The sequence below is a fragment of the Hyaloscypha bicolor genome (genome assembly GCF_002865645.1).
Source record: "Hyaloscypha bicolor E unplaced genomic scaffold K444scaffold_56, whole genome shotgun sequence".
NCBI classification, from domain to species: Eukaryota; Fungi; Ascomycota; class Leotiomycetes; order Helotiales; family Hyaloscyphaceae; genus Hyaloscypha; species Hyaloscypha bicolor.
This window is the reverse complement of record NW_020194558.1, coordinates 1,273,326-1,345,414: the sequence shown is the minus strand read 5'-3', so window position 1 is coordinate 1,345,414 and position 72,089 is coordinate 1,273,326. Positions and strand designations below refer to the sequence as shown.

Sequence of the window (72,089 nt, the reverse complement as noted above, 5' to 3'; positions counted from 1 at the left end):
TAATTAAGTAAGGTTATTAATTAGATATAGGCTTGCGAGATATTACATAAATATAATTCTATAGTATTTATTATTATAGTAGTAATACTAAGAATAATTCTCTAGCTAATATATTAGATAGTAAGTAATTATATTAATACTATATATTTCTTATTATTATTATAAGTTTAGATAACTAGTCTCGACTTTTTAAGCTCTTTCTCTATATTTTTATTCTTAATCTTATTAATAAACCGGGAGTTAAAGATATATATTTTCTTTAATACCTGAGATCTAGAAGTAATCTCAAATATATTCTTTTCTAGAAAGCTAGTAATTTTAACTTAACGGGAATTCTTATATAGTTTATTATCTTATAGAAATACTATAATATCCGGGGTCTTATAAGAATATCCTCTATTATACTTTAATGAAATAGTAAGAATAGCAGAAGGAATTATACCTGTATTATTTTTAGCCTTATTATTAGATTTAGAAATAGATTCAGATTTGAAGCTATTAGTAATAACCTTAATATTTCCTATATAAAAGGGCTTTATAGAGATTAAATAAAAGATAGTATTATTATATAATAGAGCTAGTATATAATTCTTCCTATTAATAAATACTAGCTTATATAATCTATTCTAATTACTAGATTAACTAGTATTTCTTTTATATTAAATAAGAATATTTGAATTTAGAAATAGTTTATAAATATTAGTAATACTAGAATTATTTCGGGTATTTAAAGCATTTATAATTTAATATCTAGCTTAAAGTTTCTGAATTTTTACTATTACTTTCTTAAGTACTACTAATTACTATAATATAATAAGTAATAAGATATTATATTTAGTTATTTAAGGTAAAGTATTATAAATCAAAAGAATTAGAATAATATTATTAGGTTCTATAAAGTTATTAATAGCCTTAAAAGCTATTTGAAATATAGTATTCTTATTAATTCCGTTAATTTTAGTTATAATAATAAAATAAATATATTAAATTAGGCTATAATAGTATTCTATAATTCTAATAAAGTTATAAGCTTTTATAAGAATAATCTTAACCTTAGTTCCTATAATATTTGCAAGCTAAATAAACTTCTTATTAGTAAACTACTTTCTGGCATTTACTATAATCTAATTAGGAAGGCCTAAATAGTTATTAATCTAGTATTACTTAAATATGTCCTAAATATATATTATACTAATATTCTAGAACTATTAGCCGGCTTAATATTAAGTGCCTTTATTAATAATATAAAGTATAAGCTTACCAGAAATATAGAAAATATTAATAATAATAGAATAATTAAAGCTAATATTATTTCTTAGATTAAACTTGAATTATTCGAGTAATTAGCTATATTTCTGGTATTACTTATAGTACTTTATAAGATACTTAAGGGCTTCTATATTAATATTATAGCCTACTTATTCTAGTATATTTCGGAGCTTACTAATAAATAAATAACTAAAATAATAGTATAAATATTATAATTTAATTTTTATAAAAAAGCAGGAATTATAAATAAAGAATTCGGAAATAAAGCCTTATAATATAATATTTTAAAGTAAGAAAGAATATTTGAAATATTATATTATAAATATATATTTTCTAGTAAAAGTAATAAAATAATTAGTAAGATTATTAAAATAGACTTCTAGCTTATCTATATTAGCTAAGCTAAGTAAAAATAAAGTCTTTAAAGATATAATATAGAATTATACTTACTTAATTAGTATACTTATTATTATAGATCTAATAGAAAATATAAATCTAATACTAAACTAGATATTAACTTAATCTTTAGTAATTTTATTAAGTTTAATACTATTATTAGTTTACTAGAAAGCTTGAAATTAATTAGAACTAGTAGTTAAGTATTTAGAGGCTCTAGTATTAATTATAACTTTATAAAAATAGTAAGTATTATATTTTAATATATTATTAATTATAAAAGTCTAGATATCTTCTATTAAGGATTTAATAGACTTTAAGGTATAGTTTTTGCCTATTATCTAATATATAGGAGAAAGGGAAATAAAGTTATTTATAAGAGTATTAGCTATAGTTATTAGTAAAATAGGAGTAGTAGGAGCAGCTAAAAAGCTCTTAATTAAAGTAAAATAGAAATCTGGATAGTATTTCTCTTTTTTGTTTATTTCTGCTAATAAGGCCTTAAAAGCATTATTTACTAGTTTGTCTTTATTATTCTTATTACTTTCTTTGCCTTTAGCTTTAGTAATATACTATATATAAGTATTACTAAAGTATTTATTAAAGTTACGGGTATTTCGGGATCTAAACTAATAAATATTTCTATTTTTAAATCGAGTCTTCTTAGTTTCTTATTTCTCTAATATATATTTCTATAAGTAGTATTCGGGTTTCTTATATATAAAACACGACTTTGGGATATAATTATTATAATTATAGGACTTGAAATAGTTATTTCAGATTCCGAAGTTATAGCTAGGTTTATATTAATAATTTCCGGAAAGATAATAATTTAGAGAATTTTAAGAGTAATATTATTAATTAGTAAAGAAGATTTCGGGATTAGTTTATTATTTACTCTTATATATAGTAATAGATAACTAGAGCTTATTAATAAGCTAGCCGAGATTTATAAGAAAGTCTGAGATTACATATCTATATACCCAAAAGCCTTAATAAGAAGTAATAATTTTATTATAAAGGAATTTAGTATTTTATAAGTTAGATATAAGACTATATTATAATTAATATAGTTCGTTAATTAATAATTAAATAGTTTTAAATATTATTTTTTCCGGAAATTTAGCTATTATAGAAGCTAATATAATAGTATTTTACTTATCTAAATTTCGATATTCGAATTCAGGGTCTTTAAAAAAGCTATAGATATTAATATAAGCCTCTTTATATATATATTAAAAGAGCTAGTTACTATAAAAGTAGTCTTAAACTAGTTCCTTTAGTATAGTAAGAAAAGCTCGCATTAGTACCTTTTATAAAAGCTTTATATATTAGTAGATATTAAGGAAAATAGTAAGTTTATAATTAAAATTATTATTAGATCTATTATACTTTTACTTTTTAATATAAATCTTAGTAACTTCTCTAATAAGTCTTATAATTAAAGGAAATTAGAAGTTATTCGAATATAATTATAGTAATAGTAATAAGACTAGTAAGAATATATTATTTACTCTTAAAACTTTTATACTAGTATATAAATCTAATAGAAATATAAGATATAGTAATAAAAAAAATAATAGTATAGAAATATTAAAGATAATAGGTTCTAGATACTTATTTTTTATAAGAATAATAAAGCCTAATAGGATTAGTTCCTTAATAAGATCTAGTCTAGCTACTAATATATCCTTATTTAATTATATATATTATATATTCTTCTTTATAATAGTATATAAGATATTTATAATAATATTAGTATTATTATTCTAATATATAAATATATTACTATACTAAAGAATCTTATATAAATATAGTATTTCCGGGAGTTTAAATTTATTAAAGTTCTCTTAATAAGTAAAATCCTTAAAGTTATATCTAAATAGTTTTCAAAAGTTATTATTAACTATTTTATAGAAAATATATTAAAATAGCTTAGTATTTAAGAATTTAGTTATCTCATTTACTTTAATAGAGTTCAGGTTAATTTCATATTTCTACTTTCTTACTAATTTCTTATAATTATTATTATATATAGAGTAATTAGATTAGATAAATCTAATAAAGAAATTATTTACTATAATATATTCTGCTATTATATATTTCATAGACTTGTATCTAGTTCGAGATATAGTAATTTATAAGGAGAATAGATTCGTAAAAAGGAGAATAGTTTATAAAGTAGATAGTTTATAGAAGATATTATATTTGAAGTAAAAATTTCGTCTATAACGAGAAATTTAGGATGTGAAATTTAAGAAATAAAATATCGAGATTCCGGGAGAACTCGATAATTCTAAGGCTTAAGAGCCTCAGGAATTTAAAAGAAGGTAGTTTTTAAAAGGGCTTTATAGAAGTTAAATAGGAATAAAATAGAATAGCTAAAATAGCTAACTATTTTAGTATTTAGTAAGATTAAGTACTTTTCCTGCCTATATAACCAAATTATAAGTAATAGGACTAATAGATATTTCTTAGACCTTAGTAAGATTAAATATCTTTCCTGCTTATATAACTAAATTATAAGTAATAGAATTAATAGTTATTTCCTCTTTAACTGAAATAATAGCTTTACCCCTAAGTAACCGAATCTTAGGCAAGTATAGCTTAATTCTTCCTAATTTATATATATAAACTAATTAGTATTAGTTTATTAGGAATATATAATACTATTATATAGTTATAGAATACTATTTATATAGGTTAGTAAAGTTATTTTTTAGAAGTAGGAATTATAATATTATAGTATTAATATATAATTCCTAAATCTACTAAGCCTAAAGAAGTCTAGTTTACTAGTTGAGTTACTAATAGAATATAAGGTTATATAACTATATCTCGTATCTTATTACTTATATCCCGTATTTCATATCCCGTAATTATATACGTGACTTCTAAAGAAATAGCTATACTAATACTAAATAATATATTATATAATAAAAGCCCTAGCCTTTATTATATAATTTAATATAGGCTTTTAGTTAAATATATAAATCAGATCTCGATTTATTATATTATTTTCTTTTTTATTTATAAATACTAGTTCTATAAATATATATAATTCTTTTATTTTATAAATAACTTCTTTAAAAGCCTTTAATTCTATTTTATATATTTCTTATTAAGAATCTATTTTATTTTATATTTATATTTATTTCTTATAAGTTATAGTTATAATTATAAGTTATTCTAGAACTAATTTAGTAATAGGTCTATTATAGCTAGTTAAAGGAGTTTATTATAAAATATATTATAGATTTCTAAGAAAATATTAAGCCAAAAACTATAACTTCTTATTATCTTAATTATTATATATTTAATATATTTTATATTAAGCTTTTTAATTAGTTTATTTATTTGAATATTCTAGAAATTAAACTAGACTTTATTTCTAATTCTAAATTCCGGAACCTAATCTCTTTTCTAGTTTATTACTTTTTTTTAAAATTACTAGACTATTACTATTATAGCTTATATATAATATTATTTACTATTTAAATAAGTAATAGTTTTTTGTCTTTTTTATTAACTTTATTCTAAAGCTATACTAGCTTAATATAGTATTTGTAAAATAAAAAAAATAGACTAATTCCTATAAATAAAATATTCTGGTTATTAATTACTAGCTTAGTATATAATAAAAGAGTTATCTAATTTATTTAATTATAGTTTATAAAAATATAAAAGAAAGTTTTAATTATCTAAAATTTTTTTATAAATCTATTTATTTTAGAATAAGATATTATAGATAATTAATATATAATATCTAATAGCTTATATATTCTAGTTTATAGTATTCTTATAAATAATCTTTTCTAGTTAGAAACTATTATTTTTAAGAGCCTATATTAGTAATAATAGATTCTTATAAACTATTTTACTATTATTTCTATTATAATATTTATTATAGCTTCGAATATTACCTTTTTTTCTAGGTAATTTATAATAATTATTATATTAATATATTTTTTATTTAATAAAATTTCTATTATAAAATTAATTAAAATCTTTTATTAGACTTAATTCGGAATAAAAAAAGGCTTTAGGAACTTCTAATAATAGTTTCTTTATATTTTATTTCTCTTATAAATATTATAGTTCTATATAAACTAATATATTTATTTTAATATATTTAGCTAAAAGAACTATTATATAAAAAGAATATTTATAATATTCTATTTTAAATAGCTATACTAAATCGAGTTATAAGTTTATTAAATTAGTTTTATATAAAGCTTTTCTAAATTAGAAACCTATTATTATTTCCGGAAAAAAAGTTATTTTAACTAAAATAATAAATATTTCTCTATTAATATCTTAATTTTTAAATTAGATAAAAATATTTGTCTCTTTTCCTATATTACTTTAATTATAGTCTAATATAGCTTATTTTTCTTTTAGGTATTATATTAAAGTTTCTTTAATATATTTTAGATATTATTTCTTATTTATTACTTTATTTACTTATTATTAATATAGTTTCTATTTTATTTTTGGCTTTTTAAACCCGATTTAAAAAGATTTTTTTACTTTAAAAAAAACCCCGGTTCGTTTTTTTATTCTTTTATTAATCCGTATTTATAAGTTAGGCCTTTATATTTTACTAATTTCTTAGCTAGATATTTCTTTCTTAATTTTAATTTTCTAGATTAAGTTTAGGAAATTAGATAAACTTCTTTTTAATTTGTTTTTTTACTTATACTAGTATTATAAGAATCGAGTTTTTAAAGAAATTACTAAGGGTTTCTGGCTTTAATAATTATAATATTCTAAACTTCTAATATTTTTTTTATTAGAAAAATCTTATTCTTATTTTAAAAATATATTTATTTATTTATTATTCTTTCCTGAAATATATAAAATCTTGAAATTATATTATAAAAGAATTAGAAACTATCTTATTTACTATTTAGTAAGTTTCTATATTATTATAAAATACTTTAGGTTTTTATAGTTTATTTAGATCTCGAACTAGTAAATGCTTTTTAGTTTTATATTCTATTTTCTAAATAATAAATAATTATAAATATTTCTTTATTATAGATTTTATAATTATATTTTTTTAAGAAAAAAATATAGAATTATAAAATACTTTCTTTATTAATTTATTTAAAGAAATTTATTTCGAGAATTATTTTCTAATTATAATTAAATTATACTAATATTAGAACTAAAATAAATATTTTTTTAAGCTTTTAAAAAGCAGTTTTTATTTTATTTATTTATAAGAATACCCGGTTCTTATATATAAGATTAAATAATAGTTATTATAATTTCCAGATATCTAGTATCTAAAATATTTAGCTAGATATTAGATACTTTCTAGATATATATAATATAATTACTTTATTAGAGAAATATACTTGAAATATACTAGAAATATTTAGAAAACTAAGCCTTTTTAGAACTAGTATATTATAGAATATATATATTTCCTTATAGCTTTCTATATTCTAGTTTTTTCTTTTTTAGCTTTAAATCATTTTTATAAGAAATCTTTTATCTTGCTTTCTAAGCCCTAAATACTATATTTATAATAGTATTTAAAGCTTATTTCTTTTAATTTTATAAAGAATTTTAAATAAACTAATTTAAAATTATTAGAAATATAGATATTATTAAAATAATAGAACTTTAGAAATACAAGTAATAAACTCTAGACTAATAAAAGTAAAAAGCTTTAGATTTCTTAAAAGAATTAAGTATTTATATTTTTATAAATATATATTTATAATATATTAGAAACTTTTTTTTCGAAAACTTGAAAATTAAAGAATTTTAAATAAAGACTATTTTTTAATTAAGTCTTAGAATAATAAATACCTATAGGCTAGTAATTTAATTACTATTTCTAAGCCCTATTTTATAATTTTATAAGCTCTATATATATATTAGTAATAAGATTATTAGAAAGAATATAATAAAAGAAATATAATAAATTAATTTCCTAGAATATTATATAACCAGGAATTATATTAACTTTTACTAAGACTTCTAGTAAAGCTTTTACTAGTTTAGGTTATTTTATTAATAGTTTTTCCCAAATTAAATATCTTATTAATATTCCTGGAAAATTTATAAATAAGTTTATAGAAATAAAATTCTTTATTTTTATTATAAAGCTTCTAGAAACTAAAAACTATATTATTACTAGAGAGTTATATAAATAAACTAAAAAGCCTAATATCTTATTCTTAAATATTAATATTATTATAAAGAATTACTAAAAGAATAGTTATAGAATTATTTTATATAAGAATACTTATAATTATAATAAAGCTATTTTCGAGAATACTAAGCTTTATAATACTAAACTCGAGAATAATATTAAATATTATATAGTTATAATAAATTAGTTTATAATAGCTCTAGCTATTTTTACTATATTTGCTTTTGTTATTCTTGTAATTCCGGCTATTTTAAACTTCTTTCTAAAGAATTCTAAACTATTTTTTATTTATTTCCGTTTAGAATTCTTTATATTTTATATTTCTTTTAAAAATACTAGAATTATTAAGCTTCTAAATCTAATTCTTTTTACTAAAAATTATACTATTTTTAATAACTAGCTAGTCTAGATTAAGAATAAGCTATAAGAAAATACTAATTTATATTTTTCTAAGAATTTTAAAATTATTTATATTTTTAGTAAACTTATTAATAATACTTTTATTTTAATTAATTTTTATATAAATAAAAATAGTTCAAATTAGTATTATTAGTTCTTAGAATTATATTTCTATTTAAAAAAGCTATATTCTAATTCTAATAAAATCTAAAATATTTATTATAACTTTAATAAGCTTTAAATATATTTTAGTTAAATATTTTAGGAGTTTTATATTTTCTTTTTATAATTATTTATAGAAAATAATATTAGTTTTTAAGATATTAAATATAAACTAAATAAAAAGCTTTTATTAAAACTTTAGAAATTAGTATATATATATATTATAATAATTCTTTTATTAATACTATTTGCTTTATTTAGTAAATTAAAGCTATATATAAAAAAACAGAAATTATTCTAGTTAAGTTTATTTCTAGTATTATGTTTTTAAAAAAAAACCTAAAGAATTTATATTAATTACTTTTATTAAATATATATTCTTTTATAAATATAAATAATATCTTATAAAAACCAAAAATCTTTTAATTATTAAATATTATAATTATAATAAGTTTAGCTATTATATTAAATATTATCTAATTAGATATAGTAAAGAAATTAAAATAGTTCTTTCTAGAATTAAACTAGATTTAGTTTCTATTTTATTAAAATATCTAGTTTTTATTCTAGTAAAATATTTAGAGAATTATAATATAATAAGCTATATTTTCTAAAAAATTATATTATTTTAATAGTTTTAAGGTTTTAATTATATAATGAAAGCTATAGTCTTTTATATATAACTTACGAGAATTATATAAAAAAACTAGTTTTTTTATAGTTCTAGAGAATAATTTCTTTTTAGTATTTAATTAATTAAGCTTTTATATATTATATACTATTTATACTTTATTATTTATACTTTTAATTTTATTATATTTTATATTCTAGTATACTTTATATAAGTTTTTATTTTATTATAATTTCTCTTTTATATATTTTGTAATAAGTAATATAATTAAAATAATACTTTTATAAATTTCTAAGGAATTTTTATAAGGCAAATTATTAGTATTATAATTTCCAGATATCCGGTATCTGAGATGCCTTATTAGATATTAGATATCTTCTAGATATATATAATACGGCTGCTTTATTAAGGAAGTATACTTGAAATATATTTAGAGATATTTAGAAAACTAAGCCTTTTTGGAACTAGTATACTATAAAGTATATATACTTTTTTATAGCCTCCTATATTCTAGTTTTCTCTTTCTTAGCTTTAAATCGTCTTTATAAGAGATCTTTTATCTTGCTTTCTAAGCCCTAAATACTATACTTATAATAATATTTAAAGCTTACTTCTTTTAATTTTATAGAGAATTTCAAATAAACTAATTTAGAACTATTAGTAATATAGGTATTACTAAGATAATAGAACTTTAGAAATACAAGTAATAAACTCTAGAATAATAAAAGCAAAAAGCTTTAGAATCCTTAGAGAAATCAGGTATTTATATTTTTATAAATATATATTAGTAATATATTAGAAATTCTCTTAAAAACCCGAAAATTAAAGAATCTTAAATAAAGGCTATTCTTTAATTAAATCCTAGAGTAATAAGTACCTATAGGCCAGTAACCTAACTATTACTCTCAAGCCTTATTTTATAATCTTATAAGTTCTATATATATACTAGTAATAAAATTACTAAAAAAAATATAATAAAGGAAAAATATAATAAGTTAATTTCCTAGAATATTATATAACTAGAAACTATATTAACTTTTACTAAGGCTTCTAGTAAAGCTTCTACTAGTTCAGGTTATCTTATTAGTAGCCCTTTCTAAATCAAATATTTTATTAGTATTTCTAGAGAATTTATAAATAAGTTTATAAAAATGAAATCCTTTACTTTTATTATAAAGCTTCTAGAAACTAATAACTATATTACTATTAAAGAGTTATATAAATAGGCTAAAAAACCTAGTATCTTATTCTCAGATATTAATATTATTATAAAAAGCTACTAGAAAAATATTTAAAGAGCTATTTTATATAAAAATACCTATAGTTATAATAAAGCTATTCTTAAGAATATTAAACTCTATAATACTAAACTCGAGAATAATATTAAATACTATATAACTATAATAGATTAGCTTATAATAGCTTTAGCTACTTCTACTTTATTTATTCTAATTACTTTAAACTTCTCTTAAAAGAATTCCGAACTATTTCTTACTTATTTCTATCTAGAATTCCTTATATCTTATACTTTCTTTAGAAATACTAGAATAGCTAAGCTTTTAGACCTAATTCTCTTTACTAGAAATTATATTATCTTTAATAACTAGCTAGTTCAGATTAAGAATAAGCTATAAGAAAATACTAATTTATATTTCTTAGAGAATCTCAAGATTATTTATATTTCTAATAGACTTACTAGTAATATTCTTGCCCTAACTAATTCTTATATAAATAAAAATAGTTCGAATTAATACTATTAGCTTTTAGAGTTCTATTCTTATCTAAAGAAGCTATATTCTAATTCTAATAAGATATAGAATACTTATTATAACTTTAGTAAGCTTTAAATATATTCTAGTTAAGTATTTTAGAAGTTTTATATTCTTTTCTTATAACTATTTATAAAAGAATAATATTAGTCTTTAAGATATTAAGTATAAACTAAATAAGAAGCTTTTACTAAAGCTCTAGAAATTAATATATATATATTATAATAATTCTTCTATTAATACTATTTGCTTTATTTAGTACTATATTACTAATAATTAATAAATTAAGGCTATATATAAAAAAAACTATAAAAAGTATAAAAAAATAAAAGCTATTCTAGCTAAGTTTACTTCTAGTATTATATTCTTATATATTTCTAAGAAAGAGTCTAAAAAGCCTATATTAATTATTCTTATTAAGTATATTATTTTCTTATAAGTAATAAGTATTCTTATAAGTATAAGTAATATCTTATAAGTATAAGTAATATCTTATAAGTATAAGTAATATCTTATAAGTATAAGTAATATCTTATAAGTATAAGTAATATCTTATAAGTATAAGATATCTTATAAGTATAAGTATATCTTATAAGTATAAGTAAATATCTTATAAGTATAAGTAATATCTTATAAGTATGAGTAATATCTTATAAGTATAAGTAATATCTTATAAGTATAAGTAATATCTTATAAGTATAAGTAATATCTTATAAGTATAAGTATATCTTATAAAAACCAAGATTTCTTAATTATTAAATACTTTAACTATAACGAGTTTAGCTACTATATTAGATATTATCCGGTTCTATATAATAAAAAAACTAAGATAGCTTTTTTCTAGAATTAAGCCGGGCTTAGTTTCTATTTTACATGAGTATTTTTCTACGTAAAGTATTTAGAGAATTCAAGCTCTAATTCTAGTATAGACCGGGGAATAAGTACTTCTAAAGAAAGTCTTTATTTTAGGGGCTTATATATGAATTGTTAGTAAAAATTAACTTATTTATTTAATAGAAGGAAATGCTTTTATAATATTCTATATTATTAGTATAAATAAATTAGGAATTAAGTCTTTTTCTTTTATTAATATTAGAGCTAATAGTTATACTTTTATTAATATAAAGCTTATTTAGTTTATAGAATAATTCTTAGAAATAGAACTATAATTTTTTCTCTTATTTTATATTATATATAGTTTTAATAAAAAGCTAGCTAAGTTTACTAAGAAATATATAAAAGTCTTATTTCTAATTAATAAATAAAATATTAATATATCTATAATTATCCTAAACTTTAGAAATTATAATATTATTCTTAATAGAAAATAAGTAATATATATTAATATTCTAATTAATTATAGAAGATATAGGCTTATATAGCTGAAGAATAAGCCTAAATCTATATAATTTAGTTATATTATTAATACTTTATAATAATAGCTAAAGAAGTAATCTAATAAAAAGTATTAAAAAAATACTAATTAATAAGATTTTATTATAAGCTATTTCTAGAAATCTTTTATTCTAAAGTAGTTTTTCTCTTTTTAAACTAATTAAAAGAAATTATATAAGACTATAAAAAAAGAGCTTTTATAGCCTAATTAAGATATAATATTTAAATAAAAGCTAAAGAAATAAAAAGAGGTTTTTAATAAAAAGTAAATATTAGATTTAGCTATTTTTATTTCTATAATATTTAATTATATAGCTAAGAAAGAAAATAATATTATTAGTTAAATCTCTATCTATAAGATTAATAAAAAGCTTAAAGCTCGGAAAAAAGAAGCTATTTCTAGCCTAGAAAATTAATAACCGGAAGAAATAAAGCTTTAGTAATTATAGAGAATATTATTTTCGGAATTTAAAAAATATATCTCTATTTTCTCTAAGAAGAAATCTAATATTCTTTTTTTCTATAAATTATATAATTATAAGATTTAGATTAAAGGCCTAAAAAGAACTAAAAGTATTAGATATTAATTCTTCTAGTAATAGTTTATTTAAAAGTTTCTAGAAATTAAGTATTTCTTAGAAAATAATTTAGCTAAAGGCTTTATTAAAGCTAATTAGACTTCCTTTACTTTACTAGTTCTTTTTATAAAGAAAGTAAATAGAGGTTTATATTTCTATATTAATTTCTATTATCTAAATTATATTATCTAAGAGAATTAATATTTCTTTCTATTTATTAATAAGACTTTAAGTTAATTATCTAAAACTAAAATTTATACTAAATTAAATATTTATTAAGCTTTTTATTATATAGCTATAGACCTAAATTCTTAGAAACTAATAATATTTTATATTTATTATAAAATATATAAATATAATATTTTCTGGAAAGGCCTTATAAATAGCCTAGCTATATATTAATACTATATAAATAATATATTTTTTAAGTATTTAAATAACTTTTATATAATATATTTTAATAATATTTTTATTTATTTAGAAAACCTAGTAAAATATAAATAATATATATAAAAAGTACTAGATTATTTATATCTTACTAGTCTTTAAATAAATATTAAGAAATCGGAATTTAAAATTATATATATAAAATCTTGGGCTTTATTATTTCTATAGCTAGTATTAAAATAGATTCTAATAAAGTCGAAATAATATATAACTAGTAATTTCTAAAAATAATTAAGGGCATATAGTTCTTCTTTAGCTTCTATAACTTTTATAAGTATTTTATTAGAAAATATAAATAGATTACTAGACTTTTTATTTTATTTATAAAAGAGAATATTTCTTTTAAATAATTCGAGTAATATTAAAAGGCTTCTATTTATCTAAAGAAAGCTATAATTTCTATTTTAGTTCTATAATACTATAATTTAGATTTATTTATAATAATAGAAATAAATATATTTAAAGAAATAATTACTAGTTTATTCTTTTAATAAAACCCAGAAATAGGCCTTTAATATTCTATAACTTATTTTTTTTTAAAATTATACTTCTAATAAAGCTTAATTATAATATATATAATAAGGAAATATTTACTATAATATAAGTACTAGAAAAATAAAAAACTAAACTAAAGAATCTTTAAAATACTTTTTTTAAAGTCTATTCTAATTATTATATCTTAGAATACTTTATAATTACTAAAAAGCTTTTTTTTTAATAAGCTAGATAAGCTAAGCTTTTATTTTATTATTATTTCAAGCTTATATATTATTCTAGAAAATTAAATAAATAAATAAATACTTTATTATAATATTAATTAATATTCTTATTTATAAATAGCTAGTAATATTACTTCTTTAATAACTAATAGAGCTTTATATATCTAGAATATCTAGAAAAAGATTTATTATATATTTTATAAATTAAAGTAATTCATAAAAATAGTCCGGGAATTATTTTATTTTTTATAATATAAAGTTTTCTATAATATAAAAAAAGGCTATTTTATAATATCTAGATATTACTTTTAGCTTAGGCTATTATATATAGCTTCTCTAGATCTAGTAATATATAACTATTTTATAGAATCTTATTTATAAATTATAAACTACTATATTTAGTAAGAGCTTCTAATAGTATTTCTATAAGGGCTATTATAATAAAGTTTACTAGTAAAGCTTCTAAAAAAATATCTTTTTCTAGGGAAATTATATTTCTAATAGAAATATTCTTCTCTAGAAAGTCTTTAATATATATTTGGTTTTTAGGGCCGAATTCCGGATTAAATAAGCCGACTTTATAAAGTATTACTATAAGCTATAAGTTATAAATAATCTTCGGATTAATTTTATTTTTAGGAAGAAGTATTTGGGTTTATAGCTTCTTTTTAATTTGGCTCTAAATATCTATTTTGTTTTATTTTTATAATAATTATTATACTTATAGAAGATTATATATATCTAGAAATAAAAAGCCTAATTCATTTTATTTTCTTCTAGTTTCTAATTACTTCTAGTAATATATTATTATAGACTTTAAAAGCTATTTAGAAAGCAAATCGGGCTATAATATAATTATTATATTCGTGAATTACTTATTTAAGTACCTAATTATAATTCTAGTATAAGATATAATTATAGCTAAATAGCTAGTATTTTTATTTTTACTTTATATAATATATTAAATAGATATTTCAGAAATAATTATATTAGATTAGGAACCCTAATTTATATCCGATTTTTAGAGCAAATTCTATACGAGAATTAGTATAAAGCTTAAGCTTTCTATAACTAATTACTTCTAAATAAATAAATAAATAAATAGAGATTATTAATTAGTACCTTAATTAGAGATTATATTTATATATTAACTATTACTAGAATAACTAAAACGAATAAATTACTATAATTAATTATTAATAAGCCTTTTTTAGTATAAAACTATTAGCTAGTTTCTATTTATAACTAAAAAGAATTATAAGCCTTATATTTCTCTAAACTAGAACTTTCTTATTAAAGCTAACTTACCTAAGAAAAAGCTAAATAGAAATAAAGCTAAAGTATTAGTAAATTAATTATATAAATTATAGTAATTTACTTAAGGCTATATAAAATAAATATAGAAATAATATATAATATAAGCTAATAAGTATTACTATTTAATTAATTTCAAAGTCGGGAATAAAATATAAGTTATTATAAAGTACTAGAAATTTAATTATTTGAGCCAGAAGCTAGGGAACTAAATAAAGGGCCTATTTGAGATTCTAGAATAATATAGCTATTCGTTTCTTCTAAAACTACTAGAAATTATAAGAATATATCTAGTTTTCTATATAAAGAAGCTATAAAAAGATTCCTAGAATTCTTTACTAGATTAAGTAAATCCGGAACTGCCTTTATTAATACTAGAAAATAATAAATAAGAATATAGTATTAAACGGGTTATTATAGTTAAGCTAGTAAGAAATAGGCTAAAGTATAAAATTTAGTAAATTAGTTAGAATAAAGATCTAGTATAGTATCTAGCTTTAGTATTAAGTAATAGTTCCCTAATTTTATAAAGTTTCTATAATAATAATATTAATATATTAGAACTTTTATAAAACCTATAATACTAGCTAGACTATATAAAAAAATAATACTTATTTAGAACTATATAATAATAATAATAAATTCTTCTAGGTTATATAATAAAGATATTAGCCTTTTATATATAATATTTATATTCGAAATACTAGTTTTATTTTAGGAAGAAGTATAATATAAAATTAGATAGATTAATAGCTTTTATAAAGCTCGGAAACGAGCTTATTATAAAGAGAGAAATAGTATTATAATTTCCAGATATCCGGTATTTGAGATATCTTACTAAATACTAGATATCTTCTAGATATATATAATATAGCTACTTTACTAGAGAAATATACTTGAAATATATTTAGAGATATTTAAAAGACTAAGTTCCTTTGGAACTAGTATATTATAGGATATATATATTTCCTTATAGCTTTCTATATTCTAGTTTTCTTTTTCTTAGCTTTAAATCGTTTTATAAGGAACTTTTTACCTTGTTTTCTAAGCCCTAAATACTATACCCGTAATAATTAGCTTAGTAAATTAGAAAAGAAAAGAGCTATTATAATACTTTAAGCCTAAAGCTAAAATATTAAGAATATATAAGTATTAATTTTAATTTTAATATTTTATATTAATTTCTAATATATCTAGTAATTTAGATATAAATTAGTTATAAAATATAATTACTAGTATAATATATAAAAGTAATAGAAATAGAGGCTAATTATAAAAATAAAATAAATAAAGAAATATTATATTAAAATAATATAAATTAGACCTTAGTTAGAAATAAAGTTATATTATTAATTTATATATTATTTTCAATTATAATAAAAACCGGAATAAAAGTAAATTTAATTTTAGTAAAAAAGCTTATTTTTAAGTCCGGAAAAAATATTTAAAAAAAGAAATATTTTTAATTTCAAGTAAAATAGTAAATAGAAACCGGAAATAAAAAGAAATTAGAAATAAGAAATTATATAGATAATCTAGAAAAGTTTCTAGAAAAAGAAAAGAATATTAAGTAAAAATAAAAAAGAGAATTTAAAAAAATTAAAAAAATTAGTAAAATTATATTTATTATTTTTATTATTACTTTTAATAGTATTATTAAATATATCTAGTTTAGTGAAATTAAGAGAAAATATTATAGGTATTAAGTTAATAAAATAGAAAAGAAAATATAAGTAATAGAAATAAAACTAGAAAGGTTATTATTTTATTATTATTAATTAGTTTTTCTCAAATCCTAATTCCTAAATTAAAAGATATATTTAAATAAGAAATTAGTTTTTAGGAATCTTATTAGTAAAAGTCTCAAATATAGAAACTTTATAATTAATTATAAAGAAAATTCTTAAGATTAATATAGCCGAGAATAAATATATATTAGTACCGGATTTAAATCTATTATTTATAAAAGCTCCTGAAATATTATAATTTTAGGGAAATAATATTTCTATATTTTTAGAATAATATATAAATATATATAAAAACTATTATATTTCTAATAGTACTAAAAGAAAGAGAATTATTTATTATATCTCTTTTATTTATAAGAATTAGATTAAGGCTATATTAAAATACTATATTAATATTTTATATTCTAATATATTTTATATAGGTTTTTATTTTATTATAGTTTTCTTTCTATAATATTTTAAGTTTAAAAAATATATAATATATATAATTAATTAAGAATTATTATAGTTTTCCGGATTAATTTTAATAAATTATAACTATAAAGAATTATTTCTTTTTATAAATTTATATAATTTCTTTATTTAATATTTACTTTTTTTTAACTTACCCTAATTAATTTTAATAGCTAAATAACTAAAACTAAAATTCCGGCTATTTAATTATTAAAATTAAGCTTTAGTTATTTAGTTATTAAAATCCAAATCTTTAATTATTTAATTATTAAAATCCAAGTTTTAGTTATTTAATTATTAAAATTCAAGCTTTAGTTATTTAATTATTAAAATTTAAGATTTAGCTATTTAATTATTAAAATTAAACTTTAGCTATTTATAAGTTTAATCTTACTAGTTTATATATATAAAGTATTTTTTAGACAGATTTAAATATAATAAATTTATTTATAAGCTTACTAAAACCAAAGTCTATAAAATTACTTAATAATTATAAAATAATAATAAATAAATATAATTTAATATCTAATATCTAAAAAGCAAAATAACTAAAATATAATTTTATTAATTAATTTTTAAGAATTTAAAGGTTTGAAATTTTAAAATATTACTAAAATACTTTAAATATATAAACTAGTAAAATTGAACTTATTAGTTATAAAGTCTAAGCTTTAGTTATTTAATATAAAAGAGAAACTATAATAAAACAAAAACCTATATAAAGTATATTAGAATGTAAAATATAACTTAATAGTAAAATAATGAGATTAAAAGTATAAATAGTAAAATATAAATAATATATAATATATAAAAGCTTAATTAATTAAATATTAAAAAGAAATTATTTTCTAGAATTATAGAAAAACTAGCTTTTTATATAATTCCCTCAAGTTATATATAAAAGACTATAGCTTTTATTATATAACTAAAACCTTAAAATTACTAAAATAATATAATTTTTAGAAAATATAATTTATTATATTATATTCGATTTCTTATTTATTTATATTTGTTTTCTAAATACTAAAACTAATAGAAAAATTCTATTTAATAATAAAATAATTAGAATTCTTTTCTATTAGCTAATTTAATTTCTTTTTAATATATTTAAAATAAGATCTATTATTTTTAAATAGTCTTATTTTATATTCCCGAATTTATTTAAAAGTAATTCAAATCCGTTTAATTATATTCTTATATTAAATCCAATATATTTCTTTATATTAGTTAGTATTTATTTTTAATTATTACTTAATTTCTGCCTTTACTACTAGATATTAAAAAGACTTATTATAATAAATCATATTCTAAATTATATTAATATATTCTAAATAAATAGCTTTTTCGAATTTTGTATTATTTATAATACTTTTAAATTAATCTTTAATAGAAAAGAAAAGCTCTAAATAAAAGGCTTTAATAATTTTATAAGAGATTTCATTTTTATATATTTTATTCTTAATAATAACTAGATTTATTAGAATTATAATAAAAGGCCTATTAAATAATAAATTATTATTAAGCTATTTTTTGGTTTCTATATTATTCGAGAATTATTATTTGCCTATAATTTCAGACTTATAGATTATTTATCTAATTAAATAAATTATATTCGAAGTTTTTTCTTTTATTACTTTTAATAAATACTTGCCTATTTCCTTTATTATTTCTAGCTTAAAATTATTAAAAATAAAGAAATAACTAATATTTTTAAAAAACTTTTTACTAAAATTAATAGCTTTCTTATAGTTTATAAAAAAAATAGTTAATATTCTAATACTTTTTATTAAAATAGAATTTGTTATTTAAAGCTTTAATAATAGCCAGATTTTTAATATTACTTTAATACTAATTATAATTAATATTTCTAGAAATATAATATTTAACTAGCTAAAAATAAATAACTAGATAAATAAAATACTTATTTAATACCTTATAAAATCCGAGCTATATTAATAGATCTATTATTAAGAATTAAAAGACTAAGATAAAATAGCTATTATCTAGGTTTCTAGATTTTATTATATTATTTTTTCAGAAATAGAATTATAATATTTCTATTTCTTATATTAAAAGCTCTCGAATACTAAGCTTTTTAATTTGTTTTAGATAATCTTTCTTATAAATATAACTATTTATATTCAGATTAGTAATATTAGATTCAGGAATAGAAACTATAGTATTAAATTAAAATTATAAATTTAAGTAAAATTAATTAGAAATATAATACTTATATTTATATTTTTTAATTTCCTGGTTTTCTAAAAAGAAATTATATATCTCTTTATTTATTTAAATAATAAAAATATATTTCTTGCCTTTAGTAACTTTATAGATTTTAGTAACTAGCTTTAAAATATTCTTAATAATATAAATATCTCTTATATTAATAAAAAGAATATTAGTAAACTATTAAATATATATTTTATAAAAAGCTTTAAGAAATCTATTAATAACTTTATAGTATTCTTATTTATAAATAAGTTTTGAAATATATTTATTTTATTAAATAAGTATTAACTTATATTTAGCTAGTATTTTATAAGTATATTTATTATTTTTAATTTCCCCGGATTTAATTTTTTTAATCTTTTACTTTTTAGTTTTAAATATAAATATAAGAGTTTTTCTAAATAGTATTTTTCTCTTTAAAATAGAAAGTTCTTTTTTACTTATTTCTTTTTTATTTTCCTTTATTTTACTAGTTTTATATTTAAACTAGTACTTGAATTTTTACTATTTATTAGAAGTTTTAGGCTTAGCTTCTTTTCTTTTCTTATTAGATTCTTCTTATCTAATTATTCTAGTTCTATTAGTTTTACTAATAGAATTATTATTAAGCTATATTAACTTAGTTTTATTCTTATTAACTAAATCCGATTAAATTAAAGCTAAAATTATAATAGGGGTTTATTCTTTAGACTTATTTTAGAAAATAGAAAAAGGCTTATTATTATAAATTTCTTTAATTAGAATTCCGGAAATATTAAAGATATATTATTTAGCCTTAAAATTATTAGCTAATAATAGCTTAAAAACTAATTCTCCAAATTCCGAAATAACTTTAATATACTTAAATATCTTAATAATATCTGATTTAGTAAATATATTAGTATTTTAATATTTCTTGTTTTTAATATATTCCAAAATAGCTTTATTAATTAACTAAATAGCTTTATATACTAAAGATTTATCTTAAAAAGAAAATATAACTTCTTATAAACGTTTTTATTAAGGTTATTATTAATATTATTAATATATTAACTAAAGGCTTTATTATATTATATAATTCTATTTTAATTCTTAGTTTTAAAACTATTTACTATAATCTTAATCTTATTAAGCTTTTCTTATCTATTTTTAATAATATCTTTAATAATATTCTCGAATTCTCTATTATTAGCTTAGTAGTTCTTTAGCTTCTCTTTAGTTAATTCTAGTCTAGTTCTGTTTCTAATAAAGTAATTTTAAAAGAAGTATATAAAACTCTATTTTAATTCTATAGCTATTACTTATAACTAACTCAAACTTAATAATTAATAAATTACCTAATTCAAATACTAGTATAACTAATTTATTATTATTAAATAGTTCTTTAATAAATTCAAGCCTTATATATTTAAGTAATAATAGTTTAATAATTAAAAGAAGATATAATAGTTTTGGGTTATTATTTTACTTATTATTTCTATAATACTATTTGGTATTATTTAGTATATTAAGAATAATTAGTAGATCTAAAAGATATATTATTCCTAAAAATAAAGATTAATATAGGTATTTCTAAAATTAAAATAAATTAAATATAGAAAGCTAATATTTAATAGATATTAAGTCTGAATAAGTCTAAATCTTATATTATATTATCTTTATAGAATTAAATATATACTAGTATATATTTATAGACTTAGAAATAATTTTCCCTTTTACTAGTTCTATTTTAGTTAATAATTCCAAGCTAAAGAGAAAAGAATAAGGCGAGTAAGGCGAGCTCTCGAAGTTATTTATAATACTGGCTAGCTATACTAGTATATTAGTATATAAGGACACGTATTTAAGTAAGCTATTATTATATAATAAGCGCTTTCCAGTATCCAGAGAGCCGAATTTTGCTCTATTCCCAATACTGGCATTGGTCAAGCGCTAGTATTAAGGATCCAATTTCTGCTCTCTTCTTAATGCCGGCGTTTCTTTAGTACTATTGCAATAGATACGCCAGTATCAGGAGCCGAATCTTACTCTATTCCTAATGCTAGCGCCTTGGGACCTAATTCGGCCCCTCAAGTATAATCTCTAGACAGGCAAACCTGGAAATTATACAAAATATAGTATAACGAATTACCCTGTAAATAAGCTTACTTCGAAACTATTTTTATATTCGGAGTACTATAATTACGACTATATTAGTTTGAAATAATATATCTCGAAGTGGTTGTATCTAAAGTAAGATACCTTAATATATTATAAGATTACATATATATCTTATATATACTTTAAGCTAAAGCAGTCCGAATTGCACTACTATAATTTGGACTGCTTTGGCTTAAAGTATACGAATTTAGCCTAGTAAAACTTTGAATGGCTGAAAATTTGTATTAAAACCTGAACTACTCCGGCTAATAATATAAAAATCCAGAGTATTCCTATATTTTGCACTATACTGACTCGAGATTAGGTAGTCCACTATATAGAAGTTCTGGGATTTATCTTGGATAGAGACCATCCAAAAGGCGAGGTGATCGGTAACGTCTAACGGGCCCACTAAATAAAGGTTAAGGGGGTTATCCTAATAAAGACCATCCAAAGGCGAGGCGAGATGGAGATCCTTGCACATTTGGTGTGTACACGCCACTTGGTTTCTATACAGTACTTGGTGTTTACACACTTCTTGGTCTTTGCACGGCATTCGACTTCCCAGCTCGTGGCAGACTTCATTTGCCGCGGGTATGCCATTCTCTTTATTCATGTTACAGCTCTTCGCCCCATACTCGTTTTCATAAATTAACTGCCTACAAGATAAATCGAAGCCTGCTGAAGGGGACCGCTTTGGAAGTAAAGCTGATCTTGAAGATTCTAAGAAATTTGTAACAGGAATGTTCTGCATGTCCTCATAGAATATGATCCTGCTATTTGATGGACAGCTGCTCAATTTTGACTCCTCGTGCTTTCAACAACTCCGGTGTCAACCTTGGGTCATGCCACTGCACCTTTCCTTCTTTCTCGTTGACAAATCTTGTCTCCCCAACGTTTCCATCAGAATCATATTCATTATCTTGAAGAATGTCTCCAAACTGAAAGCTCACTCGCCAATTCGGAGGCAGAGCAGGCAATCGCGGATCATTCTGGGTTTGAATTTGGCCATTTGTGAAAAGATATCCCCAGGGTCTGGGCCTCAATAACTTAAATAACCTCCATCCCTGTGTGATTGGCCCTAACAGACCTTGGCCTTCCATTAAGCCAGGTACATAACATTCTCCGCGTAGTTCAAAGCAGCCTGGCTCTTCTGCGATCGGGTGAAGAACTATGGGAAATTGGAAGCCAAGGACCACGCAGACAATGTCCCCTGGGGCAGCTGTAGGAGGGCACGTTCCGAAGTAGCCACCGTGAGCATTGAAGAACGCCCTTCCTGGTAGGTATGTTCTCATTTGATAGAGGAAGAATGGCGAAGGCTGCTTTCCAGTTGTCGAAAACTGCAAATATTCGTCACATAATTGCTCCGATGAGGGAAAATCTATACCGAAAAGCTTGTCTCTCGATCCGGAGACTAATGTTTCCGCAAATACTTCGAGCAGCATTCGGCCATCTACGTATGTTCCTTTAAACAAGTCTCGGGGTTGGTGAGCAGCGCAGTATGCGAGTATTTCTCTATTGGTGGCACCAAGAGGAAGAGTACCCCCGACGCTAGAAAGCTTAGCAATTTGGGTCCCATGCCCTCGAAGGCTGTCGTTCGTGCTTGAATGAACAACCGTATGCTCAGACTTTCCACAAGCCAGGCCAAACTGTAAGCGACGAACAGGGCATGCCAAGTTTGGTATCCAGGATGGAATTGATTCAGAGGAATGAGTCGAACGATTGCTGATCAATGGTAACCCAATGAAGTTCATTACTCCAGAATTATTCAGGTATGCAAGAAAGAAGTCCTTGTAGACAACTTCGACTGGCAACCTGTAATCGGGATGTAGGTTGTGTTTGATGTGTTTTGGAAACAGTTCCATGATTGCATATATTCGGTCTCTTGGATCTTCGCAGTCACATCCTCTTGTTCTACTGATCACGTCCATTCCACCGGCAGCCGGTCTTGGCCGGATGATGTTCAGCGAAGCAGCAAGCCTTTGTGCCCCCAAAAAATCTTGCGTTTCCAAACAGGCTTCAGCGAACCACATCCCAGCTCGAACGAATTCCAGCAGTGGCAACGTATCGAAGCCCACAATCACAAGTACGTCAGCAGCCAGGCGGCACTCCTGATATACCCAAAGGCGAGTAAACCACTTGCGGTGAAACAACCTTCGAATCGCCAGCCAGGGTCCTTCTTCGTCATACCATGGAATCGGGGATGCAAGAAGTAGCTCAGTTCTCGAACCTGGTGCTCGGTATCTGCTACCCGAATAATCCATGACGAATTCATTAGTCAAATCTTCGGCGAAAAGCCGCAGAGACCGTATAGCCAGAGAGCTGTTCTCGCCCTCGGGACCAAGCCAAATCAAGGCTCGAGTAGCCTTGCCGTATATCTGGCCCATCCGGCCAACTTCTCTGTTCCGTTCTTCCACATCTTCCTGGTTGATGCAAATTGCATCTATCCACAAGATTCTGCCCTCGGAAGACTTTCGTAGATGCCGTAGGGCAACAACCAAGTTTTGTCTGATAGACAGAGTCCGAGAATTTGCTTCGGAAATGTATGATGGCTTCAATGTGGTGTCGTCAAGGATGGAACTCGATTCCCTTCCATAGAGTCTCAACGAAGCATCTCGAACGGCAATGATCGATGAATTCTCTTCTGGACCCCAGACGTACGACAACGCCTCGTAGCTCAAATCATTCTGAACCGAATGTCCAGGGGGCGACTCTGTACGCAAAATTTCAACACGAATTTCGTCCTTAAACTGCCCAGGGAGTAGATTTACGAGTCTGAATCCCCTTTCGGCGTTGGCGCCCAAAGGCTCGTATTGATACGTTCGCATTGCGCGGTGAATTAGTAACAAACACCGCTTCACACCTCTCTAGCTTAGACATGCGACCCGCGAAAGCTAAAAAACACGGGAGGGCGAGCTTCACTGTGGGCAAACTCTCACTCGACACACGAATAGAAACGTATTCGGCATAGGTTGCACCATTTCGGGATGGACTAAGCCATCGGAGATCCGGAGAGAGGTTTAGCAAGAAGTGTTAGAAGGACGAAGCGAAAATGGATTTTTGGGATATGGGCTTACAGCGGTAGGCGAAACTGTACGGAAAGCCGTAAGGATCAGAAGACCAAGCGATTTTCGAATCTGGTTTTCGACCTTCAATGTCTGATTTGTGGCACGTGCGCACCCAACCAAAAATCGCCTACATATTATGCCCTCTCTTCCTGTGCCTCTACTTATTATTACTACTTAAAATATTACTCTCTTTTCAATTCTTATTTATATATATACGAGAGAGGGGCGAGAGAGGGGTAGATGGGGATGGGGGTGGGGGGGAGGAGAGTGAAAGTGAAAAGTGAAAAGTGAAAAGCGAAAATCGAAAAGCGAGCTTTAAGGCATGCGACTCGCGAGGAAAAGGAAGCCCTATAATTATAGGCTACTTATCGCTAAATTTTAGGGCCACAATCACTAAATTATAGGCTATAGGTACTAAAAATTTAGTGCTTTGCAACGTAAATTTTTAGTAAGGTCCCCTTGCCCTGCCCTCCCCCTCCCCCCCTTCTCCCCTCTCTTACCCTTATACTTATAAAAAGAGCGAGAAGAATCAAAGAGAGGAAATATTTGAAGTAATAATAGAGGCACAGGGAGAGGGGGTATAATATATAGGCGTGGTGTATAGGTATTTGTGATTTTTGGTGGGGTGCGCACGTGCCACAAATCAGACATTGAAGGTCGAAAACCAGATTCGAAAATCGCTTGGTCTTCTGATCCTTACGGCTTTCCGTAGAAACTGGCTTTAAAACACCATTTTTTACGGGAAAATGTAAAACGACACCCCCCCGGGTGTCGATTATACGAATCAGTGGATTTTAGAGTTTTAATAAAGCCAATTAGTTACTTGTACTTACTTAAGTCTTTCTCTCGAATCAGATTTGCTAATATAGGTATAAACAAGTTTATATATAAGAGCTCTAATTTGGGGTGTGAAACAGGCAAGGCAATAATTGCGCACGAGGTAAATTAGTTCCAGGCGCTTGATCGCTAAATTTTCAGGCTCTCAGAGTGCCTTAAAAAATCCCGACTTTCCTTACCTTCTTTAAATTTTCTTAAATTTTCTTATTATTATATAATAAAAACTTTATATTCTATTAGCTTATAATCTGGCTTTTTATAATATAAAAAAATAATTAAATTATAATAATTCTTTATATAGTAAATTAAACTTAAAGGAAAACTAGATTTTTGGTGTTCCTCTCTACTTTAGGTTAGTCCGGCCCCCAATCGACACCCGGGGGGGGGGGGGGGGGGGGAGGGTGCGGCGGGTCGTTTTACATTTTCCCTTTTTTACCGAGCTTTGGAAAACACATCTGGAGCCGCATTGCTTATGACCCAATATTACTAAATCGCGAATTGCTCAATAATAATAACTCCAGATTATAAAGTAAGTTAATCGAATAATAGAATGCTTGCTTGTCTTTAGATCCCTAATAGCATTAGTGCCCAAGCCCGGTATTTGTTTGCTACTATATATAGTCGGGCAAATTAAATATGCCTTATATAACCCCGAAGCCATTATTAATAAAACTTACCTTTAATAACTTACTATTAATTTTAATATTATTCAGCCCTCCGGACTCAATATCTTGCATCCCCCGTCCCAGACAAAAAATACCCCCCACCCTCCAATTATCGCCCCTCCCGCATGCAACCTCATACAGTCCAACTAATACATCCAGAATTCCACCCCTTCCCTCCAATTACCAAAATCGATCCCATAATCGAAGCCCTCCTCATCCAATCAAGCCCGAATATTAGCAATATGGCGAAATTCCTCCGGATCATTTTTAAGGTAAAGGAAGAAAGTGCAGAATTACTCAAGAAGAGACAATATTTGTGTTTTGCATCGCTTGAAGTATTCTAGTATTTGCACGTGGCATTCTATTTCATCACAAATATTTGTTCTGCCACGAGAATGTTCGAGCCTATGCTCCAGTAACCACACCCGCTTTTCCTCAGGTCGTGGAAGCATCTTCTCAACTTGGAGTCTGCTGAGACCTTGCTATCTTAATACTTTCGTACGCCAGGCATGTCTGAATAATGGCGGTTACCGAGGATATGATACCAAAGGCTAGAGTGAGTACCAAGATAACAATTGCCAGCCAGAATGTGTACCACTGCAGCGGATTTCGTCTATCGGCCCAAATCTGGCTCCACCCAACGGGAGGAGAGTGAAACATGTGATGGAGCTCTAGAAGCCTATTTCTCCAGTGATCAAAATCCATGAGGCTGAGAGGGCCGGAATCATCAAAGGGCCCTTGAGGTGGAAGGTCTGGTCATGCTGCCGCATGAAGCTATCTGTGAGTGGATCCCGGTAAGGGAAAAGTAAGTCGAGTGACAGCAGTGCCTCTTTGAGAACGGTGAGTGGTATCAAAGCCCTAACGGGATTAGATACCAGTTCAAGTATAGCGTAGAGGTTCAACTCACCGGGAAACTTTCTCGGGGGTAGTTTTCGAGGACTCCCATATTTGCAAATGGTCGAGTAAAGTTTGCTTGAATGGATACACCCTCAAAAGCCTCCGTCTCTTATCGAACCTCAAGTGATCCGCAAGACAGGGAGTCCATTCAATGTCGATGCCACTTAAGCGATTGATGTTCGCTGCCGTGAATGTATGATCGAGGGGGTAAGAGCTCGTTGTTGTTGCTCGTGGAAAGTTGCGAAGTACGAAGCCAGCGAGGCTGGACGAGTCATCCCATTGGATCGTTGGTGTCCGTGGAGTATGCAAAGCAAAACTCTCTTCTCTGACGTTCAATGTAAGCCATGCTCGCAAGGCGAAGTCGATTGATCGATCAAGAGCCAAATCATGAGAACTCGGGAAGTGCTGACGAAGCAACGCCCGAACGGCAGGCCGATCGCGGCTCTTGTCTAATGCTAGAGTGTTCACTATAAGAATCACGTGCTCGTGGGTGTTTGCCGCCATCGATGTTGACTGCCATGCCTCCTTTGAGATCCCAAATTGGAGGCGTCGGCATTCTGTTCCGTAGTAGCGAAAATATGACTGGTACGATCCCGGGAGCGTTTGGATATCCGTTCCCCAAAGCTGGCTGATTATGAAAGCTTCAACGTCGGCACAGGGGCGGTCGCTGAGCAGGGACCGGATTGATGCCATTTTGCTCGATCTCTTGTGAAGCCTGCGTGATCTCGTAGATTGAGAACAAGGCTTGAGTTTTGGGGGACAACCAAGGAGCGTATAAGACGAGGGAACAGCGTTCTACTAGTCCCGCTAGAAATCTGGTGGACGAAAGCCGGAGGATGGTGGATAGGGCTGTGGAAGAGCTCATGAGATTATCGGTGAAGGGATTGAGAGGACAAAGAAAGCTGCCGAGCCCCTGGAAGAACATATTCAGAGCGGTCAGAGGCAATCGCTCCCTTCTTTGGCTCAAGCCACGCCAGTGCAAACAGGGGTGCGGCGAGCCTGAAGAAAAGCCTTGCACAGGGGTGGTTGACTGTGACTGGCTGCTGGCCTCGGTTCGCAAAAGCCACGGGGGCACTGCCTCAACTTTTCCTCTCAACTCATCGAAAGTCCCTTAATCTGACAGCCCACGGGTATTCGCGAAATCAATTCTTGTCTAGGACCGGACAAAGCCAGGAGACGTTGTGCCTCGAATGCGATCTCTTCTGGTCCAGTCTCGTGATCCCAATTGGACGATGGAAAGCCTTAGTCTACGAGTTGAGGAATCAGGTCCCCAAGCTACTCTCAGTACCAGGCTCAAAGAGAGTTACCGCAGGTTACAGCATCTTAAGCCTGCCAAAGTCATTGCATCCATTTAAGACCTCAATACGAACAATGAAAAGCTTTCCCCGGAGTGGCATCCAACCCTTCTCACACCCACGGCCAACCAACAATCCGTACCAGCGCTTGCGGATGGCAATGTACACGATGATCAATCGGGATCTTTCGACTCTTTGAACTTTCTTACGCCGCTTCAGATAGAGGAAGGGCCCGAATTAGCTACAGCTCCGTCTTCACATCCCGTGCCCGGCTTGCAGCCATCAGTCGGCATAGCGGAGTGTGACGGCTCGAATTCGCCAGCTGCTCAGCAGGGCAGCGCTCTTTCCGTGAACGCTGTACCATCTTCATCTGAGGCTATTTCTTCCCCCAGTCTTCCGCATCACACAACTATTCGCATCGATGCCAAGCACTACATTTCCATGGACCTGCCAATGCCATCGCACTACACGAGCAAATGGGAAGGACGCATCAAGAAGCAATTGGAAAATTCTATCGCAAGCTCATTAGCAATCAGAGATGACACCGAGGCAGCTTTGATGCTGGAAGCCTATATGGCAGGCCGCACAAAAGGAGTTCTTAAGCCGTCAATATGGATAACGTGTTGCAGCTCCAGGATGAAAAAGAAACTGAAATCTCACCTCAAGACATTGCAATGGCTTAAAGACTCTGGGTTTCAATACTTCGTCCGTGTTGACAAGACCTTTGGTTACCGTACTGATGATTCGACTAAGCTCGATGACCAGACGTTGATCGAGGCGAGACTACCCCCAGTTCCCGAGACACTCTGTGGCATACCAACGAGAGTCAATTCAATTCTTGGCCGCGGCTCTGTGAAGCTACAAATAGAGTTTACCATCGGGGGACTTATTTGCATGGACGACGATTTTGCTTGCTTAACTGCTGGCCACCCATTTCTGCCTTTGACTCGGGAAGACAAGTGTGAAACAGAATCCTCTGGATCTGAGGACGAGGACTCGGATTACTCAATCTCTGGGTCTCATTCTGAGACCGAAACCGATAATACTGAGGGCGACTATACTGGTCAGAAACCCAGAAGTCCTCCGGGCTTACCCGGCCTATCAGCAAGGTCTAACATAAGCCTCGAAATGCAAAAAGATCCTACTCCTTTCCAGCCGCTTCGTCATAAGGGTGTCTTATCTCACTTCGGTCCATATGCTCAGCTTCGTCCGGAAGAACCCGCGATTAAGGACAATGGGAACGACTGGGCCGTATTGCTCATGGGCTTATCTCCTTCTTCACTGCTCCCGAACAAATTTCAAGTTCCTGGAGATGAACATCCAACTTTTGTTGATCAAATAGTTAGTACACACGAGCTTGTCAAAGATCTAGTATGGGTAGCTGCAGGCAGCGGTGTCCGCAAGGGTGTACTCAATCCAAACCCAGCGTCCATCTTTCTCCGAGGATCCTTCCGAAATGTTAGACAAATCATGCTTGATGAGAGCTTGAGTGAGTTCCAACCCTTCAAAGTTTGTTAGTCATGTTTAACGTTTATTCTAGAACATGGAGACTCTGGCTCATGGGTAATCGCCCAGGGGAAGCTCAGTGGCTTCATTATCGCCGGGCGAGATTCCCTGCCATGGGGATATATGTTGCTGGTTGAAGAAGTCTTTGAGGATATGGTGAATTGTCTAGGCCAGTACCAAAAAATTTCTTTGCCTTCAAGAGAGCTCATTGAAACCGCTCGGAGCAAACTGGAGAAAGGTCAAACTTTTGAAGCCCAAGATCAGTCCGCCACGTTTGAGCCTGCTGAGGCAGGTCCGGTGTCAAGAAGCAAGAGGCGGAAGCCTGAATTATCTCACAAGATCGAACAAGAACAAGCGAACAAGGACCGTGAGGTTGAGCGTTCATCCAGAGGACCTTTGAAACAAAAAGGAAAGTCACCAGAAGCGTCTAACTCGGCTGGGTGGTCTGCATGGGAGTGGGATGAGGAACGGCAGAGGTGGTGCCGCACCCAAACCAATTCGGAAGGTGAGTTGTATAATAAGTTTCCCCCTCGTTCCAAACAGGAATTTTATGGTAGGAGGATGCTAATATTAAGTAATGTAGGAGAGAAGGTTTACGGCTATGACCATGGAACGGTCCCCTTCGGAACTGGCCTCATCCAAATCCAAGGAGGAATACGGCGTCACCTGCTCCTGCCTACCAAGGACCAGTGCTTCGCTTTGACCGATGAACAATGTCAGAGGATTCAAGATATCCTTGATCCAGATGAGAGGCGACCCCAAAGAGGTTGGGAGTTGAAGCATCAGCCGGAACTTATACGATTATATATGACTGGAATGAGCTTCCCACAGATGGAGTCTGCAATGACACCGAGGTTGACCTGGTCGTAAGTTAAAGCCCTCTACAGATTCGAACCGAAGGCTGTACTGACAAGCAAACAGGTACAAGACATATTCAAACCGCTTTCGAGATTGGTGCTTCCCTATAAATCTGGCTCAGAGAGGCGTAAGGATTATGCAATTATATTCTTCAGTGTCGAGATCGAGCCCCACTACCTCCACCACTACGCCGGTCCCTTCTGAGTTAGGGAGCGTGCCTTCCTTTGAGCCTCTATCACTTCGACTTCGTCTCCCCCTTCTTCCATCCTCAGCGAACTTTGCTCAAGAAGTATCCCAGACATACGGGCGTTCGACCCACCCCCCAGGCTCAAAGCACAACGGCGCAGACAGGAATTCCATCTCAACAATCGATACGATGTCGAGTAATACGACTTGGCTGTCGTCAAGCGCGACATCAATCTTTTCGACAGCTAGTGACATCTTCTCTGATCGAGCTTCGATTGCAACAACAAATTCTTCTACTAGTCGATCCTCGGTTCTATCCCACCCGGAAGCCCCATCCAAACCAGAAGCCTTGAAATTACGTCGGCCACTCAAACCACCAATACATGATCCCAAACGCGGGCTTTGGAATGATACTCTTCGAGTTATACCCTGCGGAGACAATCACCAGAGTACAGATTGGCAGGGATCTTTTGCCAGTTGTTCAATCTGTGGGTTCACGCCTTGGCACGCGCTAATGATCAACTCCCGGAGCATGAGTGCCGATGAATTTGTTGCAGCTATGAGCCTTCTGGATCGCAGCAGTATCAAGACGAATGATTATGCAGGAAACTCTCCGATACACTTCCTTATGGCAGCTGGAGTCAAAATCGCTTATTTTAGCCATTTAGCCAACAGACACGATAGCACTAACCAGAACGTTTTTGGACAAAACCCTCTCCATGTACTCAATCCCCAAGACCTTGGGGACGACCTGGTATTTTTATTAGAATGGTTCAAGTCACGCAGAACCCCGCCAGGCATCCTTTTAATACAACGGGATATCTACGGGCGTACTCCCCTCCACACTCTTCTCCAACATCCTTTCCCACGGACGCATTATTCCCACATTCTGGAGGTTTTTCCCTTTTTTGAGTACCAACTCCTATGTTTGAACACCACCGGGCAATCTGTCGTTCAAATGATGAATGTGGCCTCTCTCAAGCTACGGCTGGAATCGGAATCAGATTACCTGAAGATCCAAGACGGCATATCAGACATCAAGCAACTGCTCGCAGAATTTGGCGTTAGTGGCGGCGGCGGCGGACCAAATATAACTTTAATGATATCGCCCGCGGTGCCAGAGGGGAGTCCTGGTTCGGTTTATTCAATTGCCGAATCTGCAACCAGACCAACAAGCATTCGAATTCTTATCTCGATCAGATGAAGTGCGCTTGTGCTAATGGTAGAGATCGAAACGCGCCAGATGAGACGGGTTTAACGCCTGCTCACGCCATCATCACGAAAGAGCGTTTGAATCAAGGCCAGGACGAAACTCCAGCACAAACAGCTGAATTGTTCCGCATTTTGATTCCACCCGGCGACCCCACGCTGCGCGAAGCTCTACACGTCTTAGACCCAGAAGGCCACACACTAGTGCGCAATATTGCAGTAAGAGGACTGGATGAGATCCTACAATATGTGTTAGAGCTCGAAACTCCGGCAAGGGGGATGGCCATGGTGAATGCATGCTCGATAGGCGTAGATGGGGTTGAGAGGAGTGTGCGCGCATGGGTTTTTCAAGAGATAAGGGAGCTGAATGAGAGGATCCGGATAAATCCGTTTTCTGCGGATAAAAAGTTGAAGGAATTCTTGGTAAACAGGGGCACCCGCCTTACGAGGTGTACGGAGATACTAGAAGCAGCAGGAGCAGTAACGCATCCGAGTGTTATACAAAGATGGAGGATTAATGAGTGAGCCACTGAAGAGATAATCGGTATCAATAGCTAGGGGTTCAATACAATGTATATCAGTTACCACTTTTGTTAACCTATCGAGCCTATTTCTCTTCTGCTATTTGACAGATGTGTGAGGTTCACATTCTTCTTCTCCTTGAATTTCAGGACTAATTACCACTGAGGCCTACCTTTGACTATACTAAGGGACCAGTGTGTCAAATGATTTAGCTTGATTTGATTATCGCCTCTGAATCAAATCAAATCAAGTCAAAATCTACTTAATCAAGTCAAAATCTACTTAATCAAATTATAATCAACTATAATCAACTATAGTTAATTATAATTAACTAGCCTTGATTTTTTTTTTGACACACTGTAAGGGACCGCCTATCGATTTCAGGACCGCCGGCGACCGAGCCTATTCTTGTACCGCCAGGAGGTCTGATCTGGCGCATTTATCGCATATAGCCCTTTAGCTGGGATAAAACCATGCTCTGCTCTAAAGGGGCAAGGTAAGGCTACGCCTTTTCAAGCATCTAGCCTTCAATAAACTCCATAATAATACATCGACAACTATTCCTCTCGTAAGCATTGAGCACTTTGGGTACTGTGGTACGGCAGGCCGTACTCGTCAAAAATCATGTCGTTTTGGCGGTTTTGAGGTTTAGGTCACATGGCAAAGGCCGCGGCCTTTTGCACGTGACTTGCGGAAATCACATAAGAAAGCTGGTTTTTCTGTAGACTTAGAGAACAATCCTTCATGAGTATTCAATCAATTGAGCTTTTGCACACTGTGCACTGTTTATGCTTTACTGTTTACGCTTTTGATTTGTTATTTTGCTGTCAAGTCACGTTTTGCGCTCTGGTGTACTTTATGTGGGTTTTTGTCTTGTCGCAGTTTCCCTCCCACAGTACCTTGCCTTTGAAAAGAAAATCAGTGTGCCCCTGCAAATCCCTGCAACACCCCTGTTCTGCTTGCGTAGGATTTCTAAAATATGGGTATACGCCCAAAGCGGGAATAACAGGAGGCCAACTCTGATTAGAATGCATAAGCACCCTCTCTAGGCAAACCCTAGAACGGATGCTTATGCATTTGAGAACTTGATCCTCTTCTAGCCCCCTCCCCCCGCATTTAGCAAGCTAATTTTTGTAATTTTATTGTAAAGTTAGGCTTTTTCCCCGGGCTATTCTTTAGCCCCTGCTACGCGTACAAAAGGCAGGCAAGAAGTACGTTCCTCTCTTGCCCCTTGTAATCGTTTAAAAAAGTATATCCCCAATACACGCGCTCAAGATATACGCATATACTCCGTATACTGTCGCGTGCCTCTAGCCTATTAAGGTCCCCAGTATTGGTAGGGGATAAGCTTTAGAACTCCCAGAATTAGCACGATGGCTAGTTGACGTTGAATTTGTTTCCCCCGAAGATACCTATGATGGTTGGCAGAAGGAGAAGACTGACAATTACAATTGCGACGGGCCAGAAGGAGGGGAGAGGAATGAAGGCCATGATGGGCAGGTTGAGTGAGGTGTCAGCAAGGAAATTTGTTCTGGGGTCGGAATTTCGACTTGGCGATAACCGACAGCCTTGGCTTTATAGCTTCACTGTGGAAGTGCTGTCATGCTGACAGCCGCATAATGTTTGCAGCCTTCTTCACATGTCATTCACATATGAATCTGACTGCAAAAACAGTACCTCGAAGTTGTGGATTCCTCTGTAATCTTTCTTTCATATTCCTTGATGTCAGTGGCCCTGGCTTCACCTTTGGCTGAACGGAACAACCACTGAAGAATTATGGGCAAGTAAATGCAAGACTGAGCTGAAATTTGAACAACTGAATTTTTGATTGTTTATTAAGTCTCCGGCTCACAGATCGGATCTTGCTGGTCCTCGGTCATTTAAACTCTACACTCAAATTAAAGCAAGCGGCCTTTGACTAAAAGCCTCCACTCAAAACCCCAAACTCCTCTCGTACGCCCCCGCTCCTTCAATCAGTTCTATCAAACTATACGACATCCCACTACCCCCCTCCTGCGCACCAGTCGTCAAATACAACGGCCTCATCTCTCCATCCTCACTAAAAAACAACTGCGATCTTTCCCTCCGATAATAACCCACTACATTCCCATCCTCAAAGCTAACTTCAGTACTAAACGCCAAAGTCTCGTTATCAAAATACCATGGTCCTTCTAGCTCCACTGCAAATGCATGTCTCCCAACTTTTGGACCATTTCCAATTCCACCATCTGCTTCCAAGGAGTGAAGAAGCATGTGCCAATATCCTCTTCTATCGCGCCAGACGGAATCTTCGTTTGAATCCGGGAAGATAGGTGAAGATGGCTTGATGTATGAACCCAGGAATGAAGGAGCGGTAGAGAGGGAAATCAGTTCGTTTCCGGAGCAATTGTACGGACAACCTCTGAATACCACTAATATCTCTGCTGTTTCGTCGTATGGAGAGTAGAGTGGAAAAGGAGAAGGATTGGTGATATCTGCATCCCAAGCCCTGTCATTTCATAAGACAATCAGATCAAAGAAAATATTTCAGTCTCGACTCCTCGTTCATTATCCTTGATACCACGACCATCCATATACGATTCCAGGTAGCATTCCCCAATAAACTCGTACCTTTTGGCGGGTTGGTGAGTAGCACGATGTGGACCTGGTAATTCTCGAAGAACGTAAGGAACTGGACCTCCATAGAGAACGACAAGTATATCACCAACCCGAGCCGAAGGTGGGCAAAGTCCAACCAAACCTCCTCGTGTGCTGAAGAAAGAGGAGTCGTTACACTCTACCGCATTAGTCTTGATTGAAAAGTCTTGATGTGCAGCGTAGTGAGCCCTCATCTTCGCAGTGTCGTCCAAGAAGACGTAGGCGTCCATGTTTTCTGGCGCCAGTTGGTGTTGCCACTTTCCGGTAAGATTCAGGGGATCAAAGATACCAACGTATGCCCGGTGAAGGCTCTCAAGATTTTGCGGTGGGCTGAAATATGGATAAGGGATTAAACTTTCGATGAAATCGATCTTGATCCCAGCCAAAGCGAGAATTGACATCTGTTCACCTTCAGAAATCAAGGAAATATTCGGTTTGGTGTCTGCAGAAGCGCGGTACGAGTTATCTGTTTTGAGGCCGAGGATTCCAATAGTCCAATTGCTCCGTCCACGGAACCACCAAGACCACGTCGGCTGATCTGCATCGTATTTGGGAGTTGTCTCCCACTTGTTTGCCTGCCATGCTCTCCCGTCCAATGCATGAATTGCAGAGAGAATTCTCAGAGACTCATGCTTCACAATCCACCATTTTGTGAAACTTGAAAACACTTCCGAAACCGACCTGCGGTAATCAGGCACAAGCTCAAGCGGCAGCAATTCCGGATTCTGGGTCTCTTTTCCAAATTGCAGCATTGCGAAGATCTTGTCGCGAGGGTCTGTAGCATCCAGATCAAGTCCTTTGATGAGGACTTCGAGAATCCCGTTCTGCATGGACTGTGAGTTACCAGTCGCAAATTTAGCATGGAAGAGATCGTCATAGATTGGAGGCATCATAGCCTTGTGAGAAGAGTTTACCTTTAGACCCTTAAGTGATGAGATGCATTTATTGACTCGCAGCATCGTTGCCAGATTGAGTGTATTGTCCCCACAATAAAAGGTTGTTTCTCGTGCATTGAAAGCTTCTTGAACGACCCAGGTGCGACTGAACCATGGCGATTCGAACAATGTCCAGTCATCAACAAAGTCGTACATGCCAGGATGCTTTTCGCCATTAACAGTTTCCATCAATGGGTCATGGAGACGAGACAATTGGGTTGCTGGCAGATCCATGGACTCGTCTGGCTTGTACCGATTCTTGATAGTAGTCAAAGTCATAATGGATTTATGCATGAGCTCTGTACCTTGTCCCAGCCAAACGACGACCCCTTGTGCCTTGCGATAGACATCACACATCAGAGAGACTTGAGACGATCTCTCATCGAGGTCATTTTGGTTGATGCAAATTGAATCAGCCCAAAGTACCCTGGCGACCCCATTCTGTGGTCGAAGTTTCTGCAGTGCCGAGTACAGAGATAGGGTGATGGACATGATGAACTCTGAGTGGCCTTTCAGATCAGTGACAGTAACTTTGATGTCTTTTCTTTGCCTATGGTCTCCCCAGCAATAAGATAGAGCCTCGTAGGCCGAGTCTGTGCATCTTTTTAGGGACGTATATGTTATTGAACATGATATCGGATCTTCGAACGGGCCGGGATTCAAGCGTATGAGCCGTACTTCGTCAATTTCTGTGTCGAGACTTCGGTAGAGCTGGTGCCCTGTAGCATCTGAAACCACAGCTGGAGGACCGAAAGTTGAAGCATTTTGGGGGGCCAAGATGTAATGAATCTCAATCTCCGCCTCTTGAACAAAGTTGATCCAAGCTGGATATTGTGCGACTGGGATAATCTGAATTGCGTCTCCTCCTTGAATAGCGTTGATCCATTCTGCAATCACTTGATCTTGATCGTCTGCTCTCCAACACAATTCATGCGATCTGAAAGTTGCATCGGCGTGGACGTTGTGATGTAGGACTTTCCTGGGTAATCGTTCTTGACCACCGGGAGTAGCGACAGAGGCGACAAACCAGGTGAAAGAGTTTTTGTATGTTCCATAGTACTGAGGTTCACCGCTATAACCTAAAGGACTCAGTGGGTTGGCTTATGTTCGACATGGAGTCACATACCCTGATCGTGAGATAGGGTCCTGAAGACGACTTCGTGAATCGAGTAAGCTTCTTTGGGAACTCGAAGTTCAAGGTAGACTTTCTCCGCGCATAATGTCGAGACTTCGACCAGTTTATTTCTTCTCTCTCGCACAACCTTGCGAAATGTGGACTGCATGTTGTTGAGGAGTAGCCTTCTGGAGTGGCATCGTGAATTATAAATGGGAGGAGTCGAAGTGGCATTGCGAATTAAGCCTGAACCCCCAAGAAAATACGGTCCCATCCCATTCGTGCTAAGCCCCTTCCCGCCCTAGCCCCCCACCCCCTGCGCCCTCACCAAACCGGCCGCCCGCGCAATCACCCCTCCCGCCCCGCACCCCGTACCTACCCCAAAAATTATTATACGGGCCTAAAAATTTGAGATTCTAAAAGTGTATATACGGTTTTACGATTCTAGAATCAAAAATTAGTCAAAACGGTCTATAGGGGCAGCCAAAAAGTGCTATTTTTTCGTATATATATTATATTAGTAAATAGTAGTTTAAGGGCAGGGGCTTTAGGATATTAAGTAAGCCCTAAAGCAAATACTATATTTCTCTAATTTACCCCCTTATTATATAGCTATAACTTTAGTAGAAGTAATTATAAAAATAAAAGAACTTTAGATTCTAAAAAAGCAGAAGCTAATAATAATTTTAATTTATAGCTTCTATTTAATATTATTAAAAATTAGCTATTATAGGCGGCCGAGAAAAAAAAACGGATTTATATATATAATACTTTAAGTAAAATATATCTATTAATTTCTTTCTTTAGTTAAATAAATAATTACTTTATTTTTATTCTTTTAATATATTTTAGAACTATAGTTTTCTTATTATAAATTTTCTTTTTATAATAATAGGGCCTATATAAAATTATAGTAGAAAAAATATAAATAAATAGGAAATTAAAAAAATATAGTTTTAAAATATAATTTTAAATAAAACTATATTTTTTTATATTTTTTATATTATATTCTGGCTTTATTTTCGAAGATTTTATTTTTATTAAAAGTATTTTTAGCTTTTTTAATTTCTATTAGTTTATTATTTTTATATAATTCTCAATTACTTTATAATTTATAAAATTATAATATATTATATTAGAATCTTTAAAATTTTCAGAAAATATATATATATATATACTAATTAAAATACTTATCTTATATAAAAATAATTCTCTTATATTTTTTATACTAATAAATAATTTCTTATATTTTCTTTATTATAATTATCTTTTTATTCTTATAAAAACTAAAATATTTCTTAAACTTCTATTAAATATATTCTTATTTTATAAATCTAATATATTTTATATTTTATATTTTTTATATAGCTATAATATTAGTATAAATCTTATTAAATTTATTTTCGGAATAAGAGTTTCTATTAAATAATCTAATAATTATATATTATTTATAGAAGATATTCTAATTAAAATTTATTAAATAAAAGATAATAAAAATATTCTAAAAAAACGTTAGTAAATTCTTTAAAAATTCCGAAATTTTATAAGTTTAAAAAAGTCTATTTTCTAGAGCCTTTATTTATTCTATTAATATTTCTATTTTATTATAGGTTTCTTTTAATAAATCTCTATTTAATATTTTAGAAAAATAAATATTTTCCTAATTACTAAATATAATAGCGGAATTAATATAATAGTTAAAAGCTTAAAGTTTGAAAAATCTTATATATTAGAAAATATTAAGCTATAAAATAAAATTTAAAAAATATCTCGATTTTTAGTATTATTTCACCTAAGTAATTCCGGCTTACCTTTATTTTATACCTGTTTCTAATATTCTATTCTTGATAAATTATGCCCTTATACTAGCTATTATATTACTCTTTCCTAAAGAAAAATCTAAATACTCTTATTTAAAAAATTATTTAGCTATATTAGAAAAAAGAAAATAATAACTATTAATTTCATTTTATTTAATTCCGGCAGCTTATTTATAATTAAAATATAGTCTTAATTTCACTAAAATAATCTAGTTTCTAGTATATTCCAGCTAGTTCTTTTTATTTATTACTTGTATTATATTTATATTTATATTAATAATATAGTCTAGAAATATTATATAAGTTATAGCTAATATTAGAACTATTATTATTAGGTAGTCTTTAAATAGAAATAGTAAATCAAGTCTATTTATTAAGGTAAACTTTAATATAATAGCTTATTTATTCTTTTTCTTATTTGGGATAGTAATATCTGGCTTAGTTAAGCTATTTCTAAGCTATTTAATTAATTTTTGGGCCTTCTCGAGTTTAATATATATATTTTTAAATTAATTAATTATTTTAGTAACTTATATATTAAAGCCAGCTACTTTAGCTATTTTATTATTAAACTCACGGGCCTTAAGCTTTAAGATTTTTATTTTATAAGAACTTCTAAAGAGTTTTCCGATTTATTTAATAGTATTATATATTAATTCATTAATATTTATAAAATATTAGTTCTTTATTTCGGCTTTTAGAATCTTTTATTAGCTTTTAGTCTCAGACTAATACTTTATATAATAATTACTATTTGGTATTATATATTTCTTAGTTATAATAGATATTTTAATATTAATTTAGCTATTATTATTATTATTATTATTATTATTATTATTATTATTATTAAAATAGCTTTTATAATAATTTCAGGTATATTTTCAAAAGTAATATAAGCTATATTTTATATATTAACTTATTTTTAAATAAGGGAATTACTATTTTTATTTATAAAAGTAGTTTGGCTAGTAGTTATATTATAAATAATTATAGCTATTAAACTTAAAATATTACTACTATTATTTAAGTTATCTTAAATTTAGTAAATAGCCTTATTTAATCTGGCTATAAATAATATATTACTAAAGTTCTTATCTGTTCTATTTTTATTAATAGTTCTATTAAAATAATAATAGTAGTATAAATAATTAAGATTATAAAAGTTAAAGTAATTGGAAAGATTTCCCTCGATTTTTAATAATATTTTAAACTAATATAAAAAAGTATTTATTTTTAACTTAGCTTTAAGAATTTACTTTTTTAGGTAATTTGCCTAAATAGTAAAATATAATATAATATAGTAAAGAAAGATATATTACTCAGATTTCTAGAAAAGAAAATATATTAGAATTTAAAAAAAATCCGGGAAATATCTAGGTTTTTTTGCTCTTTCTCTAATTATAGAAGCCTTATTATTGAGGTTTATTATTATTTAAATAGTTTTTATTAAACTTATTTTTTTTTAATATATTAAATTTATTTATTTAGCCAAATAGAAGATTCTATTTTACTAGGGTTTTATTTATAGAATTTATATAATTCAAATATTAAATTCTTAAAATTTAATATAGAATATTATTTATTATTTATATTTTATTTCTTCTATTTAATTTTATAATAAAGCTTATTATAAAATATCTTGGAAAAGAAAATCTTCTCGATTTCCTATTCGAGTTTATTATTAATTTTAATAAAACTAGGCTTTTTATTAATTTGGCTAAATAATAAATTAATAGAATTCTTATAAAATCTATTTATATAGAAAATTAGCCAAATCCTATAAAATAAAAAAAGATTTAATTAATATAAATAGCTTACTATTTTATTAATTTTAAAAGATCTAATAAAGAAGTAATCTAATTTATTAAATAAATAATTTGTTTTTTATATTTTTTTTTAATTATATAAATTATATTTCCTAAATCGAAATTCGGTTTTTACTAGTTTTTACTAGTTTATTTAGCTTAATATTTCTAAGCTACTGCTATATATTCTCGGATATAATTAATTCTTTTAGTTTACTATTATATTTCTTTCTAATTAAATTTCTTTCTTAATATTTTAAATGCTATTATTAGTAGTATCTAATTAAAATTTAGCCTGAATTTATATCCGTAATTAATTATTAAGGGAAATAAACTAATTAATTTATATAGGCAGACAATATCTATAATATTAAATACCGGAAATAAATTTATTTAGTTATTTTAAAAGTAATTAATAAAAAGGCAAAATCGAGTATTAATAATCTAGTTAATAATTTCTATTTATCTATTAGTTTAAATATATTCTATAATCGAGAGCTTTAGCTTAGTTCTAGTTAATCTTAATAATTTATTTATAAAGTTCGAAATAAACTAGAGTTTTTAGTTACTAGTAATAATAAAAAAGAACTTCGAAATTACTAAATATAATAGTAAAATAGGCTAGTAATAGTTCTAGCTATAGTATTTTTTAATTATTAGTAAACTAATATATTATTTAAATAATTAATTAGCTATAATAAATATATTATTATATTTTTTATTTATAGAATTAGAAATATAGAAGTTTATAAATAAATTATTCTATATTCTTAGCGGAACTAATAAGAGATATAATAGGCCTGGTATTTTATTTCTCGGCTTATAAAACTTTTAATATTTATAGTAGTTTATTATAAAACAATTAATATTTACTAAAAAAAATAGGCTATTAATAAAAATTTTAAACTAGAATTTTTGTTTTATTTTAACTGGAATAAATAATAATTATTATATTATAGATTTATTATAAGAGCCTAGTTTATAGATTATTATATCTATTTAATATAATAAGTCTTTTATTATAAAATAAATAGCTATTTAATATTTCCTATAAATTCGTATTTTCCCGGGCTTTTCTTTATTTATTCTTAAGAGCCGGATTCGTTTAATTAGTTTATAGAACTTTAATTATAACTAATAGCTTATTTATTTTTTCTATTTTAATAGAAATAAAAATAGTATCTTTTGCCTTAATAAAAGTAAGAATTAGATCTAGTAAAATAATTAATCTAGTTCTTTTTAGCTTCTTTAGCCTATTTCTAAATTAGTATAAGTTTGTTTTTTTCGGAATAAGATATTAGTAATAGTATAATCTTTACTTAGCTAATAAATAATTTAGTAATAAAATTATAATAGAAACCTTATTTATTAGATTTATTATTATTTAAAAGTCTTTTAATATTAAAATATTTAAGAGCTTTATAGTTATAATAATTAGAAAATTAAATAAGCTAATTAGTTCTATTTATTATTTCTAGAATCCTTAAATAATAATAAAAAGTTCCTTATTATAAATTTTATAATAGCTTTTAGTTCCTTAAAAAGCTTTAAAATAAAATATAACTAGATATTATTATTCGTTTTCTGGGCTTTTTTAATAAAATATATCTATAATAATTAAATTTAAATAATTAGTTTCTAGATAGGTTTCCCGGTTATATTTGAAATAAAAAAGTATTAAAATAGAGAAAAATAACTTCTTAAGCTAATTAAAAGGATTTAGCTGAATTTATTAAATATAAACTTTAATAAAGTATTCTTTTTAGTTAAATGGTTTAAGAAACGAGAAATATATTTGTAGGCTTAAATAAACCTATAATAGAAATTATAAAAGCCTAAAAATAATTATATTTTTTTTTATAAATTAATACTAGTTTCGAATAATAAAGGTTTTAGTAGAATTTATTTATATTTTAATTCGAAATAATAAATTTCAAGAATATTATTTTAAAAACTTTAAATTTATATTTACGAATATTAATTTATAATCCGGTATCCTAAAGCTTTTATAAGACTATTCTAATATATTATTTATATTTCTTTTTATTCTTAAAGAAAATAAATATATTATTAATATAGGCTAAATAAAAGTTATTTAAATAATTTATTAAAATAGTATTAATATATTATTAAAAAGTTATAGAACTATTATAGAATTCAAATAATAGAATTACTAATTTAAAGAATTTATATCTTATTCTAAAAGCTGGTTTAATATAGATTTAATTAAAAATATATTAAATATTTAATTTAATAAATACTAATAATTTAGCTAATTAGTTAAATATCTTAATAATAATTAATATAAAATTATAAACTACTATTTTTCTTTTTAATAAATAAAAAGAATAATAAAAAGAAAGAATTAAATAATTTCATAAAGCTCTTTTATAGGTTTTTAATAAAATATTCTTTTATTTTTTCGAGTTTATAAGAGCTTATTTTATAGAAATAGGCTATTTTTATTAAGGAATCTAATTTATTAAAATAGAGCTTATAGTTAAAGAATTAAAACTATAAAACTATATTTATTATTTTCTTAGAAAATGTCCTAGCTATATTATATAACTATATAGGAAAAAATATCCGGAGTTCTTGAAATTCTTTAAGATTAAAAGATGAAATATTACTAAAAGTATCTAATTTATTTATATTTAGAAAGTATATAAAATTACTAATTTAAATATAATATTCGGTAAATTATAATATTAGTTATTTAATTACTATAGGTAATAATAAATATCTTTTTAGTTTATAATTTTATTTCTTAAATATATAATTAATTTCATTAATAATAACTAATTTAACTAAATTATTAAGATCTCTAGTACTTAATTAGAAAGCAGCTATTCTAAAAAAATAAGAGAAATAGTTCGGTAATTTATCTATTTCGAGAATATTAAAATCTAGTTCTTTTTTTCTTATCTAATATTTAATTTTCTTAATAAAAAGATTTTATAAAAAAATAAAAAATAAAACCTTTTTTTCTGGTTTTATTTTACTAGTTTCTTTTAGAATTCTAGTTAGAATACTTTCTAGATACCTATTTTTTTTAATACTTTTTATTAAAATATTAAATCTTCTAAATAAGATTTAGCTAATTTATTCTATAATCTTTTAGCTAGTAAAGCTAGTTCTATTAATAGTTTAATAAAATATTATATTTTATAAGCTATTTTCTTTCTAAAATTATATTATAAGAGCCGAGATTAGTAATAAATAAATATTATCGAGTTTAAAAATACTAATTAATATTTAGATTTACTATAACTATATATTAAATGGCTTTACTAGATTATTTATTAAAATCTTATAAAAATAGAGATTTTAAGTTTATATAAAAATATTTATAATACTTTTATTAGAAGGCAAATATACTTTTAATTAATTAAAATATATATATTTGCTTTAATATTTATTAAATATTAAAAGGTTATAGTTTTATTTTTCTAATATATTTTATATTTAATAAAAAACTAGTTTCTACTAATTAATTAAATAAGATCTATAGGTTCTTAATAAAATTCTTATTCTAAAAAAGCTATTTTTATACTTAAAACTAGGCTTTTCCCGATTTACTAATATTATATTTCTTATTAGATAATAAATAAAAGTCGGTATTCTTATTATTTGCTTTTAAATTATTGGTTTTTTCTAAATAATTCTCTTTAATAAATATAATTTTATTAGTATTAAAATAGGCTCTATTTATATATCCAGGCTTTTTATAGATATAATAATAGAAACTCTCGAGCTAGTTTAATTCTTTCTTAAATTTTTAGTAAATAGCTTTTTTTAATTATAAAAATACTGGCTATTATAATTAATTTACTAAATATAGAATTATAATAGCTTTTTAGTTTCTAATAGACTTTCTAGCCCGGGATAATATTTAATAATAAATAATTTCTATTAGTTATTTCTTCTAAAACTATTAGTTTTTAATTAAAAGAAGCCTATTTTCTTATTTTATATATTATTTAGTAAAACTTTTAAGTAAATTAAACTTCTTATTATTTAAGCTCTTAAATAGCTCGAGATTTATTTTATTTTTTAAATTATTATATTAATTATCTAGTAATTTCTCTAGTTTTATTATTAAATAAATAAACTCTATTTAGAATACTAGAAATAGCTTATTTCTTTATCTAAAATACCGGTATATTTCTTTATTTTTACTATAAGCTTACTAGAAGATTTTAAAGATTTATTTAATAATCGAGATTTATTTAACTAATTTAGATTCTATTTAATTATAAATAAAATTATGGGTATTTCTGGTAATTAATTATACTATATAAGTAATTTTTAGTAATTTGCTATTAAATTCAAAAGAATTCTATATTAATTTATTTCTTATATTAAATATCTAATTATTAATCTAATAATTATCTTTACTTATAAATAGAGTAGAATTCTTAATTCTAATAAGCTATAGTTAATTACTATAAACTAAAAGCAGAAAAAAGTCTTAGTATTAGTTCCTATATAGTTTTTCTAATAGAAACCTATAGTATTTCTAGATATCTGCCTATTTAGATTTTTATTTTATAGCTTCTTCTTATACTAGTCTTTTCCTTATATAAAATTAACTAGTAATTACTTCTAGCTTATTAATTTTCTTAATAAATTAATTAATATATAAATGGAATTTCTAATAGTACTTTATTTATTTATTAGCTATAAGGTAGTATTTATTAATAAAATTATCTTATACTAGTAATTTCTACTAGGCCTTATCTATTTTTGGAATATTTATACTAATTTTAAGTTCTAAATCGGCTAGTTATTCCTTAATATCTTCTTCTAAAATAGTATTATAATAACTTTTCTAATAGTATAGATTTATAATATTAAAGCCCGATTTCTTTATTTTATTATATTAGGGCCTCTTATCTAATATATTTATAGTAGTAGTACTTGGTTCCGGGCTATTTATAATAGTTTCAGAAAAGATATTAGCTATAGAAATAAATATTAAATAAGTTCTTTTTATTTAATATTAATAAACTATAATTAATTATTATCTTATTTAGTTTTAAATTAGTAAACTAAAACTAACTATTATTTTTTCTTATTTTAAATTAATAAACTATAATTAATTCTTCTTATATTAAAAAAAAAAGCTAATTCTTTTACTTTTATTAGTATTAAGGAAATATTATTTACTTTAGTTAAAGGCCAAACTCTAAGATTAATTAAATTATAGAAAATAGTATTTTTTTCTTCTATATTAGTAAAAAACTAATTATTAAAAGGAAAGTATTATCTGCTTTAATTAAGGGCCAGACTCCTAAGTTATAAAAGATATTATATTTCTAGCTAAGCTTTCTAATTCTTTATAATTTAAAAAAGTTATTAAATATTAAAAATAGTATTCTATTTTCGCTTTCTAAAAACAAATACGGGTTCTTTATTAGTAATATTATATTGCCTTTATAGATTAAATTAAGTAAGTTTAGTATTATATAATAGCGGAATTAATATAATAATTAAAGGCTTAAAATTCAAAGAATATCTTAATCTTTAATATTATTTTACCTAAATAATTCCGGCTTAACTTTATTTTATATCTGTTTCTAATATTCTATTCTTAGTAAATTATATTTTTATATTAGCTATTATACTAGATATATTAAAGCTTTCTAGTTTTAGGGAATTAAATAATAGTTTTATATAATATAAATAATAATAAGAATTTCAGAAATATTATTTATAATATATTTCGGGTTTAAGTTATTAATTTTAAACTTTTATAATAGGCTAATATAATATAATAAGCTATATTTTATTAATTTTAATATTTTAATTATATAATAAAAGCTAGGGCCTTTTATATATAACTTATAGAAATTATATAAGAAAATTAGCTTTTTTATAATTCTAAATAATTAATTTCTCTTTTATATTTAATTAATTAAGCTTTTATATATTATATATTATTTATATTTTACTATTTATATCTTTAATTTTATTATTTTATTATTAAATTATATATTATATTTTAGTATATTTTATATAAATTTTTATTTTATTATAGTTTTCTTTTTATATATTTTATAATAAATAATATAAGGAGATTAAAATTTTATAATTAAGGTAATATTTTTATAAAGTTTTAAAGGATTTCTATAAGGCGAATTATTAGCTTAATAAATTTAAAAAGAAAAAGGCTATTATAATACTTTAAATCTAAGGCTAAAATATTAAAAATATATAAATATTAATTTTAATATCTTATATTGATTTCTAATATATTTAGTAATTTAGATATAAATTAGCTATAAAATATAATTACTAATATAATATATAGAAATAATAAAAATAGAGGCTAATTATAAAAAAAAAAGAAATAAAGAAAATAAAATAGAAAATATTATATTAAAATAATATAAATTAAACTTTAATTAAAAATAGATTTTAGTATATAGAAATGAAATTATATTATTAACTTATATATTATTATTAGTTATAATAAAAACCGAAATAGAAATAGCTTTAGTTTTAATAATAAAGCTTATTTTTAAATTCGGAAAAAATATTTAAAAAAGAAAATACTTTTAATATTAAGTAAAATAGTAAATAGAAACCGGAAATAAAATTAAAAATTAAAAAGAAATTAGAAATAAGAAATTATATAAATAATCTAGAAAAGCTTTTAAAAAAAGAAAAAGATATTAAATAGAAATAAAAAAAGAATTCGGAAAAATTAGAGAAATTAGTAAAATAATATTTATTATTATTATTAAATACATTTAGTTTAGTAAAGTTAAGAAAAGATATTATAGGTATTAAGCTAATAGAATAGAAAAGAAAATATAAGTAATAGAAATAAAATTAGAAAAGCTATTACTTTATTATTATTAATATTAAAACTTAAATTTAAATTATATTTATTATTATTAACTAGTTTTATCTAAATCCTAGTTCCTAAATTAAAAGATATATTTAAATAGGAAATTAGATTTTTAGGAATTTTATTAATAGAAGTCTCAGATATAGAAACTTTATAATTAGTTATAAAAGAAATTATTAAAATTAATATAACTAAAAATAAATATATATTAGTACCGGATTTAAATCTATTATTTATAAAAGTTCCTGAAATACTATAGTTTTAAAGAAATAATATTTTTATATTCTTGAAATAATATATAAATATATATAAAAACTATTATATTTCTAATAATATTAAAAAAAGAGAATTATTTATTATATTTCTCTTATTTATAAGAATTAAATTAAGGCTATATCGGAATACTATACTAATAATTCAGGAAATTATTAGGAAACTAAATTCTTTAAGGCTTTATTAAAGAAATTCCGAAAGTATAACTAGAAAATACTTAAAATTAGCTATAACTTTTTTAATTAAATTATTATATAAGCCTAGAATAAATGAATTTCTTTTAAGTCTTATATTAATATATTTAATAAAGTATTAAAAAAATTACTAAAAAGAAAAGAAATAAATAAAATTATTTATTTTAATAAAAGATTATATTTTTAAGAATATAAACTTTAAGCCTATAAATATTTCTATTTATAAATATAATAAAATATATTAGAAAATAGTAATATTCTATTAATATAAAAAAAGAAATACTATTTTAATATTACTAATAATTTAAATATATCTAGATTTAAATAAAAATACTTAAATATAATAATTTATAATATAATTCCTAAATTAAAAAATAATTATTTTTTACTAATTTCTTTTATTATATTTCCTAAAGCTATTATAAATATTAGTAATAAAAAAACCTAGCCTATAGCTAATTATATAAAGCTTATTAAAAGTAGTAAATCCAAGAGAAATAATATTAATTATTATAGATATAGTATTAGGGCTTAAAAAGCAAGATAGAAAATCTCTTATAAAAATAATTTAAAGCTAAAAAAAAGAAAACTAGAATATAAGAGGCTATAAGGAAATATATATATCTTATAGTATACTAGTTCCAAAAGAGCTTAGCTTTCTAAATATCTCTAATATATTTCAAATATACTTTTCTAATAAAGTAGTTATATTATATATATCTAGAAGGCATCTGAAAATTATAATATTATTTCTTTCTTTAAAATAAGCTTATTTCTAAGCTTTATAAAAGCTATTAATTCATTTAATTTCATACTATTTTCCTTTCTAAAATAAACTAATATCTCGAATATAAATATTATATATAAAAGGCAAGTGCCTTTAATATATAACTTAAAAGAATTTATTATTATTTCTATATAGTTCTAGATAAATATTATTCTTTATATAGTCTAGCTAATATTACAGGTTTTATAAAAGTTCTAATATATTAATATTATTATTATAGAAGCTTTATAAAACCAGAAGGCTATTATTTAGTACTAAAGCTAAATACTATACTAGATTCTTATTCTAACTAATTTACTAAATTCTATACTTTAGTTTATTTCTTACTAGCTTAATTATAATAACCTATTTAATACTATATTCTTATTTACTATTCTCTAGTATTAATAGAAGTAGTTCCGGATTTATTTAATCTAGTAAAGAATTCTGGAAGTTCTTTTATAACTTCTTTATATAAAAAACTAGATATATTTTTATGGCTTCCGGTAGCTTTAAGAGAAATAAATAGCTATATTATTCCAAAATCTCAAATAGGTCTTCTATTTAGTTCTTTAGCTTCTGGCTTAAATAATTAGATTTCTAGTACTTTATAATAACTTATACTTTATTTCTGACTTTGAAATTAATTAAATAGTAATATTTATTAGCTTATACTATATATTATTTCTATATTTACTTTATATAACTTTAAGTAAGTTATTATAATTTATATAATTAATTTACTAATACTTTAGCTTTATCTCTATTTAGCTTTTCTTTAAATAAGCTAGCCTTAATAGAAAAGTTCTAGTCTAGAAAGATATAAGGCTTATAAATCTTTTTTATTATAAATAGAAACTGGCTAATAGTTTCGTATTAAAGAAAGACTTATTAATAATTAATTATAGTAATCTATTTATTTTAGTTATTCTAGTAATAATTAATATATAAATATAATTTCTAATTAAAATACTAATTAATAATCTCTATTTATTTATTTATTTATTTAAAAGTAATTAGCTATTAAGGATTTGAGCTTTATATTAATTCTTATATAGAATTCGCTTCAAAAATCGGATATAAATTAAAGTCTTTAATATAATATAATTATTTCTAAAATATCTATTTAGTATATTATATAAAATAAAAATAGAAGTACTAGTTACTTAGTTATAATTATATTTTATATAGGAATTATAATTAGGTATTTAGACAGGTAATTTACGAATATAATAATTTTATTATAGCCTAATTTATCTTCTAAATAGCTTTTAAAATTTATAATAATATATTATTAGAAGTAATTAGAAACTAGAAAAAAATAAAGCAAATTAAGCCTTTTATTTCTAGATATATATAATCTTTTATAAATATAGTAATTACTATAGTATTAATTAATATTCTTGCTTATAAATATCTAGTAATATTACTTCTTTAATAGCTAATAGAGCTTTATATATTTAGGATATCTAAAAAGAAATTTATTATATATTTTCCGAATTAGAGTAATTTATAAAAGTAGTTCGGGAGTTATTTTATTCTTTATAATATAAAGTCTTTTATAATATAAAAGGAAACTATCTTATAATATTCAGATATTACTTTTAGCTTAAGCTATTATATATAGCTTTTTAAATCCGGTAATATATAATTATTTTATAGAATTTTATTTATAAGTTATAAGCTATTATATTTAATAGAAGCTTCTAATAGTACTTCTATAAAAGCAATTATAGTAAAGTCTACTAGTAAAGCTTCTAAAAGAATATCTTTTTCTAGGAGAATTATATCTCTAATAGAAATATATTCTTTCGGAAAGTCTTTAGTATATATTTAGTTTTTAGGGCCGAATTCCTCATTAAATAAGTATATTTTATAAAGTATTACTATAAGCTATAAGTTATAAATAATCTTCGAATTAATATTATTTCTAAAAAGAAATACTTGAGTTTATAATTTCTTTTTAATCTGGCCCTAAGTATTTACTTTATTTTATTTTTATAATAAAGTATTTATTTATTTATTTGATTTTCTAGAATAATATATAAACTTAAAGTAATAGTAAAATAAAAGCTTAGCCTATCTAGCTTATTAAAAAAAAGAGCTTTTTAATAATTATAAAGTATTCTAAAATATAATAATTAGAATAAACTTTAAAGGAAGTATTTTAAAAGTTCTTTAGCTTAGTTTTCTATTTTTCTAATACTTGTATTATAATAAGTATTTCTTTATTATATATATTATAATTAAGCTTTATTAGAAATATAGTTTTAGAAAAATAAGCTATAGGATACTAAAGACCTATTTCTAGATTCTATTAAAAAAGTAGGCCAGTAATTACTTTTTTTAGATATATTTATTTCTATTATTATAAGTAAATCTAGATTATAGTATTATAGTATTAGAATAGAAATTATAGCTTTCTTTAAATAATTAAAAGTCTCTTAATATTATTTAGACTATTTAAAAGAAATACTCTTTTTTATAAATAAAATAAGATATCTAGTAATTCGTTTATATTTTTTAATAAAGTATTTATAGAAATTATAAAAGCCGAAAAGAACTATATATTCTTAACTATTTTTAGGAATTACTAATTATATATTATTTCGATTTTATTAGAATTTACTTTAATAATAGATATAGAAATAATAAAGCCCAAGTATTTTATATATATAATCTTAAATTCCGATTTCTTAATATTTATTTAAAGGCTAGTAAAATATAAGCGGTTTAGTACTTTTTATATATACTATTTATACTTTATTAGATTCTTTAAATAAATAAGAATATTATTAAAATATATTATATAAAAGTAATCTAAATATTTAAAAAGTATATTATTTATATAGTAGAAATTAATATAAAAGTATAAACCTCTATTTGCTTTTTTTATAAAAAGAACTAGTAAAGTAAAAGAAGCTTAACTAGCTTTAATAAAGCCTTTAGCTAGATTATTTTCTAAGAAATACTTGATTTCTAGAAGCTCTTAAATAGATTATTACTAGAGAGATTAGTATTTAATATTTTAGTTTCCTTTAGGCCTTTAATCTAAATCTTATAATTATATAATTTATAAAAAGAAAGAATATTAGATTCTTTCTTAAAGAAAATAGAAGTATATTTCTTAAATTCCGGAAATAATATTCTCTAGAGCTATTAAAGCTTTATTTCTTCTAGTTATTAATTCCCTAGGCTAGAAATAGCTTTTTTTCCCCGAGCTTTAAGTTTTTTATTAATCTTATAAATAGAGATTTAACTAATAATATTATTTTTTCTCTTAGTTATATAATTAAATATTATAAAAATAAAAATAGCTAGATTTAATATTTGCTTTTTATTAAGAATTTTTTTCTATTTCTTTAGCTATTACTAAGAAATACTAATAATATAATTAAATTATATAAATTTAGGCTTATTCTTTAGTTATATAAGCCTATATTTTCTATAATTAATTAGAATATTAATATATATAGCCCATTTTCTATTAAGAATAATATTATAATTTCTAAGATTTAGAATAATTATAGATATATTAATACTTTATTTATTAATTAGAAATAAAACTTCTATATATATTTTTTTTTTAGTAAACTTAGCTAGCTTTCTATTAAACCCGTATATAATATAGAATAAGAAAAGGAATTATAGTTCTATTTCTAGAAATTACTCTATAAATTAAATAAGCTTTATATTAATAAAAGTATAACTATTAGCTCTAGTATTAATAAGGGAAAAAGACTTGATTTCTAATTTATTTATACTAATAATATAAAATATTATAAAAGTATTTCTTCTTATTAGATAAATCAAATTAATTTCTATTAAATTTATATTATAAGCCTCTAAAGTAAAGACTTTTTTTTAGAGATATTTGTTTTTCGGTTTTATACTAGAATTAGAGCTTAAATCCTTTAAATATTTTACTAAAATAGGAATTAGATACTTTAATAAAATAGGAACTAAGCCTAATTTAATTCTAGAAAAAGCTATCTTAGTTTCCTTATTATATCTAATTAGATAGTATTTAATATAGTAGCCAAACTCGTTATAGTTAAAATATTTAATAATTAAAAGATCTTTAGTTTTTACAAGATATTACTTATATTTATAAGGGAATATATACTTAATAAAAGCAGTTAATATAGGTTTCTTGAGTTTCTTTTTAGAAATATACTTTTTAGAAATATAAAAGAATATAGTACTAGAAGTATATTTAGCTAAAATAGCTCTTGTTTTTTTATATTCTTTAGTTTTCTTATATATAGCCTCAATTTACTAATTATTAGTAATATAGTATTAAGTAAAGCAAATAGTATTAATAAAAGAATTATTATAATATATATTAATTTCTAGAGCTTTAGTAAAAGTTTCTTATTTAATTTATATTTAATATTTTAAAAACTAATATTGCCTTCTATAAATAGTTATAAGAAAAGAATATAGAATTTCTAAAATACTTAACTAGAATATATTTAAAGCTTACTAAAGTTATAATAAATATTCTATATCTTATTAGAATTAGAATATAGCTTTTTTAGATAGAAATATAACTTTAAGAACTAATAATACTAATTCGGGCTATTTTTATTTATATAAGAGTTTATTAAGGCAAGAGTATTATCTATAAGTTTACTAGAAATATAAATAATCTTGAGATTCTTTAAGAAATATAAATTAGTATTTCTTTATAGCTTATTTTTAATTTAAACTAGCTAGTTATTAAAGATAGTATAATTTCTAGTAAAAAGAGTTAGATCTAGAAGTTTAGTAATTCTAGTATTTCTAAAAAAAAAGTATAAGATATAGAGAATTCTAAACGGAAATAAATAGAAAATAGTTCGAAATTCTTTTAAAAAGAGTTTAAAATAGCCGGAATTACGGGAATAGTAAAAACAAATAAAGTAGAAATAGCTAGAGCTATTATAAGCCAATTTACTATAGCTATATAGTATTTAATATTATTCTCGAGTTTAATATTATAGAGCTTAGTATTCTCGAAAAGGCTCTTAATATCTTTATAACTTATTTTATATAAAATAGCCTTTTTGAGATTTTCCTAATAGCTAGTAATAATTAAATTAATATCTGAAAGCAAGTAATTAGCTTTCTTAGTCTATTTATATAGTTCTTTAATAATAATAAGCTAATTAGTATATAGGAGCTTTTTAATAAAAAAGAAAGCCTCTTTCTTTATAAATTTATCTAAAAAACTTCCAGAAATATTAATAGGATATTTAGTTTAGAAAGGGCTACTAATAGAATAATCTGAACTAATAAAAGCCTTAGAAAAAATTATTATTATTCCGGATTATATAATATTCTGGGAAATTAATCTATTATATTTTTTCTCTATTATATTCTTTCTAGTAATCTTATTACTAGTATATATATAGAACTTATAAGGTTATAAAATAAAGCTTAAGGGTAATAGTTAAATTACTAGCCTATAAATATCTATTATTCTAGGACTTAATTAAAAAGTAGCCTTTATTCGAGATTCTTTAATTTTCGGGTTTTCGGAAAGATTTCTAATATATTATTAGTATATATTTATAAAGATATAAATATCTGATTTCTTTAAGAATTCTAAAGCTTTTTGCTTTTATTATTCTAAAATCTATTACTTGTATTTCTAAGGTTCTATTATCTTAGTAGTACTTATATTTCTAATAGTTCTAAATTAGTTTATTTGAAATTCTTTATAGAATTAAAGGAAATAAACTTTAAATACTATTATAGATATAGTATTTAGGACTTAAAAAGCAAGATAGAAGATCTCTTATAAAAACGATTTAAAGCTAAGAAAGAAAAAACTAGAATATAGAAGATTATAAAGAAATATATATATCTTATAATATACTAGTTTTAAAGAAACTTAGCCTTTTAAATATTTCTAATATATTTCAAGTATATTTCTTTAATAAAGTAGCCGTATTATATATATCTAAAAGATATCTGGGAATTATAATATTAACTAGCTAATAAAAAGCCTAGAAAAATTATTTATTACTATTATAATTTAAAGAATATTTGTAATCTATTTATATAATTTAGCTAATTATAATAAGAATAATAGTATTAATAGTCTAAAAAATATAATTCGAGTTTTTAGAAAATATATATTAGAAAATATAATAAACATTATAAAAAATACTATAATAGCTATAGTAAATAAGCTAAAATAAATAAAGAATTTAAATAATTATATTTTAGAAGAAATTAATCTCAAATATAATTAGAGAATATTACTTAAATTAATATAGTCTATAATATAAATCTAGAATTAAAAGAATAAATTTATTATAAATATTATAGTAAAAATAATAATAATAATATTAATTCAGAATATATTTATATTTTTTAATTCTATTATTTACTAATAAAAGAACTTATAAATTATAAATATATTTACTAATTTAATAAAATATAATATAGAGGCTTATATAAGTCTAAATAAAAAAGTATTTTCTTTTTCTTTATTAGTAAATACTAGTAATTTAATTAAATTATTTTCTAAATCCGAAAAAGAGAATTTAATTATAATTTAAAAGTATAATTTAAAAATATCTAAAAAGTAATAAAGAATATCTAATTTATTAGATAAGAAAGAAATAAGGAAACTAGCTAACCGGAATTTATATATAAAAGTAAATAAATTATATTTAGGGAATCTAAATAACTATTTTATTTTAGAAAAAAGTATATTGAAATTACTAACATTTTAAGTTCTGGAATTAATAAATAATATTAAAATTTAGCTATAAATAGTATTTCTATTAATACTATAACGGGTTTCTTATTAAAGAAAAAGAAAAAAGAAAAAGAAATAGTTAAAAAGGTTTTCCGAAAACGAACTAGAGCTAAGAAAAAAGCTATTTTATATAAGAGACTAGAAAAATACTATTTTAAAAAATAATAAATAAGGAAATAGTTTAGCTAAAAATATAAATATTAATATTTCTGGAAATAAATAAAATGAATTAGAAATCTAGTATATTCTTAATTATAATAAATATAAGACTTCTAAAATTAATAATATTTTAATAAAATTACTAAAAAAAGTAATTATTTTATTTCTAAAAATTTAAAAGAAAATAAAAATATTTATTAATATTTTAGAAATACTAAATCTAGCTATTATATTTTAAAACTAATAAATTAAGAATAATATTTATTATTTTATTATTTTATAAATAAGAAATACTATTATATTAAATATAATTATATATATTAGAAAATTTAGAAAACTAATAGTTATAGTTTATATAATAAATAGAATATTTAAAGAATTAGAAATACTAGTTTAGATATCTAATATTAATAGAATTATTTAATTTAAAAATAATAGTATTAATATTCGGATATTATTAGTTTATAAATATATTATATAATTTTTATATTTCTAATTCGTACTTTAAGAATTATAAGAAAATATTAAATATAAAGAAATAATATAATTTAAAGCTAAGATTACTAATAAAATAAAATATAAAAATATGTTTTTTCTAATTAAAAAAAACTCTAAAAATCTTATTTAGTTAATTATTTTTAGTAAAAATAAAAATAAATGTTATATATAGAAATAATAGTTTATAAAATAAAAGATTTACTAATTCTAAAAATAATTAAAATACTTATATTATTATAATTATTTTATTTTTAAAGAATACCGGTAAATAAAGAAAATAATAGTTTAAAAATACTAAATTCCTAAAATTAAGAAATTAAATAATACGAAACCGGAAATAAAAAAGAAAAAGAAAAAATAAAGTCTAGTATTATAACTAGTAGTAATATTAAGAGAAATAGCAAAATACTAGGATTTTTTATAAATTCTTTTATTTTGGATTTAGAAATTTAGAAATTTAATAATATTTTTAAAGAAACTAAAATAGAAAAGACTCTAATTAAAATATTATTAAAAGTAGTTCTGGATTTAATAGAAAAGAAAACAAAAAGAGCATTAAATAAAATAGTATTTTCTAATAATAAAGAAATATATTTTTAAAGCTATAAAACCTAGAACCTAAAACTAGAAAGAATTCTGAAATATATAAAAGCTTAAAAAAAGTACTTTAGAATACCGGATAAAAAGGCACTTTTTATACCTAAATAAGAAAGAGCTAAATAGAAAGGTTATAAATTCCGGAGATTAGATAAAAATAATACTAGAGAAAATAGCTATAGCTCTTAAGAATAAAAATAATAACTATAGTTTATTTCTAGTTATAGAAATATATAAGATAAAGAATAAAAAGATTTAATTAGTAAATATTAATAATAGAACTAGAAAAGGCTCTAATAAATGTCCGGACTAGTTTAAAAGATCTAAAACTAGAAAATATTTATAGAAATATATTAGGAAATATAAGAATTATTTTTTATTAAAAATATTAGCTATTCTAAAAGATTTATAACTTATTTCGAAGTGTTTTAAATAATTATATATTAGTAATTAGCTCTAAAAAAAACTAGTTATATTTCGAGAATTAATAATTATATTTAATTAAAAAGAAATAGAAAAAGTTTATAAAAATATTAGTTTACTTATTTTAATTAAGATTATTAAATATAAAGCCTAATAAAAGAAGAATTTTCTATATTTTAAAGTTCTAGTATTAATAATAGTAAAAATATTATTAAAATATTTAAATTATAAAGTTCTTAAGAAATATAATAAACTTTACCGGAATTTATAGTTTTTAGTTATAAAAAAAATTACTAGAACTTATAAACTAATTAATACTACTATAAAAATGAATTTAATAATTCTATAAGATATTAATCTATTTCTATTTACTAATAAGATCTTAAAGAAGTTTACTAGATATATTTATATTTCTCTAATTAATTTTTTCTTTAAATATAATTAAATTATACTAGATATTTATAATAGAAATTTGACTATATTTATAATACTTTTAGAGCTATTAAAAATAATTATATTATCTTAGAAAGCTACTAATTCTATTATATAATTTATATAAATTATTTTAGAAAATCTATTTCCCAAAATCGCTATATTATTTATTAATAATATTAAAGTAAAAGAACCTTATATAAACTATAATAAATAGCTTATTTTATTTAATATTTAATATTTTATATTTAAATATTTTTAAAATCTAGATATAACCTTAGATAGAATTAAATAAGCTAGAACTAATATTAGAGAAAAATTATAATTCTATTATAATAATATAGTTATTATTAGCTTTATTTATAGAATACTTAAAAGAAGCCTTTTAAGTTTAGAAATTACTAAGATTTTAAAATAGAAATATTATAATAATATAATTAAAAGTAAAATATTTATTAAAATTATTATTTAAATTAAAGGCTTTATAATTATTTCTAAAACTATTTATTATTTAATAAATAAATATAAATTATATAAATTATTTAAAAAAAAAAGCTTATTATTATTTTAATATTCTATAAATTATATTATAATTTATTAGAAAATTAGAGAATAATTATATTAGTAATAAATATTAGCCTAAATAAATAAAATAGAACTTTTAGTTAATATAATAACAAAAAAAAAAGAAAATTATTTAATTTAAATCTGGAATTTAAAATAATACTAAATAAAAATATAATATTACTAAAAGAAAATATTAAGGACTAATAAAATATCTATAGAAAATATAATTCTAATTATATAAAGTTTATTTTATTCTTAAGCTAGATACTAATATACGCGATATATAATTAAATAAAATAGCTATAAACCTTTCTAAAACTCTAATTATTTATTAGCTAATATAAATTTAATTATTTAACTTTAAAATCAAATATATTATTATTAATAGATTATTAAAATACCTATAATAAGAAAATAATATTAAAGATAATAAGAATATTAATAAATAATTAGTAATAGAACTTAATACTATTAGAATAATATTTATTAAATAAAAAATTTAATTAAAAGAAATAGTTCCTATTTAATTATATAATATTATTTTAAGGAATTAGATTTCTAAAACTTTTATTAGATATTTGAATAATAATATCTAATTACTAGAAATTAATAATTAAAGCCCTATTATATCTGGAAATAAATTAGTAATATTAAAAAATAATAATATCCGGAAGTTATATAATAAAGGCTATAGCCTTTTATATATAATTCCTAGTAAAATAATAAATAATAATATTAATTCTTATATTTTATTTAATAATCTAATTATTTTATTAGATTTCTTAGATAATAGCTATTTCAAATAATATTAGAATATTATATAATATCTTATAATATTTTCTAGATTAGAAAAAATATTTAGAACCGAGTTTCGAAAATTAAATAAAGAAGCTTTAAATTATAATATAAGGGATTAATTATTATAAAGAGTTATATTTAAAATATATCTATTTTGGCTCATTATTAATAATTAAAAATAAAGAGAAATTATTATTAAAAAGCTATATAATAAAATTAGATATATTAGAAAAGAAAATATTTTTTATTTAATAACTAATTATTATTACTAAAAAGGTTATTATAACTATATATAAAAACATATTAGTATTTATAAAGTCTATTAGTATAAAAGTAAAAGAAAATAAGAAAAAGGTCTATATCTAATAAAAGCTATATTTGTTTTTTATTATTTTGGAATTAATATAATTAAATTACTAGATTATAAGAGATATAATTTATTAATTATTACTAGAGACGATTTCTTAGAATAAGTTAAAGTTAAACCTTTAAAAAACCTAACTAGTAAAAAGATTACTAAATTTATTTAAAAAGAAATTATTTATAAATATAGTTTATTTAAATAGCTTAAAGTAAATAGTAAACCGGAATTTAAAAAAACAGTAATTTAGGAATTTAATAAGCTAGAAATTAATAGAATTATTATTTTAGTTTATAATTCTAAGAATAATAATATAATTAAAAGAGAATATTAATTAATTATTTAAATACTTATTATACTTATAATAGATAAAAAAAGCCCTAAATAGATTTATTATTATATATTTTATTTATTAACTAAATTACTATATATAAACTAACTAGATTTTTATTTATTTATATAATTTATAATAAAAAAGCTATATTATTTATAGAAATATACTTTTTAATCTAAAAAATACTTAAATAAAATAAAGTTTATAATAGAGAAATATTTCTAAAACTATATATAAAGCAAATATAAATAAGAGATAAAGATATTAAAGAAGCTAAAATAAAAAAGAACTAAAAATATCGAAAGAGAAAGAAATAATTTAATATTATTTACTAGATTTATTTAAAGTCTATTTCCGAAAATAATCTAGTTTTTATATATAATATTAAATTAATAAATTAAAATAAGTTAAGAAATATAAAGCTATTATATTACTAGCTTAGCTTATATAAAGTAAAGTATATAGATTAATTAAAAGAATATTATATATTAGAAAAGGTTAATAATATTATATTTCAGAAAATATATATTAGGAATTAACTTAAATAATTTATTAAAAGAAATAGATTTTGGTATTTCCCTAAAAACAAAATTAATAATAAGTATATATTTATAAATAAATATTTTAAAACAAATATAGAATTAGAAAAGAAAGTAATTATAGAATATTATAAGCGAAATAGTATTTAGAAAATCAAAAAAACTACTAATATTATTATATATATTTTAAAGTTACTAGAATTCAAAAAAGTAAAATATATTTCCTTTATAAAAAACTAAAAAAAAGTATCTAATAATAAGAGCTTTTCTTAATCTAAAAAGAAGCTTATTATTTTTAATTCTTTATATACTTTTTATTTTAATTATTATTTATAGTTTTTAAAAAATATTATTATTAGATTACTATTCTAGAAATTAAACGAGTTTTATTATTATTTATTTTTTACTATTATTTATTTTTTACTATTATTTATTTTTTACTATTATTATTTTTTACTATTATTTATTTTTTACTATTATTTATTTTTTACTATTATTTATTTTTTACTGTTTTTTATTTTTTATTATTATCTAGTTATTATTATTATTATATATTTTACTAAATAGTATTTTTAATAAGAGATTCTATTATTAAAGCCTTAAGAATTAAATATAAAGCTTTTATTTTAATATAAAAATAATTAAGAAATTAAGAAATTAAGAAATTATCTTATAAACTTTTAATTCCGAACTATTATTCTTTCTAATATATTTTAGTAATTTAAATAATTAGAATATATAAAAAATAAAAAAAAGCCTTTAATATACTTTTAGAAAAGAAAAGAAAACTAAACTAGAAGCTTTTTAAAAGCTTTATTTACTTTTCTATTAGCTATTTTTATAGTTTATACTAATTTAAAACTTAATTATAATACTTATAAATTTTAATCTTAATTTAAACTATTATTATAAGTTTATTTATAATATTTAAATAAATTTCCTAATTAGAAGTTATATATAAACGAAATAGCTAATTAGAAGCCTTATAAAAGAATTTTTTTTTTATTAAATCTAATAGTTATTTTTAAAAGTATTTAATAATATATTATTATAGAAATCTCTTAGATATTAAATAAACTAGATTTGTCTATTTAAAGCCTATTTTATACTAGGAAATTTATTTTCTTTTTAATATAATTATTACTATTTTAAAAGTATATATTAAAAATTAATTAATATATTATATATTTCTATTTCTATATAAAGGAAACTTCTTTTATATAAAACTTATTCCCTAATTATAATACTATTTCTTTATTAAAAATATATTACTTCTTTAAAAAGTTAGTATAATTTATTAATTCTTATTATTAAATATTATTTAAATAATTAAAAAGATATTTTCGATTTATATATTCTTAATACTAATTCGAAATACCTGATTTTTTTATATTCTATATTAATTTTAATATTAATTATTTCAAATTAATAATAATACTATAAATCTTATTTATATTATCTTATAGTTATTTTTTATAGCTTCTAAATTCTATAATATTACTTTTTTAAATATAGATATTATTTTAAAGTTCTAATTAACTAAATAGCTTTCTATTATATAAAATCGATTTTAATAAATATTAAATAATTATAATTAGTTTTTAAAAGAAATACGAATTAGTTTTAAAAGAAATAATATCTTATTTTAAATTATTTTTTAATTCTATTATTTTAAATTCTTTTCTATTAATATTTATTTTATATTTTTCTAATATTTTTAATATATTTATATATTTTATCTTTAATATATTTCCTTTATTATTTCTTTTTCTTTATATTATTTTTTGAATTAATAAAACTATTTTTAAATAAATAGAAAATTAGAATATATTTATATTATAAATCTTTTATTATTTTCTTTTATATTCTAATATTTTAAATATTATTATTATTATTATATTTTTATTATATTCTTTTCTTATTTTTCTATTATTACTATTTAGTTTAACTTGCTTTAATTATTTCCCAGATTATATTTCTTTAAATATATATATTAGTATTTTTCTTTATAATAGAAACTTAATTCTATATTTTATTTTCTATAATTATATTATCTTAAATATATTTAATTATTATATTTATTTTCTCTATTATATATATTACTATTTTAGCTTTATTTCCTTATTAGGAAAAAGAAAACTCGAATATATATATACTTTTATATAATTTAAGTTTATTCTAATTTATTTTTTATTTTAGAAAGTATTTAAAAGAAATTCTTATAATTTCGAGAACTTTTAATTCTATAACTTATAATTATTATATTAATAATATTTATATAATTTTTTTTTAAAATAATAAAATAATTAAAGAATAGATTTTTTAATTTAGTAAAATATAATAGCTAGTTTTTATAAGCTATAATATTATTAAAAGTTTATAAATTAATAATATTAAAATTCAAAATATTAAAAAACTTAAATAGTTATAAAAGGCCTATTAATATTAGAAAAAATAGCTATAATTACTAAATTTAATATAAATATCTTTTATAAGCTAAATAATATATATAATAAGCTCTTAAAATAGAAAACCTTTATTAAAAACGAAACTAGACTAGAATTAACTAAAGAGAAGCTAAAGAACTATTAAGCTAATAATAGGAATTTTGAGAATATTATTAAAAGTATTATTAAAGATAAATAAAAGAAGCTTAATAAAATTAAAACTATAATAAATAGTTTAAAAACTAAAAATTAGAATAGAATTATATTATATAATAAAGCCTTTAGCTAATATATTAATAATATCTATAATAATATTAGTAAAAATATTTATAAGAAATTATATTCTTTTTTTAAAATAAAAGCTTTAATATATAAGGCTATTTAATTAATTAATAAAGCTATTTTAGAATATATTAAAAATAAAAAGTATTAAAATACTAGTATATTTACTAAATTAGATATTACTAAAGTATTTAAATATATTAAAACTATTTCGGAACCTAGAAAATTAGTTTTTAAACTATTATTAACTAATAATCTTAAAATTAAATAATATATTTTTAATATTTTCGGGATTTTTATTAAAGAATATTATAATAATAAATCTTTTTCTGGCTTTTATAATAAGCCTAAAAAATAGGCTTCTATTATAATTTTAGTAATAACTTAATTAAATTTAGCTAATAAAACTAGAATTAATATAATAAAATTTATTACTAATATTATTAGTAAAGTTAATAAAGCTAATATAATTAATTAAGAATCTAGTAAAAAAGGAAAATAAGCTAAGCCTAAAACTTCTAATAAATAGTATAAATTTAGATATTAGCCTAAATATAAGGCTAGTAATATATTAGAAAATAAAAAAATATATATATATATTAATTAGAAAAACTTCGAGAAATATATCTAGAACTAAAATATTATATAGTACTAGTCACGTGGTGCCACTACACGTGACTTAGCGTATAGCCAGTGCTTTTAGCCCGGTATATAGCCTTTAGCTCAATTTAAGCTCTTTATTACTACTATAATATTACCTTATTATAATATTAAAAAAAGAAAATTAATAATATTAATAATATATTTAAATACTATATTTATAAGATATTAGCTAAATAGAAGCTAATATTTAGTTATTAGAATAATTATACTTTTAAGAAATTATATAATAGTATTTTAAACCTTATTTTTAAATAAAAATATTATAGAATTATTAATAGATTTTTTAAAGCTTTTTATAAAATATATTTTTAGTAATTTACTAATATTCTTTTTATTTATATAATTAATATTAAGCTTATAAATATTTTAAAAATAGTAATTAAGATCTATAAAATTACTAAAAATAAGAAATACATTTCTATTATTTAAATAAATAAGGAATATAAGATTTCTTTTTAGAAAATAAAAGAATTATAAACTATAAATATAAATATTAGGTTTTTAATTAATTTTATTTAAATCTATAATTCTAATTTAATACTATAACTTCTATTTCTGAATCTAATATCTCTAATTTAAATATATATTATTATATTTATAAAAATAATTACCTAAAATAAACTAAAAAGCTTAATATTTAAGAACTTTTAATAAAAGAAATAGAAATATTATAATTTTACTTCTGAAAAAACAAAGTATTAAAATATAGAAATCTAGATAATAGCTATTTTATTTTAATCTTTTAATTTTTAATAGTAAATTTCTTAATATAGCTTGAATTTTATAAAGTATTAGCTAAGTATTTTATTTATCTAATTATTTATTTTTAGTTAGTCTAATATTATATTTCTAAAGATATTAATTATTATTAGTATAAAGATAATATTAATAATCTAGCTATTATTAAAGCTCTAAATAGCGAGTTTTTCTTTAATAAGGAAAATCGGAATATTAGTTATATTTTTTTTATAAATTATAAAAAATGGCTTTTTTTAATAAAAAAGTTCTTAAAAGTATTATTTACTTTTCTATTTATAATAGTTTTAATTTAAAAAATATAAAGAAATTAAATAAATATCTAGTAAAAGAAATAGAAAAAAAGTATTTAAAAATAAAATATTTAATTAAATAAATATCTTTAGCTAAATAATTTATAAGTTTGAACTTATAATTAAATAATAATTCTCGAATAAAATAGTAATTAAAAAATAGCTTAATAATAATTTATTATTTAAAAAGCCTTTTATTATAATTCTAATAAGTCTAATTATTATTTAAAACAAAATATATAAAAATAAAGTTTTTTATAAAATTATTAAAGCTTTTTCTAAAAAGCTTTTTTCTTTTATTAAAAATTAATATAAAATTCAAAAGAGCTATTTATTTGAAATATATAAGTATAATTTATTATAATAAGCTATTTTAGTATCTAGCTATAAAGGCTAAAATTAACTAATAATTAAAGGCAAATATTAAATAATAAAAAGAACTATATTATTACAAGTTACTTAGACTAATAGATATATATATAAGGAAATAGCTTTATTATATAAGTAATTAGACTAAAAGATATAATAATAAGATTAGAAGCCTTATTAGCTATTCTATTATATGAGAGTATAGTACGCATCACGTGACTAGCCGCGCACGTGATATATAACTATAATATATATTATATTTAATATAAGAATATTATTAAATAATTTTAAATAATTTTTAAATAAATTCGAAAGTATAAAATAAAACTATTTAAGAATAATAAATTATATTTTTAATATATTAAAAAAAATAGAAATACTAATAGAAAAGAATTCTAATTATTTTATTATTTCGAATTTTAAATAGAAATTTCCTATTAGTTTTTAGTATTTAAAAAATAAAAATAAATAAATAAGAAATTAAATATAATATAATAAGTTATATTTTATTAAAATTACTTTATTTTAATAGTTTTAATATTTTAGTTATATAATAAAAGCTAAAGTCTTTTATATATAATTTATAAAAATTATATAAAAAAGCTAGCTTTTCTATAATTCTAAATAATTAATTCCTTTTTTATATTTAATTAATTAAACTTTTATATATTATATACTATTTATACTTTATTATTTATATTTTTAATTTTATTATTTTATATTCTAATATACTTTATATAGTTTTTTTTCTATATTAAATAAGTTATTAAAAAGTACTTTTATTATATATTTCTTTATAATAAAAATAAATAATTCTATTATTTTATTTCTAATTATAAATACTATTTATTAAATAATTTCCTAAAATATTTCTTTAAAGTTTAGATTTAAAAATAATAATATAGTTCTTATATTTAATAGTAATTATTTTACTAATAAACTAGCTTTTATTAAAAATATAAGAAACTAATACTATTTATAAAATATATAAGAATAGGAAATCTTTGAAATTCTTTTAAAAAAATTTATTTTTATTTTTCTAAAAAGTAATATATTCTAAAAAATATTTATTTATTTAGGGCTATATACTTATTAGCTTAATAAGTAATTTTATTTCTTTTAGAAATATACTAGCACTTATCTTTACTAGTTTCTATAAATATAGTTTCTTATTTAAGAATTTTATTTTTAAGCTTTTATTTTTTAAATAATATAATACTTTTCTTTATATAAATAAACTTCTTTTATTTTAAAAGTAATTTACTTGAAATAATAGAGATAAAGAAAAATACAGGCAAAAATATATTAAAAAATACTAAGAATATAATAAGTAATAATAATAGTAAATAGAAATAAAGAAATATAAAATATAAAAAGTAATATTATTAATATAATAATATAATAGGAAATTAGTTTATTATTTTATACTAAATTAATATATAAATAAATAATAACTCTTTACTTTTTATTATTTTTCTTATAAATATTTATATTTTATTATTTTTTAAAAAAATTTTAAACTAAATTATATTTTATAAATAGCTCTTTTTTCTTTAAAATTTTCAAAATAATTATAATATAATAAATATAAAGCAGTTTTGCTTTCTTTTTATATAGCTTAATTAGATATTTCTTTTTTCTATAAATTACTATAATTTGCCTATAATAAATAATTCTGAAATAATATAAAATAAAAGTAGTTTACTAGTTTTAAAGTTCTAATAATTAATTATAAAATTAATATCTTTAAAACCTGAAACCAAAAATAAGAAATAGTAAAAAGATAAGAGCTAAATAACTTTAATTTAAAAAGAAATATATAAAATAAATTTAATAAAGTTCAGAAATAGCTAAAACTTAATATATTTTTAATATTAGAAAAGAAAAAATAAAAAAATAAAAATAATAAACTATTTAAATAAAGTAAAGAAGTAATTATAATATTTACTAAAGATATACTTATAAAATTAATAATTTAGAACTATAAAAAGTAAATTAATAAATATAATTCTTTGAAATTTTCGAAATTAATAAGAATTTTTCTTAGATTCTAGAAATACTTTAAGGCCTATATTAAAGTACTAAATAACTAGTACTATAATTAATACTTTAAAATTAGGGCTTATATATTATATTATATTATATTATTTATTAAATTATAAATATATATAAAAATCGAGTTATTAAAGAAAAATATAATAAAGAAATTAAAGAAAATATTAAGAATACTTTTTATTTTTATATTTTAAAAATAAAAGTAGCTTTTAATTAGGGCTTTATTTATAATTTTTAATATAAGTATTAGAAATATAAGAATTAGAAAAAGAATTCTTTATTAATATATAAAGTAAATAAATATATAAAAACCTTATAAAAATAAAAATAAAATTCTTTTGAAATTTTCGAGCTAATTTAATTAATTAGAAATAGATTTATATAAAAGAGATTTCCTTAAATATTAAAGTAATTTCTAAAGATATTATTAAATGCCTTTATAATTAAATATAAGATTTCTTATACTAAAAAAGAATTAAGGCTTTACTATTAGCCTTAATAATAATAATTTAATAAACTAGAAAAGTTACTAATAATAAATAATATTTTATATAATATATATTCTTATATTTCTTTATATATTTTATTTTAATAAGGGTTTTAGAATTAAAGTATATTATATTAAAGTTATTAATATAACTAGAGAAATAAATAAAATCAAACTTAGTTTACTCTTTTATAAAACTTATTAAATTAGTAATAAATTACTAGCTCTAAATATTTTGGAATTTTTAAGGAATTATTATAGCTAATATAATATTTAGAAATTGAGTTCTTTTATTTATATTATAATTAAGAGAAAATATAACTAGATCTAGTTTATACTTTTTTTTATTAATAATATATAGTAAGAATTAAAAAAGGATTTCTTTTTTAAAAAATTAATAAGTTTAATTAAGTAATTAATTTGGACCTAACTAGAAAAAGTATAATAGATTTTCTTAGAATTTTCGAGGATTTTAATTAATTAGTATTAAATAACTAAGGTTTTTCTTAAACTCTTTTATTATTATTTAATTAAAATATATTTAAATTCTAGATTCTATAATATATACTTCTTTTATTATAGAGGTTATTAGTACTTCTTTTCTATTTTAGAATAAATAATAAAAAAGCTTTATAATTAGAAAAAATAATTAATTAATTTTAATAACTTAATAATTATTTATTATTTAATAGGAATTAATAATAATTCTATAAATCTTCGAGAAAACTTTCTAAAGCCTAAGAAGTTTAAGAAAAAAAATAAGTTATATAAAAAAGAAATTAGCTAAAAGCTTATAAGTAATTTAATTATAATATATTTTATTTCTTTTAAAAATTTCGAGAATTTCTTATAATATAATATATTTTTTTTTGAAAATTTCAAAGATTTCTAGTAATATACTTTATTTAATTAAATTAATAAAAAGCAAATATAATTTAATTAGCTATTTTATTTTATTAAGCTAAGATTAAATCTAATATAAAGATTATTAAATTTAATTTTAATATTTTATTTAAGAATTCTAAAAATAAAAGATTTAAATAAAAAGCTAAATTTAAATTAATAATTTTATTTTAATTAAAAAAACCTATTATAAAACTTAAATAAATAAATAAATAATAATAAAAGAATAATTTAATAAAATCTTTCTTTTATATTATAATAAAACTTTAAAGTAAAATAAATTATTATAAAAGAGGAATTTAAGGAAATCTTTTTTTTTATATTATAAAGTTAGATAATATTATAATATTAGATCTATTATTTTTGGCAGGTTTAATTACTATTTTATATAGAATCGAACTCCAAGAAAATCTATTATATATTAAGCCTGGCTTTTATTAAGCGGCTAATTATTAGAGTAAAGTTATTTCAAAATATTAGCTTTTAGAATTCTCCTATAACCTTAAAATACCTCTTTTGAATTTAATAATTCCCACTTTCCAGAAATAAGAAATCGGTTACTATAGTAGTTATTCTTCTAGTACTTCGAGTTTTCTATTTTCTAACTATACTTATATATCTTTATTCTTTTTCTATTTCTCTTATAACTATTACTTTTTATTAACTATAATATTCTTTTCCTATTTCTCTATTCTTATTATTCTTTATAATAATAATATTATTAAGACTTTTTTCTAAAATAAAATAAATCCGGTATTCTTATAACTTCGAAATAATATATATTTATTAATTTATAATTATTAAATATCTTAATATAAAGTTTTTAATTCCTTTATTATTATATTAAAGGTTATTATCTCAAATTAAAAATTAGATATTTATTCGAATATTATTAGAACCTTATTAAGTAATATAATAATCTAAAAACTATAATTAAATATTAGTATACTAATATAATAAAGAATAATCTTTCGAATATAAAAAGCAAGTTTATTAGATAAAATATTTTCAAATTAAAATACTAGTAATATAAGTAACTATTTTAATCTATAAGCAGGTTTTATAATAATTAGCTTAAAAAGAATTAATACTCGGTAATTCGGAACTATTTTCTGGAAACTATACTTATATTTCTTAAATATATCTATAATAAAAATAAAATAAATAAAATAAATAAAATAAATAAAATAAATAAAATAAATAAAATAAATAAAATAAATAAAATAAATAAAATAAATAAAATAAATAAAATAAATAAAATAAATAAATAAATAAAATAAATAAATAATAAAATAAATAAAATAAATAAAATAAATAAAATAAATAAAATAAATAAAATAAATAAAATAAATAAAATAAATAAAATAAATAAAATAAATAAAAAATATAATATAATAATATATTATATAATTTAAGATATTCTTTAACTAAAAGAATAGATATTATATAAATACTAATATTAGAAAAGAGGCCTTAAAAATAAATTACTTCCGGATTATTACTATTTATTTAATTTATAATTACTAAAATCTATAATATATTAATATATTCGGGCTTAATAATATTATTAAATTAAAAGTCGTTTTAAATATAAATAACTTGCTATTTGTATTTAATTATTACTAGGCCTATAATATTATAATATTTCCTATTAAGTAATACCGAATCTAGTTTATACTAATTCTATTTCTTTTTTTTAATATTAGCTATTAGCCTATTAAGCTAATTAATACTAAAAAGAAGAAATAAAATAAAACTCATTTTAAGAATAATAATTTTAATAATAATAGAGTTTTTATTATAAATAAGAATAATAATAATTTTAGTACCGAAAATATAAATCTCTATAACTATAATAGTAATATTTTAGAAAATATTATTATTATAAGTGAATTTAAAAGAAATATAAAATATTATAATATAATTTATTATAAAAATATATATTTATTAATTATATATAGCTCTAATAATAAAAAGCGAAATATACTTATAATAGAAATTATAATAGCTTATTATAAAAAATATAAGAAATATCCCAAATTATAAATTAATTAATTATTTTATATATATATTTCTATATTAAATTAATAGATATTTATAATATAATATTATTTTTTACTAAAATAAATAATTCGATTTTCTATTCTATTATATATCTTATTTCTCTTATTTTTATAAATAATATATTTCAGATATCTAGCCTAATAATTTTCAGACAGGTTTTTAAATATAAGATCTAAAGCCTAGTTTTATATATATTATTATACTAAAAACTAAAAAGGCTTAAAATACCTATTTTCTATTAAAAGAATAGTATTAATCTATTATTAAAAAGAATTCTCTTATACTTTTAGTTTAAGTATAGCCTTAATTACTTTAGGCTTATAATAAATTTTAAAGAAATACTAACTAGCTATTATTTTTAATATAAAATAGTAAATATTATTATAAGTTATTTTATAAGTATTTAATAAAGAAATAGCCTTATTAATATAAATATTCTTAGTTTCTAGATATTATTACTAATATTATTCGGGACTAAATTATATAATATAACCTGAATTCGGCTATATATAATAAGTTCTATATTAATAAATAAATATAATTTAATATTTAGTTTATTATTTTCGAATATTTCTTAATAAATAATATCTTTTATATATTAATATATATAAGTTTTATATATAATTTCTATATTCCGATTTATATTTCAAATAATATTTTAGTTATATTTTCTTCTAATCTAGATATTATTATATTTAAGCTAAAATAAAAGAAATTAAAGATCGGAATATATAAAGTTTAAAGAATAAATATAGAAATAAAAATCCGGTAATTTATTATTATAATTAGTAATACTAGAAGCAAATATTAAAATATTATCTGTTGCATGGCAACTGCGTGCTAGTAGTCACGTGCAGGCTCACGTGACTACATTCCTGTATTTAAGCTTTGGCCACTCGTGCCACACCTCTCTTTCCTTTAATCTATCTATATATTATTATTACAATATAATAATAATGTTTTATTATAATATTATCTCTAAAAAATATTAGATAAACTATTTCTATTATTATTTAATAGAAGATATTAAGAAGCAGAATAGTAAATAGAAGAAGAAAAAATATAT

The 72,089-nt window shown here is 22.8% G+C and overlaps 4 protein-coding genes across 4 annotated transcripts; 1 reads left to right on the top strand and 3 right to left on the bottom strand.

Moving 5' to 3' along the window:
- Positions 1–22,388: 22,388 nt before the first annotated feature.
- K444DRAFT_611545 (HET-domain-containing protein) lies at positions 22,389–24,750 on the bottom strand. The gene has a single exon (XM_024879967.1). The coding sequence runs from the start codon at positions 24,625–24,627 to the stop codon at positions 22,576–22,578; it is 2,052 nt and encodes a 683-aa protein (XP_024738201.1). The 5' UTR covers positions 24,628–24,750; the 3' UTR covers positions 22,389–22,575.
- Positions 24,751–26,690: 1,940 nt separating this feature from the next.
- Positions 26,691–28,168, bottom strand: K444DRAFT_611544 (uncharacterized protein). Its single transcript, XM_024879966.1, has 2 exons — positions 27,277–28,168; positions 26,691–27,227 (listed from the first exon to the last, which is right to left on the bottom strand). The coding sequence occupies exons 1-2, from the start codon at positions 27,957–27,959 to the stop codon at positions 27,041–27,043; spliced, it is 870 nt and encodes a 289-aa protein (XP_024738200.1). The 5' UTR covers positions 27,960–28,168; the 3' UTR covers positions 26,691–27,040.
- A 2,359-nt stretch (positions 28,169–30,527) lies between these two features.
- On the top strand, positions 30,528–32,845 carry K444DRAFT_642396 (uncharacterized protein; the record flags this gene model as incomplete). Its single annotated transcript, XM_024884734.1, has 5 exons — positions 30,528–30,572; positions 30,758–30,933; positions 30,989–31,359; positions 31,456–32,178; positions 32,235–32,845. 5 exons carry the CDS (start codon positions 30,528–30,530, stop codon positions 32,843–32,845), a joined length of 1,926 nt encoding a protein of 641 aa, XP_024738199.1.
- Positions 32,846–35,222: 2,377 nt separating this feature from the next.
- Positions 35,223–37,783, bottom strand: K444DRAFT_367078 (HET-domain-containing protein). Its single transcript, XM_024872237.1, has 2 exons — positions 37,541–37,783; positions 35,223–37,493 (listed from the first exon to the last, which is right to left on the bottom strand). The coding sequence occupies exons 1-2, from the start codon at positions 37,695–37,697 to the stop codon at positions 35,350–35,352; spliced, it is 2,301 nt and encodes a 766-aa protein (XP_024738198.1). The 5' UTR covers positions 37,698–37,783; the 3' UTR covers positions 35,223–35,349.
- Positions 37,784–72,089: the final 34,306 nt, after the last annotated feature.

What these genes read in the sequence shown, in the direction of transcription:
- K444DRAFT_611544 (XM_024879966.1), bottom strand. Translation starts at nt 27,959, where the DNA reads ATGGCATCAATCCGGTCCCTGCTCAGCGACCGCCCCTGTGCCGACGTT. An exon ending in ACCCCCGAGAAAGTTTCCCG is followed by an intron (nt 27,228 to 27,276) that starts GTGAGTTGAACC and finishes TAATCCCGTTAG; the next exon opens with GGCTTTGATACCACTCACCG.
- K444DRAFT_611545 (XM_024879967.1), bottom strand. Translation starts at nt 24,627, where the DNA reads ATGCGAACGTATCAATACGAGCCTTTGGGCGCCAACGCCGAAAGGGGA.
- K444DRAFT_367078 (XM_024872237.1), bottom strand. Translation starts at nt 37,697, where the DNA reads ATGCAGTCCACATTTCGCAAGGTTGTGCGAGAGAGAAGAAATAAACTG. An exon ending in GACCCTATCTCACGATCAGG is followed by an intron (nt 37,494 to 37,540) that starts GTATGTGACTCC and finishes TGAGTCCTTTAG; the next exon opens with GTTATAGCGGTGAACCTCAG.